This window comes from Pelecanus crispus, unplaced genomic scaffold (assembly GCF_030463565.1).
Source record: "Pelecanus crispus isolate bPelCri1 unplaced genomic scaffold, bPelCri1.pri SCAFFOLD_221, whole genome shotgun sequence".
Lineage (NCBI taxonomy): Eukaryota > Metazoa > Chordata > Aves > Pelecaniformes > Pelecanidae > Pelecanus > Pelecanus crispus.
Window position 1 is genome coordinate 1 of NW_027461306.1, and position 56,828 is coordinate 56,828.

General features: G+C 40.0%; 1 long non-coding RNA gene across 1 annotated transcript; it reads right to left on the reverse strand.

Annotated features, from left to right (window-relative positions):
- Positions 1–1,502: 1,502 nt before the first annotated feature.
- Positions 1,503–50,695, reverse strand: LOC142596920 (uncharacterized). Its single transcript, XR_012831933.1, has 3 exons — positions 50,501–50,695; positions 22,252–22,300; positions 1,503–2,005 (listed from the first exon to the last, which is right to left on the reverse strand). It is a non-coding gene; the product is annotated as an uncharacterized LOC142596920 (long non-coding RNA).
- Positions 50,696–56,828: the final 6,133 nt, after the last annotated feature.

Sequence of the window (56,828 nt, forward strand, 5' to 3'; positions counted from 1 at the left end):
GAACTTGACGGAGCGAGGTTCAACTCTGAGAGCGCTCCCGCCTCGGCTGCTCGCAGTGCTCTCGGGGGGGGGGGGGGGGGGGGGGGGGAACGTGAACTTTCATTTTCACGCCGCACACCGCCGGCACCCCCCACCCCCCGCCCCAAGTTGTGACTGATCATAAGGTACCTGATGGTCGGGTTAGTGCTCCTATCCCCGTTTCACAGATGGGGAGACCGAGATGGAGGTTGCGAGCTGCCGAAAGCCACGGAGGGAAGGCAGGCTACAGTGCCGCCCGAAACACTAGCCTGCACTTGACTTTTGACTGCTGAAGGATTCTTTCCTGTGAGCTCTCCTCGGGCTGCGCGGACCCCTGCCTTTGTAGCGAGACCCAACGCATCCCTGCGAGCGGCTCCTCAGGATTTTTGACTTCAGTGGGGTGGTGGTTTTTTTTTTTTTTTTTATCCGATACGCTTGTAAAAAGGGAAAGGAAAGCAGTCAAAAGCAGAGGCCTCAGACCCGCAAGCTGTTGTTCCCATGACTTTGGGGGAAGATTTTCAAAAGTACATAATGAGAGTTTGGGAGCTCTGTTCCCACTGCCTTTCAAAATCTTCCCTTCGCGTCTGTGAGCTAGTCCTCTTAAAACTCAGTTGGACTACTTGCAGGCGAACGTTAGCAGGCTCAGGGCCTAATGCTTCTCACGATTCCACTGCTCCCTTCTAGAGCTGCACTGACAAAAATATAAGCAGAACAAGTTTTGAAGGGAGAGGTAATTTCTCTCTTTTTTTTTTTTTTTTTTTTTTTTTTTAAAAAACCAACTGACAGTTGAAAACAGCAAGCTTTTGGGCTCAAAAAGCTGAGACCATCATGGCTACGAAAACTGCTGCTGCTCAGAAAATACGTAATTCTGGAGCTCCTTAGTGAAAAAGTAGTGCGAGGCAACATGTAAGTAATCACATAGCTAATAATATGCATTTATGTTATTATATTTTCCTCGGATTTGAAGTTTGGTATTGCTAAAGAAACTGATTCCTGATTTTTTAAACCAAGTTCTCAGTGAAAATTAGCCGGATGAAAAAACTTAAGTTCGCAAAACCTTTCTGTTAAAAAGGAGGGAGTATAAATGGTTTGCAGTGTATTTACATTTTTGCTCTTATTTTATTAAAATTACCGTGAGTGGAATTTTCAAAAAGGGTGCCTTTCAGCTGAAAAGAATGATAGCAAATGTCTTCTAATTTTTTTTTTCTGAAGGTTATGTGCCTGTGAAAAGAGGACTTTGCAGTAGAAATAGTAGTGAAAACAGTAAAGAAAAATATAAAATTATGATGTTGCTGATACCACTTCTCTGTACTTAGATTATGTATAGTTTTGCCCTAAAATAATTCTAGTTATTATTTTTCACCCATTTTTCCAACCGTAATACAAGACTGAGATATAGAAGATAGTATGTCATTCTGTTTAACAGGACGTGGTGTTCTCTTATACGAATCACACTATTGTCCTTTCAGATGTCATTCCTAAGGTTTCATTAAGATTTTTAATGAAAGTGAAATTTTTACATCCCCTAATGTGTAATACTTGCTCTCAGATTCCATACTTGATGCACATAGGCCCCGATCCTGAACAGACTGAAAGGTATATTATCATGTGTAAGCACACTGAGTAGTTCTCTTCGTTATTAGGCTCTTGTATTTCGGACTTAAGAAGCTAATAGTGATACTACACAATCGTTATTCTCAGTATTACTTAGGACTGCATGAAACATAAACCTTATGTAATAGTCTTGATTTACATCTTCCATTCATATCTCTTAAGTTAAATAATGCACAATTATAATAGTTTAAGGATGAGAATGGGGAAATATTTAACTGAGTATCAGAACAAGTGAGAAAGGCAATTGCTATAGTCTAAAAATCCATGTAATACGAGGTGGGTATTGCATTCTCTGGCTGTAGCATCTGGGAGAGGATCATCAGTTTGTTTCCTCAGTGACTAGTGAAGCCAGAAAGTCACAGCAGGAACACAGCTGAGGACAGAAGGGAGAGAAAGGGATTTTGAGCCTCACCAAAAGTGATGTCAATTCTTTAGATCAAATTTCCATTCCAAACAACTTGGGCTCATCAGAATGGTGGAAGTCTTATCGGCTGAGGTAGCAAATATGAGGTTAAGCTGCAGTTTCTCTGAGGGACTGCTTCCCTCATACAGTTCTCCTCACAGCACTACCTGAACACCTTCTAGTGGTGCCTGTCCTCTGTTACAGATTCCTCTCTTCAGAGAATGTCATTATATTGTCAGAGAATCTCCTCATACTGTAATAAGTGACATGACCAGCATTTGTCATGTTATCTGTTCTCTTGTTGCCAGGGGAAGGAGCATGTGCAGTTGAATGTTTTCAGTTCATTTTATCTGTCTTTTCTTCCATATACGTGTTATGTATTTGTTAGGGAGGCAAGGTCAAAGCAATGTGTTTTGTTCTTCAAGCAAAATGCAGTTAGGTTTCTGATGGCCCGTAGCTCCTAGGCACTTCCATTCCATAGACTTGCACCAGCCCCGAGAAAGTTCTGTCTCTAGAAATGATAGCTTTTTCCCCCTTGTTGCACAAGTTCTCTTACGTCAGAAGAGGGAAACTATTGACAACTGGATCCAGTCTAGAGACCTAATCGGCATTTCTTTAGGAATCCTGGATTTAGGCCCTGAAGGATCTTGAGACCATGAATTTGTAATTTAAAACTCTAGAGAAAATCAGTAAAGAGTGGAAGAGAGGGACTTACCATAACCCACATTGCTGAGATGACATCCCCCCAGCTTCCTGTACTTGGTGTTTCCTATATGCAGCAGACTGCATGCTTGGATATACTGAATTGCCCAGGTCCAGTTGAGAGGTGGCAAAACCAAAGCAAGGTGCTTAGCTGCCAAAATGGCACAGAAGCTCATAGCTAGTCAGGGATGATTAGAAAGCTGGAGGCTGTCTTCTGACTCAGGCACACGTTACTTTACAAATTACCTTGCTATGCGTTTCTAAGATTTATTTTACAACTATGAGGATTAGAGGAATTTGTTGTAATGAAAACTGGCATTGTGTCATTACCGTGTAACTTTTTAGTTAGATTCTTTGGCTTGCATGTTATTCCCTTACCTTCACCTGGTCCAGTTCCTAGGTAAGTTAGACCAGTTGGAGGGCACCAAGATACACCCACATGTACTAATTATAATAATCTTTTCAATAATTGCACATCTACATATTATTTTGGTATTCTGTGTTCATATGGCATATGGACATACAGCCAGCGGAAATTAAAATTTTTTTTCTATTTATTTTTCTAATTTGAGCCCTGCCTCGCTCCTGATGCTCATCCAGCCTTCTAAATCCCTGTTATAAATTCATGTAAGCCTCCCTTCAGACCTCTGCTGTAAATTTGATATCAGTTGAAGTTTAAAGTTTCAGTTGAATAACCTAGTAATGGTAACTGAACGTCCTCTTTCATGTATGAGTTTTCTACTTCCTTCTGTAGCCATTCAGTCTCTGATTTACCCTGACAAATACAGGATTTGGAATTCATTACTTTTGCAATCTCAGTCTGCTAGCAGTGGTAGAGGTTGTAGTCTAGAAGGGACTGAAGTGGACAGCATTTGCTATTGTACAGTGAAAACAGAGTTCTGAATTTGCCAATACAGATCTGATCTAGGGATGCTTCTGTAGGCAGTAAGGACTGCAAGAAGTATGTGCTGGCTTAGGACTTGCATCTACTTTATTAGATTTCCTATAAACCTCCAGATGAAAAAAAAAAACCCTAGCATTTTTTCTTTTTTTTTTTTTTTTTTTAACTGTGGACCGTCTCCTGATTTTTCAATAGCCAACTTTCAATTTAATTTTTTTTTCATCCTCTAAAATGCTCAACGTAGCATAAAGACTAATGGTGTAGCCGAAAGGTTGAATTTACTGTATTTCATTCAGATCTTATAATACTGACTTTAACACAGCTATAGGCCTGACTCATAATAATGAACATATCCCTGAGGATTTAAGAAAGATTTGTCACTAAACTTAGGTTCTGTGGTAAAGTTTTGCTAAAATGGCCTCACTGTAACTTCTAAATGTTTTAATACTTTTGTGGATTTAATGGTTGTGAAAAGTGCTGGCTTGGTATCTGTGAAAACTGAAGCCCGTTCTTTATTCATGGATTAATTACAGCACAGCAGTTGCCAAGTGATCTTCTCCACAGCACCCATGAACTTCAGCCTTGAACTGAGCAGGACTCATCAAACGGTGAGAAAATAGTGTGGTGGTTGTGACTAATAAGTTATTTAGGGGATGCTCTATTTTTTTTTTTTTCTTTCTAGCATTGATTCTGTTATTTAATAGGTATTGAAGTTGGATTTTTGTAGGGTGATTGCTGGGACCATAATCTAATTTCTTCCCCTCCCCCAGTATTTCAGCTGTTAATTTCTCAAGCTTTGTTATCTTCTTAGTTGTCCTTGACTTTTCAAAAATAATTGTTAGTGATGCACTGAATTCATTAGCTAATTTCTTTATTACTTGCTTTAGCCTTAGTCCTGTACATGTGCTTAACTCTGTTCACATGAGTAGTTTTATCAGTAGCACTACTTAGAGGAGTGAAGTTCAGATATGTGGAATTGTTTGAAAGAATGAAGCTTAAACTTTGCAGATATGTATGCCTGCATTTAAATGAAATGCTACTGAAATGAATGCAGGAGTGAGGGATCTGGAAATGCTTTAGCTAGTACTAATTTGTTTGCTTTTATGCTGTTCAATTTATTTCTTCTAAGACAGCTTGATGCAAGTTGTTCATTTGCTTCTCTGGTTTCCCCATTTCTGGGAAATTTTGAAATCTGAGCTTCAGAACATTTATAAAATTTTAGTAATGCTCATAATTCTCCTGAGAAGAACAAAACATTATTTTATTTAACCATTTGATGAAAAGGTGACAATCTATAGAGGAACTAATTCTCTCTCTAACTCACTACCTTAATCAGGTCTTTAATCTTACTCTAGCGCTCTACCTTCATTAAGTATTGATCTTATATGTATGGATTTATTAAGCATATATCTTAAAAACAGGGAGCTTCCTTTTTTACAGCTATACATAAAGGATGGAATATTGGTAGCAGGGTGTGTGTGTGTAAGAATATAGTTGTTGAGCATTGATACTGGCTTCCTGGTCATTTAGATAGGTGACAGCTTAAAATAATGGTGCACAGAATGATCCATAGTTCAGGATACAGATCACAATGATCAGAAGTTCACAGGATGATGAGATGCCCCAGACCTGTTTTGGTATCTCAAAAAGTGGCTCAATTCCTGTTTTCCTTTAGTAACTGTATTGCAGAGTAAGGAGTAAAAGAGACAGAACCCTACTAGTGGTTTATGATTTCCACATTTTCTTCTATCTCTATGGTTGTTACCACAGAGATTGGAAAATGGGATGTTAACCCTCTCCCAGCTATTTACCAAACTGGGTTTGGAAGTGTAACTGTGTTTAAATAGGCAGCAGAGATGATGAGGCCTTTATACCAATAACTGAACTACACCCTGTGTTAAGAATTGCTTTAGTAGTACTGTTATCAACCACTGAATTAATTTAACTTTTGCCAGGGTTATTTACCATTTTGTGTATTGAAAATAAGATTTAATACTTAGGCCAGAAAGAAGGAGTAGTTTTCAGGCAGAGTGCATTGATATATAACCCAGAGGTCATTTATTTTTAATACAAATTCAACAGTCTGTTTCTTTTTTCTTTCTCAGCCATTTTTTCTTTAGTTTTACTTTTGAGACCTGATTCCTGAATTAACTTTAAGCACATAATTATTTGCATTCTGCTTGATCAAACAATTAGTCTTGTACTTAAGTCACAATACTTGCATGAGTATGGCTTTTTAGAGAAGAGTTTGAATCCGTATTAGTCCCTTGCGTCTTGTACTTGACTTTGCCTATCTGATAACCACTAGGCTGGATCCAGGCTAGTGCCAAAGTGTGAGTCTGCATGTTAGCAGGGTAAGGAGTTGGGGCTCAGATTTGAATGCATGCTTGATACCACAGACATAGCGAATGATTACAAGATGATTTACATTTACTTTCAAATTTAAGCACTTTAGTTGTTTAGCTGAGCAGAGTTTAGATACTCCATATGCTTAAAGATAAATGGTTCAAGTTAAGTGGCTTAAAGGTTTTCCTGAAGCATTTTTGGAATTGATGTAATTCTTCTACTTTAATAGAAGAAGAGATAGGCCAGTGTCAAACAATTTTGAAAAGCCCATTCTCATTGCTCTGCAAGATAATTTTGTTTCTTTTATTCCATCCCCTTTTTAGTTAAATCGCTTTCACTTCCCTGACTCTTCTTATACCCATTGTTTCCTGCTAACCTTTCCTGTAATGTCCAGTTTTCTATTAACTTTTCCACACTGACTATTCTTTGTCTCTCTTCTTTTCACTAGAGTTTTGGAGAGGTCATTATACTTTTTGAGTTTCTTTCCTTCTTTCATCAGTTCCTGGAATCCAATGACAAATAAAACCCTCTGATTTCAACTATGCCTTCTTGGTGAGAAACACACAAGTCAAAATTTAGTGCTAGATCGATAGAAAAGGTAAGCAGAGCACTGTGGATGCCATTTATAAAAAAGGGAACTGGGAGTTGCATATTATTAAAAATTGTTGCCAAAATTGGGGTATCAGGATCTGGATCCAGGTGGTAGGATCAGGATTTTAAGGTGATTCTTTAAAAATCACTATGCTTATTCTAAAAAAAAAAAAAAAAAAAAAAAAGAAAACCCAACCAAAAACCCCACAAAAGTTCAGGTATACTGAATAGATGCATTAGACTTAATGTCACTGTTCTTTTATTAAGCTATGTATCACTGAACTTCTTTAAAGCCTTAGGAGAGACAGCATGGAATTGGAGGAGAAGCGGGGATCTCCATGAAGGGCAGTCAACTACAGTGTTGGTAAGTTCAAAAAATATATATAAAATTTTATTTCTGTTAAATTTTCACCTTTATGAAGTGACATATATTTAGGGCCCTGTTCACAGTGGCAAAACAAAGCCAGTTTTATTGAAACAGTCCCTACATTCTCTGGATTCATTTATGCTATCACCACGTAAAAATCTGTGTTCTGTTATAGCTGAGCTTGTGGTGTAACTCCTGAATGAAAACAATAAGTGACATAAAATTCATTAGTTATTTTCACAGTGATTGTGCTACAGTGTTTTCGTGCCCAGTTTCTGAACAAAACAAGATATATAGGATTTTGTTGTCTCCTAATAACTTTTGAATCCACTGCTTAATTTCAGCTGCATTTGATATAGAGACAGAGGTCACAAAGTCAAGTTTCTACAATTTGAGTGAAACTTAGCAGCTGGGAGTAGAGAAGGGACTCAAATTAGTGCCCCCGGGGTAGAAAAAGCTGCACCATGGACTCAGAAATTTGCTGTTCTGTTCAACCTGTTGACTTGTCAGTCAGCATGCTTGGTTGGCCTGCCAGTCAACGCATGTGTAGCTCAGACCTAGCCACAATGTGAGCTGCCTCTTGTTCTCCTAGAGGTCAGAAACTGGTGTTTTCTGCAGGAACTTAGGGGAATCTATTTAGAAGGGAATGGGAAACCAACCATGTTAGCGTCAGCGTGGGATTACTGCACAAGTGTGTTAGTGGCACATACAAGCACGCTGATAGGTAACCAGACTTCATTACTTCTGCTAGTCATGAAAAAAACCTTGTTTTTGCCAGGGCCTTCTAGTCTCCCAAACCACTTGTGAATCATTCCATTTTATGGTAGTTTCTATACCTGGATTAGATGCATGTTTTTCCTGTCCACGTCAGAGAAGGGAACTGTTGAGACAGCTTCAGTATTTCATTTCTTTGACTGTTTGGATGTCAGCTCTGAGCTATTCCTTAGGCTGTCAAAATTGTAAAACTGTGTTTTCAGCTCTCCCCAGAAACTGACTGTAATTTAGACGGCAGCTATGTGTCCCTGACCCATCCTACAACCTACAACACTCTTGGAGCAGTGCAGGAAACATGCATTGTATTCCAATTAACTTCCTTTGTGAAGAAAGATGTGGAGATAGGCAAAGGGACAGAAAACAATATTAGGATCTGGCTGCATCAAGTTACCACATTGCATTGCAGCTTGGGAAATGCTAAATCTGTAGCTGCATGATTATGGGCACCATGATTGTCCTGAAAGGTATGGTCTGTCCATTCTTCTCAGTCAGTGAGAAATGGGCAGATTACACTTGCCAGAGGTACTGGTTCACTCACTCTGCAGGCTCAGGTAGGCAGCACTAACTTGGCAGATGTCTGATATTTTTAATTCTTCTGCGTAATGTTAGACAGGGGTCAAGATATCTTATAACACTTTTTAAACAGAACTTAGCACTGTAGCACTGTTCTTTAGAAACAGTTGAATTTCTCAGAATAACAGAAGCCTAAGAGTCATGCATATTTAAATTTAAAAAATTTAAACATTTAAATTTAAAAGCAGTAACATGAGAAGAAACACTTCCAATTCAATATTGTAAGACAACTGCCTTGAAATTTGTCATAAAGTCTGAAATATGTATTTTAAATTTTTTTGTTTGTCCTCCTGCCCAGTTGAAAACCATCAACCTGGCAGTGAGGAACGAAAAACTGTGATACTCTTCTCCATTTTCTGTTTATTTTCATGTCTGTTGTTTCACAAAATCAAAGCCAGTAAGAGAACAACTGGTCATTAAAAAAAAAAAAAAAAAAAAAGACTGCATTCCATTTATATGGAACTTTTGGTTCTTGTGTTAGATTCTCAAATCCTTTCATTTTGTCCCAGCTTTTTTTTAGAAAAATATCGTTGTTTCCCTAATGCTGTCTGTATTAAAGGAATGAAGAAATGTCTTCTGCATGTTTCTAGGATCTAGTGGTTGCTCTTACAGCCTTTATCGCCAGTACTCTTGCATAGTGTCACCAGTTCAATATTATTTCATGGAACCTATGGCTAACCTGTTTTTAAATGGTTTATAATATATAAAAACATTGTAACTTATAGTATTTTCCTTTTAAAGATCAACATAGATGTGCTTTTAATAAGAACAGTAAGGTCAAATCATGAATGTTAAGTTTTGTGTGAACAGCAAAGTGGTGGTATATTCTTGTTTAACATTATGCTGTGTGCTTCTTGTGTTTTAAATGTTCACTAAGAGCTTAAACTTGACAAATAATTAGTTGTAGTTGATTTTCGTAAGGATTTTTTGTTTAAAAAAGCTGACCCTTTTTAGTCTAAAAATGACTAATACTAAACTACTTTTTATCATGTATTTTCGAAGACCTTGGATGCTGCTATATGTGGTCAGATACTTTCACAGTTATGAAGACCTCAATAAATTCACAGGCCTATGCTGTGTCCCCAAAATGGGTGTTGTGGGACAGATTTTAAGAAGGCTTAAGCACTAAAAAGCAACTTGCATCATAGACCAAAGAAACTAGGATAATGAATTTTTAGAAAATAATAATTAAACATTTATATTTCAAATACATATCAGTGAAAGGTCCCATAATGTGCTGTCATGACATGTAAAATCCAGAAGCAATTTTAAGCCAACATTCTTTAAAGGAGCTAAAAATTCCTGTAAATAATATGCAACTTAAAGATGCGTGGAACTCCTTTATTATGTGCTAAATGCTGTAATAAAACAGGCTATCAGTAGGTTTTGCTGCATATTACTAATTTTATTTTTCTTTATCCTGATATTTTTGCAGGTGTGTGGAGGAACAGGTCCTGTTCTCGCTGTTGTTACTCCCACATAGGCGGACTCTGTAATTGATTATGTGTGGGTAGGGCCCTATTGAAATTAAGGAGATTCTGCAATAGTGCAGGGTTCTTTTTGTGAAAGTTCAGTTGCAAGATCAGGACCCTACTGTGACTCCTTACTGTGAATTCTGTCAGTGTATCATTGATTGTGCTGGAACCTGCCTTTTGGGATAATGTAAGTCCTGCTTTTCCCCCAAATGTACTTTAGACATGAAATAATCATAAAACATTTCTAATTAGAAAATTAGTATCATTTACATGCATTCTTTTAATTATGTTTTTTTGGCAGTACCAAATAATATATTCCTCAAAACTTCTTAATGGCACTGAGGCTTTGTGGATAGTTGGTCACATGATGAGAAAATTCAGCTGTAAGTACATTGAAATGATTGATTTTTTCAATAGTTAGTCTTTACTGATGTTGACAGACTAATAATGATAAAAAAGGTGAATCAAGAGGTTTGACTTACGTCAACTGACTTCAGTTCTTTTTAGAAAATATATACAATATATCCATGAAGGATTTCATTATTCTTGGGTAATTCACCATGTGAACTTGGAGTCCTTCCATACTGCTATTAGGTAGGGAGTTTTAATTTGTTTATTTTCTTTATTTTCAGGATAGTGTGTCTCTGAATTGCTCTGTATTTTCAACCATAAACTTTCTGAAATTTATAGATCTATAAAAACTGTTTATACCACCAATATTTGTGTAGATGCTGCAAAACGATTTACTAACATAATTGTCTTGCTGAGTTGAACATTGAAATGTTAATAAATATACACTTATATTTGTGTCAATGTAACTTGGTTAAATTAAACTAAACTGAGCTGGCATTATGAGTGAATTTGATCATGCATGCTGATTAGCTATGGTCTTAGGCAGGAACTACATATTTTATTGTACCTAAGTACTTTGTGCTTAATCAATAATAATTACCCATATCGTATGTCAGTGGATTCACCCAAAATAACTATCTATGCTTGGATTAAAGAGGAAGTTCTTTTCCTGTAGCTATGGGTACAGTCACTGCTATGACTCCTATTTTTATATACAAGTGAGCAAAAACTACATGTAGGTGTTTTCCCTGTATAACAAAAGGGGTATTATAAACTCCATGCCCTTTTTTATGATGCCATGTTTCCTTTCTGGTATTCAAATACAAGAATGTTTTCAGTGGGGTCTTAGTATCTGAAAAATGGAAGAACTGGAAATGTTACTGAATTTGTGCATAATTATTAAGGGGCTGTAAAGGTGTAGAGGAGTTGTATGTAAGGACACTTAGAGATTCTTTCCCATGGAGCAAGGACACAGATAGTAATTGGTGAGTAAAGATTAAGGAGGACAGGATTATTTTTTTTGCTGGGCACAAGAGCAGCATGAAATGAAAGTAATTCGAAGAAAGAGCAAGACCAAGGAAGAAATCATAAACTCAGATCAAAAGCAGACTAGAGAGTCCAATTTAAAAAAAAAAACCACCAACAAAACCAACCAAAACAAACAAAACCAAAAACCAGAAAATGGATGGCAAAAATATGCCTGAAAGGAGAACTAAATGCTTAGTTACTGGTATTTCTCATTGCACTGAATATATGATAGATTTAAGTTTAAAACTTTCAGTAAGTGTTTTTCTCTAAATTTTTTTTTCCGATTGGAGGGGAGTATATGGGCTTTGAAGAAGACTCAGTGACTAGTTATGAATTTCCTGTGTAAATTGGGGATTCAACATGGCAGTTACAACTAAGAACAGAGGACAATGGGTTATGTTTGCTAAACTACAATTAGTGCTAAGCAGAAGCCATAATTTCTTGTTCAAACACAGAACTTAATAATTTTGAAATGTATCATCTTCCACAGAGCTCAAAACACAATTTCATTATGTTCATTACAGGATGGGAATTTTCAAAGTTCTAGTTTAAAAACTTAACAGTGATTCTTTTGAGATTTTGCAGTATAAGATGAAATTGAGATTTTTCAATATGAAATGAAATCAGTACTTGAGAACACCAGATATTTCATTTTGCATTAAAAAAAAAATCTTGATCAGCATATTTTGTTTTTAAAAGGTTTAGACCAAATGGTTTACTGTTTTCGCCTCTTAATCCTATTGGCCATATTTATTCTTACTTGCACTGAGTTAGGTAAAAGAAAGAAAAGGAGAGGGAGGTTAGGTGATTGCAAAAAACCCTCAAACATGGCCCTCTGGCTGTGCCCGCCCCGCCCTGAACCAGATCAAAAGAAGTGCCTCGGAATAGATCTCGTTTCAGAGGACGAAAGGGAGAAAAGTGACATGCTAGTGAGTGGAGTATGAGGAATGCCCTGGATGTTTCATATGTATCCCAATATTTTCACTCCTCACCACTGAGAGGCAGGTCACCTAGGTGTGACTGCTTCTCCTCCCTGTGATGGCAACTTCCCAGTACTTTGAGGGAGATAATGTCAGGGCACTGCTCTGTTCTGCCTGCGGTAGTGCTGCTACAAATACTATTTGGAAGAAAAGGAACTCTGAATTGTCTCCTGCTGTAACCAGCTCTCCACTACTCACTGCTGCTAACCCCCATTGTTGAGCACCTGATCTGATTGTTTCTTTGGTTTAACCCATGCTGTGATGCTGTAAATGACTGAAACTAGGAGAACAGCAAGAAAGCAGATATCAAGAGGAGTTGATGTTGTGGAATGTAGGGAGTGGGCATTTGCTACACAGCTACACATTGTGTGGGCTTGGGAATACTTCAAGAGCTGGAATACCAAACTGCAGCAACAGACAGTAAGTTTCCTTTAGTGGCAAACTGAGGTGATAGCCCTGGTTCTGTGCACTAAGAAGGAAGAGCAAAGGAATGTGCCTGAACATTCAGCATATTAGTTGTTGTAAGTTTAAGTTGCAAGATCTTTTTCTCTGCTGCTGTTTGCGCTTGGCTTGTATCATGACTGTCCTGTCTTCAAGCTGGATGTAGCATGTTTTTGTTTATGTCGAATGAGGCACCCATCATATTATAACGTCACAAACATTGTTTTTCTTCAACTCTTGAAAGTCAAAACGTGGTAGCATAGATAGCTGTAATAAGTTAGTAATAAATGTGACATAAAAGAATTTTCTCATTTCACAGTATTTATAGGAAAAACAATGTTTTATATGTTTTATATACTTCCTCCCATCTTCTTTTCCACTCCTAAGCAGATCTAATGCATGAAAATTTTCTTCAGTAGTGCCCTCAGTTCTTTATTTCCAGTGACAACTATTGGTCTTTTGTTAGTAGTATTTTTCATATTTAGGTTGAGGCCTCTCTGCATCCTCTATGAATGACACCATCATGCTGTCATTTTTTTTAAGTCATCAAATCTAGGCTAAATCTGAGTTTTACAGATCTCTTTCCAACCCTTTAAGGGTGGTCTTTCTTCTCTGTCAGACGATTATATTTTTCATCCAGGTTTTCCATGGATCATTCCTTTATTAGAAAATCTTTTTCTTTTGCCTTGACAAATGCAGTCTTGCCATGCTCGTTATCTAGTCAAAGTGCTACTCTACTGTAAATATCAGTTTCCAAACTTACTCCTTTAGTATTTTCACTTTCCGCCTTCAGATTAAAGCAATAAAGATAAGCTATCTGTCTTTATTTTCAAGGCCCATCAAGACTACTTCTACCTGATACCTCTCCTTCAGTATCAAGAGGTTGACTCTGGTTTTGATCAACATATGATGCCAGCTTCCATCATTCAGTCATTAAATTTTCAGACTACACTGGGTATTTTTTCCTCAGCTGCCTCTCACGTATTGGTTGACTTCTTCATAAACAGAACTGTTTACTGTCTTCCTTTAAATATCTTCTTAAAAGTTTTATGTACTGCAAAGCTTAAAACAATCCAACTAGACAACAGTTATACTGCAGGTATATTAATGCCAACGGTTATCACAGCAGTACTGTGTCATTGCATTTGTACTCTGCCATAATTTCTCTGTTGTCTATGTAGAATTCAAGCACATCTACTTTTTGTTGTGTGTTTATTCGTGGCCCAGCGTAATGAGAAGTGGTCAAGGGTGAGGGCTCCCAAGATTTATGGTAATACAAATAAATAATAATGAATACCCACTGGATACTGCAGTGTAGCTGTTGGATTCTGCTGTGCATGATGTCACATCATATTTAATGGAGAAAGAAGGTAGAGGCCTCACAAAAGGGAAAGAAGTGAGTTGCAGCCAACAGATAAAATGCTAGCCCCAGAGGCCTTCTCAACTGTGAAACTCAAGTCAATAGCTACTGGCATTGTGTCCTGAAAGCATCCCTTTCTTCTCTTCTCCACAGCAGTTAAGAACAGACTCTCCCTTCTCATGGAAGGACATAAATGCAAATATTACAAAGTTCTGCAGTGTGTGCAAAAGGTTAAAGGACTTTTTATACTTCCATAGTGTGTCCTTCTGCTCCTTAGTGCATTCCCTTCCTGATACAGCATCTCTTGGCGCAGAAATCTTGAATAACCACAAGCAGTTGTTCCAGCCATCCTGTTGGTCAGTCCTTTTTCAAATGCCATCTGATCTCTGTTGAGAAGGAACCTACGCTAGTTTTGATTTGGTATCTTGGTACATTGCTATCTCGTAGCGCTCCGTTTCCATTGTGCCTTGAAGGTAACGATTCTTCAGAAGAGTGGTAAGCATGAATTCCATCAGGAATTCCCCAGGTATGTCACCCTCTTTCTGGAAGTGGGTCTGCATGTATCCCTGTTCTTTCTTTCAAAGGGACGCTGAAATATTGGTGTATAGATTATACAGAGATGATAGAATGTTTAGTGCCTAGCTGATACAGAGATGGTAGATTGGACTATGCAGACAAATGGCACTGCATATACCAAAGAAAATACAGTCAAATAAGTTAATCTTATCAGAATAAACCACAAAACATAATTACAAATGCTTCTATATCTGAATAGGAGAAGTCTAGTGAGAGCTCTGGACTAGTTGATGGGATGGAGACAGTGACTATAAAATACTGTGGGAGACTGGAGAGGCTGTAAAACCCAAAAGCTTGATCATAACAAGATTTCTCAGCTATCTGTATATAGGCTGGATAAACTTAACATTAGGCCACATTAGGCCATCATGCACAGGCTGTATTTTTAGGTATCATCAAAAACTACTTTTTGAGCAAACCAGGTAGAGAATCCAAAAGAGGGGGGACAGCCCTTGATTTAGTCTAGACTAGCACACAAGAAGTGACTGTAGAAGAGCCATTCAGTAGTGATACCTCATATCAAACTCAAGTTTCTCATACTTGTAGGAGAAAAAAAGATTTAAATTAAGTCCAGTATTGTTTAAAAAAAGAAGGATTACATACAAATGAAAATACAGTTTAAATGTTAAAAAAGACATGGGGACTTCGCTTTCTGATTCCAACCCAACTGAGTAAGAATTGTCCAACACAACTGAACATTAAAGGAAGTTACTAGAAATAGAGGTTTTTCAAGAAGTGAAATCCAAGCAAGCAAAGCAGAAGAGAGCACAATTCTGGCAAGTTAAATGTAGACCTATTATAAGGCAGAACAAAAAGATTTTGAAATGCAACAGGCTAAAATCCTAAAAGCCAAACCCTTTTTTTTTTTTTTTCAAGTGTAAATTTTGCTAGTAGGGGGGTGAGTTCAGTAGGTAATTGCGGATAAAGAGAATATTTAAAGACAAAGCCATTGCAGAAAGAAACAAATGAACTCTTTGCATTGGCAAGGTTTATTAGAGGGAGATCCCCACATAAAAATTGTTCTTTATAGGGAATATTTCAGCTTTGAAATAGCAATAAAAGATCTTTTTAACGAATTTATTGAATAAACATTAACAGATTTGCCAGATAGCATGTTGTTCATTCAGTAGTCCTAGAGAAATTCAGAAATTAAATTGGTGAGCCATGAACTGTGTTGTATAATCTATCACTTAAATTGGCCTTGATAACAGAGGAATGGAAAGTAACAAACGCAACACTAGTTTTAAAAAGGGCTCTGGGGATGATCATGGACTAATGGACTAATAAGTCTGACTACCATGACAGACAAAATGCCAGTGAATGTGGTAAAGAATATAATTAATAGGAACATGGGTAGGTGTAATAGGCAACCATTATCTTGGCTTTTGTACAAGATAGTTTTGTCTTAGAGCTTTGCTAGTTATTTGAAGTAGTCAACAGATACACAGGAAAGGGTGACCCAGAAACTTTGAAAAAGGTCTGTGAACAAAGACTGTTAACAAAATGAAATATTTAGTTACTTAAAATTCTTTGTAGATTAGTAAAGATAGTTACAAGATAAGGAACAGTATAGGAACCAATGGGCAGTTTTAACAATGCCACCTCACAAAGATTTGTACTGGCACCTTTGCTGGTCCACCTGTTCCTACACGAGCTGAAAAAACACAGTGATAAAGATTGCAGATGATAAAAGGAAAATATTCTGTTGGAGTCAGACCTAATGTTGACACTGAAGAGTTGCAGAAGGATCTCACAGCAGGACCTGTGGTGATCCAGGAGCCATGGCTGTCACAGAGGCCAGATCTCGCTGACCCCGCTGTTCAGCCTTATCTGTCAGCAGAGAGAGGCAGTGGCTGTTGGATTACAGCAGCCATCACCCCGTAAGCTGCGAGCTCAGCAGGCTGTGACCAGCCCTGCCGCTCAGGAAGGCAAGGACTTGTAGCTGTTCTTTCTAACCACAGCAGGGGCTGAACGTTGAAGGGAAGATTCTTCCTCCCTATGTCTCAGGGTTTCACAGCCCCGATGAGCTTAAAGTACAGGTTTTGATCCTGGAGTTCCTGCCTGTCACAGGGGTAGAATATCACCATTAAACTGGTAGGTAGTATCTTGCTGCTGTGAGAAGCCAGGGCTCTCAAGCCATCTTGCTGGTGTTTGCATGGATTTTTAGCAGCTCCTGCTAATTTCCTGAAATCATTCTGGATGGAGTTCATGCTAGCAAAAAGTGGCAAAATGGTATTTGAAACAGAGAAGTAGCACTGGCATGCTGGTCAGTTTTGAACATTGACGAGAACTGTATACGATATAGAAAAGGGTGACTAAGAGGTATGGCATAGCTCTTCTGCAGGGACAGTAAATGGATCAGGATTTCTCAGTTTGGAAGACTGTTGACTGAGGAGTAGGTAATTCGAGAAAGGTCTGTAAAACTGTCAATATGTGGAAGTGTTTAATAGGGGACTATAACTCCCTGTTTCTCATAAGAAGAACAAGGGGCGTTTGGTCACTGTTTTGTTTAATTTAGGTGATCTTTAAGATGGCAAAAGGCTACTTAGCACCAGTTTTATCTGCCATATTTTTGTGCCTACATCTTTTCTAGTGCACAAAACCCAACTGTTTACTGGTCTTGAAAACCACTTGTCCTGAACCAGCTGTGGCCAAAATCTGCCAAAATATGTGTGGAATTATAGCTTTTCTGTAAATAAAAGTTTGTAGTCCTCATTGACCGACGATAAATTTTCAAACATGTATTAAATGTAACCTGGTCCCATTTTCCTAAATCTGCAGATTTTTTTTTTGCCCTCTGCTTCTGTTTTTTCCTTTATCTGACAGTAGCAATATTATGAATGGGCAGATCAGTTTTACTTCTGTTGTTTACAAACCTGTGGGCAATGGACAATGCCAGTTTGCTGCTACTTCAGAAAGCTGAAAGCAGTAGCACACCCTAAAATTAATCCCAGGGGAAATCAGATAAAGAAGCAGAAATGTTTCACACAGCAACCAGAAGAGGGTCTGGAGGGAGGGATGGAGTAGGAGACATCACTGTGCCTTTGAAACAGCTGGAATGGTTTCCAAGCTGTGGTCCACAAACCCCTGGTGGACTACAAGGCTATGATAAGTTGAACAGCTGTTTGGCTAAACCATAGTTAACAGTGTTTCAAATAGTGTTTCCAATTAAAAGCTTGATCAGATGGGTGTGTGGTGGTTTTTGAAAAATGTTAAGGGCTGATAACGATCTGTTGTTCAAAAAAATATGGGAACCGCTGTTCTGGAGTGTATGAAAAGGTAGAGAGCACTCCCCACTTTCTCAGCTTTAGACAGGTTGCATGCCTCTCCACCAGAAGCAACAGCGAGAGGTTCCCAGAAAGGAGCCAGGAAGAACAGTCTGGTGGGATTAACCCTTCTGTCCCCACCACACCCTCCTCAGTAACAGAATCCTGGGGTTCTTAATCATTGCATTGTCCTTAAGTAACACTAGAAGTCTTCACTACCCCTACTTTTCGTATATACTGTGACTAGTAGATTTAGTTTTCTGAGAAGTGAGTATAATTTTTCAAGTCCTGGGTCCTCATCAGACAAAGATTAAATTTGTCAACTCCACTAGATTAAAATATATATCTGTCTTTGAATTAATACCTGGTTTCTCATTGCCAGAAAAACAGATTTTAAAATTTTCTATTCTGTCATTATTAACAAACGTAAACTTTCCTTACAAGTATTAGCATGTCTTATTACAACAATTAATGTTGATAAAAACCCAATTCTACTTGACCAACTTCTTTTAATTTATGTAAGCTCCCTGAATGGTAATTTTACGTTGTAAAAATCGTCTTTGTCCTTATATCAGGTCTCTTACTACTTTTTTTTTCCCCTACTGAAAATTTTCCAGAATCATAAAATATTTGTATTATCAGTGCCTTTAGTTGCCCTTGACAAAGGTTACTTCCCATTGTCCTGAGTACCATACAAGCACATCCGTAAGTAATTTGTAGACATGTTATCTTTTCCAACATACCACGCATCTTTATGTTAGGAATTATGGTGGTGTTGAATTTGAGAAATGCCAAATTATAAGCCTTATTCAAATGGCATAAATATGTTTATCCTGAAGAAATCTGTTGTCTACTCTAAAATTACTGTAGTGTATTTTGTGAAATTTAAACAAAATACTGGAAACAAATGTTATTGACAATAGTGTTTTGAAAGGAACTAACAGAAGTTGGCAGGCGAGCATGCTCTGTGTAACCTTTTTTTGTTCCATATTTTTTACTTGTGTATTTTGATACATATATGGACAATGAGGGGGTTTGTGCATGTTTTTATATTATCTTGCTAAATACCTGTTGCTAACGTATATGATTCTGAAGTTGTCTTTGCTCAGGCTTAAGCTACTAGCTGAATATGAGATCAAGGGGAATCTTTGCCTTGTATCAGAAAGGAACACATAAGGGAGGAGAGAGTGACTTCTGCTGTAGCGTGGAAAAAGGTTATTTCCTGGTGTCATCTGCGAGTGACAGGAGAAAGGAGTTCACAAGTCTAGGCAAGGCATGTAGGTACAGAAGCAGTGATGGGGTGTATGGGTAGGACTGGGAATGAGTGTATGTGAACGAAGGATTTGGCATAGGGATCAGAACGGGGTTTCTGTAAGGGTTGAAGAGATCACAGTTGGATAAATACATTGGGATCAGTTGGAAGTCACTTTACCACAGAACATGGCTACAGCTCTCTATCTGAATCTACCTCACTCCGCACTTGCCTGAGCTACGCCCTTCCTTGTGTCTTCTGGAACCCCAGCTTCTTCTCCAGTTCCTGCACGTGACCCTTTTAAGTGGAAAACCTACTTTCCTGCTTCCTCCAGGAACAATTACATGCAAAGGTACAAATGGTCCCGCAAATCCCTCCCATCTAACGCTTCTCTTCTGTCGCACTATACGTTCACTGCAGGTGCAGACAGACAAATGAATCATAGAATAGAATCATATAATCGTTTAGTTTGGAAAAGACCCTTAAGATAGTGTCCAGCTGTACACCTAACACTACCAAGTCCACAACTAAACCATGTCCCCAAGCACGTCTACATGTCTTTTAAATACCCTGGGCAGCCTGTTCCAGTGCCTGACAACCCTTTCCATGAAGAAATTTTTCCTAATATCCAATCTAAACTTCCCCTGGCGCAACTTGAGGCCATTTCCTCTCGTCCTATCGCTTGTTACTTGGGAAAAGAGACTGACACCCACCTCGCTACAGCCTCCTTTCAGGCAGTTGTAGAGAGTGATAAGGTCTCCCCTGAACCTCCTTTTCTCCAGGCTAAACACCCCAGTTCCCTCAGCTGCTCCTCATGACACTTGCTCTCTAGAACCTTCACCAGCCTGGTTGCCCTTCTCTGGACATGCTCCAGCACCTCAATGTCTTTCTTGTACTGAGGGGCCCAAAACTGAACACTGTATTGAAGGTGCAGCCTCACCAGTGGCTGGGTGCAAAATAATAATGCCTCTTCTTTCCAACATACAGTTTACGTCTTCTCCAAGTGGGACATGTCCCATCATTTGAAATCTGCTGATCACAGATGAATTCTTTTTTTCTTTCATGTAGTACTCATTAGAATGTGATGATTTTTTCCATATGATGAATTACTGTTTTTTTTTAGATAATGTTTGTCTTGCTAAACAGCAGAAAAAATCTTGGATTTCTAAAGCCTGGTCCCTTTGATTTGCATTTTTCTGTGATCTATGACCTAAAAATAAATAATTTATTAATCCAGTGGATGATTGCACCTACTGGTGATAAGTTGAAGCTTACTGACAGGATGGTTGCTTTTCTTTATTATTGTTTTGCAGTTCCCTTAAAAGTTGTTCACAAAGACTGAAGAGTCTGCAGAAAGATTGAAAGCATCTTAGGGGGATGTCTTAGGGCATCCCCCTAAATGCAAGGTTTTTTTTAAATGCAGGGGTTTTTTTGGCACAGATCTTTTCATAAGTCTTAAGCTTTTATTTAACAGTTTTCCTTCTTAATATATGATTGCATACTTCTGTCTATGACTAAACTTAGCCAGCCAGAAGCATGATTTCTGTAAAAGTTTCAAATTCAGTAATTAATTAATAAGCCCTTCAGCACCTGACAATACAAATAGGTTAGGTAGCAAGATCACTGTAACAATAATAAAATAAAGCATACTTTTGTTTTTGTTAGAGGGAACATTTTAATGGAAAACTATTTTGGTATTTCTTTCTTGGGCAGATTTTTATAGTGGATATAGAGATCACTCTTTTAGTTAGTCAATGTTGGTCCCTAAAAATTGGCTCTACTCTTGTTGCTTGTCATATGTCATTTTATCTTTAAAGACTGCAGGAGTTCATGATTACTGAGAGGTAACACCTTGTAGTTTTGGTACTATCCTCTACAAAGTAACTTATACTGAGCTGACTTTTTGTTATCATGTCAGTGAAACATCAAGTGTTGATACTATGTGTGAAACAACATTTGATATAATGGCTATTAAGTTACTTGGAAAAAATCTTGTAAAGATGGATTTTGTGTTTAGAAGAGCTGGCATCTAAAAATATATGTCGTGGATACAGGTAATAAATGTTGTTTACGAGTTGCTACAGGAGAAAAAATACTTACATTTGTGTACAATATGCTAGTCTTAACTCTAGCTATTTTTATCTCCTAAATATCATAAGCTGGCTATAAAGCATTTAAAGACATGAATCATTTCATTTGTTGAAGCATTCAGTGCATAATTTAAAATGGTTACTAAAGGAGAGAAGCGGACGTGTGCTTCTTGTAACAGCTAAGCATAATAATAAGGTATCAGAGATAACAGTTCCAAATAAGTAAAAATCGTTGTTATGTTTTGCTGTATGAGCAGAACTCTTCACAGAGTGGTGATCTCATTTTAAGATTACAGTTATCTAAATAGATTTTCATTGCTAAACTTTATTCTGGTGATTTTACATCTTGTTGGAAATGAGAGAACACAAACAATTAAGTTTTAAGTCATTGATCTTCAGCCATGCTAAAAGCTTTTGGGACTTGGTATTTCACCCCAGGATTGGATCCATAGCCCTTTTAAATTTTGGATTTTCAGAAATTGTGCAGGTGAGTAGGAAAAAGCAAATGTGAAAGTAAGAAACTGAGATGGAGAGGAGGAAATTATTTTCCTTTACAGAAGGAAGGGAAAGATGAAAACCAATGTGATTAGCATAGGAGAAATAATAGGGTGAAAAGAGAGGAGTCAGGTAAGTATTTACACTAATATTTTGTATTTAGTGGTCAGACATGTTATGCTTTCTGCTTGCATGGAAAACAGTTTGAGACTTCAGCTTTCTGACTAGCTGCTGTGCTGAGCCGTACTTTACTTTCTGTGCATTTTTGCTTTAGCACGGTTGCTTCTATGGAAGGCTTTAAATTGACTTTTGGAGCCAACCTGAATCACAAAATGCATTATCCTACTAGAAAATGATGACTGTCCCAATGTTCTGTCTTCCTAAGTTAGCTGTTAAGAAAACCACTATTAGACATCAAAAAATCAAAGCCAGTTTTTTATATATATTTCTGTTGTTAATTCTAGTCACTAGCATTTGGGGTAGGGCACAGGCAGGCAGGCAATAACACTTAAGTGGCAAAATTCGGGTGCAAAACTTAATTGTAATAATGCTGAAATTGAAATTGCTAATTAATCATTATTCAACAGGACTAGGCAAAGTCGATTAATTCATAACCAAATGTAGCTGTAGAACGATGGATTACTTACATTGGCTTTCATTACAGATTAGACATCAGTGTGGATTTCATCCATTAAGCTGTAATAAAATAAAGTAAGTTAGGAAATTGGCAAAAAAGTTTAATTCAGTAATTTGTTCATTTATGTGCTTAGTTACTGCTGATTCCCATGAGTATATATTGTATTATAGCAGAGTAAGTGTTTAGGGAAATTATGTACTTTTTAAACTGAGCGATTAACTAATATTTATATAGTGACTATAACTGGTCTTCATGAATTACCGTGCTAAAAACTTGTTTATTTTTAAATACAGGGATAGGGACCTCCCATTTTCTTATATTCACTTGGTGGTATGTATAAAACACCTTAACTGTCCACCTGAGCAACACTTTTAGTGTAATCAAGCCCTGAGCTGATGTACAGCAGAGTAGTATCCCCTCTAAAGCTGCCCCATTGCTGACTGGGGACAGAAAGAGTTAAAATGGGTGGAGCAGGGAGAGGCCTTATGGTGCCAATTCACAAATAATTTTGGACTGGTAGGCAAGGTAGTGTATTCATTTCTGCTGATAGAGGTAGGTAGGTCTGCATAAGAATTATGCTATAAATTGCTGTGTGATAGGGTTCCCTTTCCTGTGCAGTGTCTGTGTCACTGGGCAGCAGTTTTTAAGGGCTCCCAGTGAAGATACAAATACTGAAAAACTGACATAGCTGTACTCTTTATGTTCATTCTAAAAGGAAGATGAAATTAAACGCAGATACAGCTTTTAGAAGTTCTAAATAAGAGACTCCATGCTGTATAAGTAGCCCTTACTGTTACGTTGTTTTGCGTTAGTGTTACACTATTTTATGTTACATGACTCTAGAATTGTTTAGATCATATAAATTCTTCAGTGCAAAATCCCGTTTCAAGTGGACCAGTATTTAGATTTTAAAGACGTCTTTTTAATTGCATTGTAACTGACAACTCTGTATTGTCCTCATGTAATAGTATGAGGATGACTGTATTCTGAAATAGTCATTAATGGAAGACCATTGTATGCATCGGTTTCCAATGAGGTATGAATTGCACAGTCCCAGGATTACGTCTGTCAGACTTTCTGTACTAACGAGAAAGTGCAGACTGTGAACTGTCCCTTTTGCGTATATTCCAGCCCCCAGATCAGTGCCCAGGAGAAAAGCTCCCTTTCCCATCCTCTTCTCTGGTTATTTAAGCTTCGGTACCGCAGTTCTGTAAGAGCAGAGTCTTGGTTTTGCATCTGGGCTGGCAAGCTGGTGAAGGTGGTATGAAGAGGTTGTCCCCACAGACCTGCTCCACACTGAAGCTTCCTGCACAGAGACTGGGCTATATACCAACTTTAAAACCAGCCCTTCACCCATGACTCTTGTATTTAATTATAGTTCATTCAAAATAACCTTTATAATGTAAGTATCCATGACCATGACATAGGATTTCAGCATTTTTTCACAGCAATGTTTACTGTATTTAGTAACAAGTTACTGAAATATCAGCAGTGCCATTTTAAGTATCAGTTAAATGTGATATTTCCTGAATCAGGTCTTAATGTTGGGAATATAGAATCCCAATGATGTCAAGCTTTGATTTTTTACTTACAGCCAATAAGCTTAAAGCCCCAGTAGTACATAATTAGTCCTAGTAGAAAAACAAACTTTCTTTTATTTGGGTCAGACTTCATTTTTGTGCTCAGCATAGTGAACATGAGTAATATTCAGTAATAAAAAAATATTATGCAGCACAAACCTGTTGCATGTTCTGTGCAGATGAAAGTAATTAGTAAATTTTCTTTGTTCAGAGTAAAGGAAGTTGCGAATATGCTGTTTCTCATATTATTTTAATCCAAATGTTGTTATCCATAAGTATTCAGCTTAAAGATACGTTGCTAGGCTCACAAATACGTAGTGAACTTCACAGAATTAATTACACTTCAAATATGTGATTCAGAGTCTAAGATTCGGACCTTAGAATGGGATGAATCGCCCTCTGGAGGTGCCCGTTTCAGTCTACTGACTTCACAGGAATCCTGCTTTGAACTAACTCAAAGTTAAGTGAGTGGCCTGTCGCCTTAAGAGAGGAATAACTGAGCATTTCATACCATACTAGGTCTTTTCTGTAGACCTCTTTCTTTTTAAAAATGGCTGCCTTAATCCTCACCTTTTCTGTCAGTGTTCTTCTTGTATTGTTTCTAAAATGAATAAGCACAATTGTTGCTGTTGCTATTTCCTGTGTATTTTGTTTTTTCCTGTCCTTTTCAATCTTGTTATCTTATCTTTTCGTGTTATTTTTTTCTTTTTCCTGACTCTTTTTAGCTACCATCTCTTCTGAAGCTTTTCACTTGCTACCTCTCTGACCATCCTACCTTCTGTGTTGAGAGTATTGTCCTAACTTATGATGTGGAAGATTGCTGACCCTTTCCTCTGAAGCTGATACCAGTATTTTCCGAGAGAGATAATGCTGTAGTGAAGACATAGAAAAAGAAGAATATGGCACTCATGAATTTTTTATGGTTTTGAATAGTCAAGAAGTATTGTTGTTCTGCCTTCATATAAAATGTGCTGGTTTCCTAATGTACTTGTGATTTAAAGATGTTTGTAGAAATGTAAAATCAAATGTGAAGAATATAAAATCCATATTAAAGACATTTAAATTTAACAAAATATAGCATTAGTCTTTATTTTAAAAATTGAGTCCTACATGGCTCACTTGCAAAAAGTGGGGTAGATTTTAAAAGTTGTATACTGGTGAAGTCTGACTTATTAAAAGGTGAAATTACTTTCTTCCTCCCTATGGTAATATTTTCTTGATTTATACCTGTTAAAGATCTCCACTTCTCTTGTTCTCTGTCTTCTCCCTTTTTTTGTTCCTTTTGTTAACCTAAGTTTCCTGTTCCTTTCTGCACTGGACTCTCCTAACTCTTTTGGTTCAATACTGATCCATATTCCTCTCATGTATGCATCCATTTGCCTAAAATACTACCTTAAGCACCATCATACACATTCAAGAATATATTTACTTCTAAACACTGGATGGATCTGCTATTTTAGGACTTCCAGTAAACCAGATAAGAAACTTAACAATTCAGTGACAGCATTTTAAGTTTTTTATGACATATGTGCCTTCATAGGATCAAAGTACCTTGCCTACTACATCAATGGAATAATAATTATGGACAGAGATAAACATTTCTGTAAAAATACAGACTTATGGTACTTGTTCAATATAGGAATGCTAACTTAAAAAAAAGCATCTGAATGAAAGCAAACGTGCTGCATTCATAAATGGTATGGCAGAAGTTTTCAGATTTTATTTGCAGATAAAGAGGAATGCTAATGGAAACAGTGCTTTGTATTGATAGTAATATAAGCAGTTAAAGTTTTTAAGACACCTAAAAGATGTACATCCATAAAATCAGGAGAATTTTTGCAAATCATGCTTGTTAAAGCAGAAATATTAAATAAAAGTTAATGTTTTCTGAGGGGTAGGTACCTGCATATTTTATTACCTATACTAAATGTTCTTTAGATAATACGAATTCTTTGGATTGCAATAAAAGGAATGCCAAGTACATGATAAAACATAAATAGTGAAATTCAGAAGTTTTTGGTTTAGATGTGTAAAATACGATTCTGAAGCCTCTTCTGACACTTACAGTAATTTGCAATTACAGTAATAGCAACAACTTACTAGAAAATGATTGGAAGTGTGGCTGAGTGTCATTTATGGTCCCTAAAAGTTTTTAACTAGTGTAGTTATAAGCAGGACTTTGCATAATTTTGAGCCCATTAAAAAAGCACCACCTTTGCCAGATTCATTTATTGAGCATGAGGATCGCATTACAGACAAGGATTAGAAAGCAGAGGAAATTTGGAATCTCTATGCTGATGGTGAGGTTTTGTGATGTACAGTAGTAGCAGTGAGTTTTTTGTTAGAATGAATCAACTGCAACTAATTTTGTAAAAATGAACCATATGAAAATTATCCATAGAAAAAGAAAGACAGACTACTAAAAACTATGTAAAACCTGTTAGGATTTGCTGAGGTATATCCTCAAATGGTATAAATTGTCATGCTTAAAGTTAAGTCACCACTGCTTACTGAAGATTTGTCCTTTCTATTAACTATATAATACAATACAGATCCTGAAATAGTCCCTTACTTAATACCTGTATTCATTTTACAGTAGAGTTGTTATGGAATAAGGTCTTACTCATCATGAGAAATAATACAATTCTAACAATGGCATATTATTGTTAGAAGGAAGTACATCAAACTGACTTGAATTAGCATAGTTTTAGAAAATTACTTTGGTTTTGAGAGTACTGTATTGATATCACTTGTTAAGTTATAAAACTATTGCTTGTTTAATGGTACTACTAATGTAAAATTTAGAGTCGTAGTTTGAAGACAAAATTATTTTTACACTCAAGTTTATGTATTTTTGATTTGCAATTTTTGGGTGATAATGACTCAGTTAAAACAACCAGTTAAAGTGTCCATCTTTTTAATATATGACGACAGTGGGGAAAGCTGGAAATACTAACAAAACAGGAAACATTTTTTTCAGCATGTAAGTGTAACCATAGGGAAACACTTGCAAGAGGAGAATAAAGTTGAGTGAATATTGCTACACTGAGATGTGGAAACATACTTAATCTATAAAGTCCTGCAGGAAATAATCATGAAAAATTAGGTCTTTCTGTTCATAAACAGGTACATGTGGTCTTGAGAGGTGCAGCACCACTACAAATTCCATGAAATGTTCTTTGATCGCATTACAAACAAGTCTGGCTAAGACATAAATAGACTATAACTATCTGTTGCTATATAAGGACAATAAGGTGAGGGAAGCATAATTTATAAAATAACCACCCTGCTTGCGGATCCTGCAATTCACATGGCTGGCAGACACAGAAATAATTTCACAAATGAAAATGGAAGATGCAAAATCCATGAAGATTGTGTTGAAGGTTTGTTTCATTTGACTTTCTCTAGGATTATGAGGATCTCTACAATTACAATATATATACACACGTTATATGTATGTTATACATAACATATATTGCTACATGCATGAAAATAAATGTGTGAAAAGCTGTAAAAGAGGAATTTGAGTTACGTGCAAGAAATGTTTCAAAATAGGCTACAGGAGGATATTTTTGTATAGTACTTAAAACAACTGGAAGAAGTAATGAGAGTTAATTCAGTCCTGGATCTGACAATGATCAGAAAAAAAAAAAAAAAGCTAGATCTAAAATGAAGACCTTATGAGCATACAATACTTCTAGTTTAATACAGAGACCAGAAAAAAGGTAAACATACTGCGAAAATCACTGACAGAAATGTAAAGAGTTTGAAGAGTAATAGCAGAAAGCTGGATCAATAGCATTGCAATAGAGCAAGAGCAAGATTCCACTGTAAATAAATGCTTAGAGAAGTATAAAGTAGGAGAAAAGAAAACAGAACTGGAAATGGGAACTTTAATCTTGCCATCATGCAAAGATAAAATAAAATGGAAAGAAAGCTCAGACCATGTGATGCTATCTGAGAAAGCCTAATTAGCTGCTTAGTTAGTATAGTTTTGCTAATATAATCTGAAAATGTATGAAACTGTTAAACAAATACTAGAAAGCAGATTTTTTTTCAAATTTCTTCAGCTTTTAATTTTTATCTTTGTTTCCAATAGAATAATACTGAATAAAGGAAATCCAAGACCCCTATCTACAAATCAGATCACTTATTTGAAAAGATAGTTGAAGAGACAACAAACAAAAATGGTAATTGAAAATACAGAAGAGTACCTGAAAATATGAAGGGGTCCAGATTCTGTACCCCTGTTCTGCCCACTGGAGGTAGCACAAGGTAGCCAAGATCCATTCCTACTCCCAGACTGGAAAAACTCCTGCCATGGGGAAGTCACAGTCAGCCTAACACTGGTCCATCCCTCTCCCATGCCAACAGCTCCCATCCTTCACACAGGTGTGGCAATGGGAGCATGACAAGGTACGCCTACTCTCTACCAATTTTCAACTGCATTTAATTTCTTCGATGACATCTGTACTAGAAAACAAAACGGGCCACAGCCCAGTCAAGAGCTGGTAGCAAATTACAGTGCACATTCACATGGCTAGTCCGTCTGCTCTCCTGAAGCAGGGTGGCCTCCCTCGTTCGTACTGCCTACTAAGAACAATCCCTAACCCACGCTATTCCCCAAATCCTGCTGTGTCGTACCTGAGTGCTCGTTGGCCTCAGCGAAAAGCATACCAAAGAGCATGCTACCAGTTAAGTGGCATGGATTATCACATGGTAGAGCTCAAGCGTGCGCCTGGGCCCTGTTTAGCTCAGTAAACCAGATGTAACCTTATGAACTACATCCAGTTGGCAGTAATTACAACTGTACTAGCCTGCTTTAAATTAAAATCGCAATGGCACAAAACCCAGTAATCTATAGGTATCTTTCAGACTACTGTTTCTTGAACAGAAATGTCAATGAATGTATAAATTTGGATGTAATGTGTGACATAATAAAAAGGAAAGAAAGCATAGAAAATCTGAAAAGTCGGTAAATCAAGAAAGTCAGAGGAGGACAATAAAAGGCAAAACAGTACTTAGCTGATGTGGGAGTATTTTTAAATGGAAACTGGAAAGCCAGTTAGATGAGTGAATATTCTTTTCAAAATAAGCAAGGTTACAATAAAAAAGTCAGTATATGACCATTTGGGTAAATAGATTTAGTTCATTATTAAAATGCCGTTTGGGTCCCACCTATGTGGACGTCCTTGTAGGATAAAAGCCTGAGTATATAATGCATTTGCTTATGGTGTTTTATTCTGAGACTTTTGAGAAGGACTTGATGCTGAAGTGGTCACACTTCAATATAAAGTAGTGACCTCATCATGCACATGATGGGATAAGTGCTTTGCTGCATATTTATACAGATTTCAAAAAGGGATATTCAATAATATCTTGGGAGTAACATAATCTCTGTATTACTTGGACAGTTTTCCAGTATGTGATGTAATTACTATTAGGTTCCAGGTCGTATTTTGACCTAGTGAGGCCACCAGTTATTTTCACGATAATTTCTAATTTTACAGGTTGTAGAAAACTATGTGCAGGATGTACAAAAAGGATGCACATAAAATTACATTAATAAACTACTTTGTGACCTGGGATTAACTGCTGAAGTCTGAAGACAGAAAATAAAAAGGGAAGGGAAAATGTGGCAAGTCAGACGATGTTGGAAAATAATGTGTTAGTTGAGTATTGTCTTTTAAGTTACTCAGAGGTAAAGAGAGGAAATAAAGTGCTCAAATAAAAATATATGCAGATTCTGAAAGGGGTCAGCTCCTCTGGTGAGTGTTGAGGATCTCTACTTCCTACTTTGCAAAATCAGCGCTTGAAATATCTGTCTGAAGTGTGGTAAACTCAAGAAAGGTATCACAATGCCATTGGGTTTATGCAAAGAAAGCTGTCACTATTTTTGTTTCTATGTTACATGTAAAAATATAAAATTAAGGAGCTACTAGATCTGTTATATATAGTGCTGTTATAACCACACCTATGATGCTCAAGGCATTTTGGTATAGTGTCACAGGTAGTTTAAAAGAAAATAGATCAATGTAAAACAAGGTAACCACTCTCATGAAAACGTGATAAATTTACTAAATGTATGTAATCCACAACCAAAGTGATTTGGGGTGATGAAAATATTTATATATACAATACTGACTAATTTTAAATTTAGTCAGTATATAAAGGACATAAATGAAATAAATAAATTGGGCTAATTTTTAGGATGCTATAGATCAAAGGAAAATGGCCAGAAGTTGAGAAGGAAGGTTGGGAGTAGGTGTTTGGAAACAATTCTTAAGAGGAAATGATTCTTAATGCAACACTGGGAAGCAAATAGACCATCATAACAACTATTCGGCAAGAAATTTACTTATAGATTAAGTAGCATAATTTATCTGGAGAATCTGTCCTGCAGAAATGCAGGCAGCTTTTCTGGAGGAACTAACTGGCTATTCTGGCTTTACTGCATTGCCATCAACTGTATGTGCAACACAATGGGGAACTATGTTGGGAGAAATCGCTTCTGTAATATGAATGTACGATTCTGTACCTTTGGCTTGCTTTGGCTTCAGCAGAGTTAATGTTCTTGCAAATAATAGAAATATGTTCTTACAAATAAGAGAAACTACATAAAAAAAAAAAGCAGGAGAACATCAACAAAAAATGTAAGAAAGTAGAATTATATACACATAGATGGAGAAGAACATAAAGCAAATCTGTCACATATATTACATACCCGTCTGAAAAAAAAAAAAAGTGTTCTTTCTTATAATGACCTTGTAATTTTGAAATGCAAATGCATTATATAAAATTCTAACACTGTGATCCCCTCGAGCATAGTTTTAGAAAATGACATGAAACAACCAAACAAAATATTTGAAGTTGTCCACTTCTCTTTGAATACAGTGCATATTCTAAAGCTAATATCTGAACTGCTGGAACTGGTAGTTCCTGTTTTGAGGAAAAAAGTCGTTTTAAGACTTCTATGAAAAGAGATTCTGAAAAATATTATGGCAGGTAGTGCAGGTACAACTCTGCTACAGAAGTGTTCATAAACTTCTCCTCTCTTCATTGCAAATACATTCTGTGCCCATTGCTCCTGCTTAAATAATCACTTGTTGGGGGTTTGCCTCTCTGTGTTTCCCGAGGAAGTGGGGGGACATAGTATTTAGGAGCTGCTGGAAACTATGTTGGAGTATGGCAAGGAGGAGATGCCTACATCAGAATTTTGGCTGAAGGGTAGAGGAATTGTAAAAAGGCTTTTCCGGAGATGAGGAATGAGTGGCTCTGAGCAGGAGTGTAAGGCTGCTGGGAGCCCTTAAGCCTATTTACTCATTTAGTATATTGAGAGCACACCTAGTTATCATGGGATTTGGTTGTTTTGCAGTTGGATAGATTAACTAGATTACAAAGAACAACTACTAAATTTCAGGAATTCATTATGAAAGTACCCTATGAATAAACTGTATGAATATTAAAAAGCAAAACCAAACCATAGAAACCACTTCTTAGAAGAACTTTCATATGTGATTGTGGTATAGTTGCATAGTCTGTGCAAGTGAAGTAGAGCAAAGAAGCAGAAAATCTGGGCTAGATGTCATAAACCACTGCCCAGTTTTTAACTTTTTTTTTTTTTCCTTCTTTCCAACAAAATAAATTGGAGATTCCTGGGATAAACTATCTCTGGTTAAAAAAAGTAAAGAGACTAGATTCTCTAGAGGCAGGCATCTGGAAATAAATGTGAAGACAGCCAGCCACTGCAGCATTTAGAGCACTTCTTTGATCTGTTGTTATCTTACATCCTTTGTTTTACTTTTCTTGGTCCAGAATATTTCTGCTTTATTCAGACGAAGCTCATTGAAAACAATGCAGAATGTGACATGCTTTTACCACGAACTAATAATTGTGTAATCATCAAAAAGGGACTCCACAGTATACTTCAACTAGCAACATCCTTCTGCCCCCATTTCAGCAGACGTTATTTATTTTGAGACAATAGAGAAAGATACAGGCTTGGAGTCAAATCTTCCTTCTGTTATGCTTGATTCTCAAAGAAAACTAGATTTATGCCTTCCTGTCCATCCATCTATCTGTCTGCTTACTTATTAAGAATATTATAATTCTTGGTTTAGCTGTTAAACGTAAAAATAAAAGTTACAGTATTACTAAGTAGAAGGCATACAAAATCCCTGTTTTATCCAGTTCTTTGAAGAGAAGAAAAAAAATAAAACCAAGAACAATTCAAAGAAAATTAAGTATCATTACTAATTTCCAAAAAAGTTACTGAAGAGATGGACAGATGCATTTTGTTCCAAGGGCCTGTGGGGCCTACTGCTCTGCAGTACCACAAAATTCCAAGTAACATTGATACTACCTAGTTTTACAGATGAAGCAAAATCAAAGAACGCTAATGCAAAATGGCCAGAATAAAAGTCAGTGAATAAAATTGTTGTATCTCTGTGTTAAAATAAAATCTAGAAAAGGAAAATTATTTTGATGTCCAGGTAAAGATGAATCCATAGGAGAGCACATGATTGAAAAGGTTTTTGGAAAGCAGGATTTATCAGGCACATTTCAAAAGAGTTGTGCTTGTTTAGTCTTGTGAAGACTGGGGAAAATAATCTGACAGCTAAAGACTATTGTGAAGAAGATGGTCATCAACTGTCTTTTGTACCCAGTTGTGGAAGGACAAGAAAAAATTATCTTAATTTACAGTGAAGTAGAACAGGCTACATATTTGGAAAAAGACTGGAACCAAGCTATCTGGCGATGCTGGAGCATCTTCCTCGCTGGCAATTTAGAACAGCTTAGACAAGAAGTTGCTGTCATCACAGTGCTCTTACATCTTCTTTCATAGTTGTTGGCTCCACTCAGTAAATAATCTGGAACATTGAGAAGTAATTTGAAAAATAAATTCGGAATGTGGAGATGAAATTGGATAGTCTGAACACATGATAAATCATCAAAAATGCAGGTATCATTTTTTGGTCAATAGATGTATTCTTGTATTTTGTATGCCTTTATATATTTTAATTTTCACTTAATTTTAAAGTTCATATACGTATAATTTCTATTTACAGATCGTCGATAAGGATAAAGCATGTTACCTGTTCATGCAAGCAGTGCTATTACTCTGCTTACACTACTTGATCCTCCGGGCAGGAAGCTTTCAGCATTGTCAATACCCTTTTTCCTTGGCTTCTAATTCTATCTAGCACATGCTCTTCAGGTATGTATAGCTTTGTAGATATTATGGGGAGATATTCTGCATTCAAAACACATGTAGTTTCTTTTAAGTCACATATAGATAACTAGAGTTTATTATTTGACAGAATATCTGAAAAAGTCTGATTCCTAAACAAAACCAGAACTTTGATGATGAATTTTACTTTCTGTGGTTAACAGCCTATTTTTACTGTGATAAGTAAAGCCTGTTAGTAATAAAAATGAAACCTAGTATCTATGCTGTGATAATGGAACCCTAAAGTGAAATTAGTTAGTGATATTAGAAAGTATCACTTGTATTTCTGCTCCAAACCTCAAGATATTTTATTTTCCTGTACTCAAAAACAACATTAAAGAATATGTATGGTTCATGTTAGCGATGTTCATGGCCTTGATTATAATGTGAATCGTTCGTGTATATGCTTTTGTTAGAGCATAAAATATGTAACATAAGAGAGCAAGGATACTGAAGGAATGAAGATCATTTGCCTATTCAGAATACTGACAGAATTCAGTCTATTCAGAATACTGGCTAGTATGTCTGTTCTTTCTAAGAAATTCAATTTGAAGGATGATGAGCAAGCCGTTTATATTTATTACTGTGATAATGTTAGCTGCTTAAGGACTTGCGTGTTCATATCAAACAATAATTAAAGTCTTTAAATTAAAGTGTTTATCTTCCAGTGTTTTTTCTTGTATTAGGTCTGCAACAGGAAAGGCTGTGAACGTTGGCAAATGGACATTTTATTCTACCTTCTTCCCTCAAATTGTGTTAGAAACATTTCAATTATTAGAAGCAGCTGTATTACAAATGTGAATAGTGTACAGAGAATCAAGTGGCTTTCAGTCAGTTAACCTTACGGAGAGGAAGATCTAAGTAAGAGAAGTAGCATCCCTTCATTTTTGTAGCTTGCTCTGTCTTGTTATCTTGGTATAGAACCAAGGGGTTCCAGTATAACTTTTCTGTTTAATACTGCACTTGAATCATCCAGATTTGCCTGGCTTTGGTTTATGGTTGTTTTTTTTTTTTTTTTTTTAAAGTAGGAGACATATACTTGTGCTATTTGAGAATTAACTTAGAAAGAGACCACCAAAGTCTTAAAACCTTTATAATACAAGCCAATCTGGAGAAAGATTGTTGTCAACTTGAATAGAATTATTCAAGAATATGAATTACATACAACTGCACCTTTATATTAATACAGTTGATATAGAAGAAAAACAGTATAGGTCAGAGAAGCTTTTGGAGGAACATGTCTAGCAAATAACTTTAGAATGTTTAACTTGCACTTTTTTGCAAGGATAGGAAAATACAATTCCTGGATAGAAGTGACATACTGCTTTAAAAAGGCCTCTGAAAGTTGAGTGACTTGACTTCTCATGAAAGTCAAAGAAGTAGCTTATGATCCAAGATGTTTCATGAAGAGAGAATAATGGTTCTGAATTGTGAGATGCCTTAATGAACTGAACAAATTGAGAAAAATGAAAAAACTACTAAGGCTCTTTTTACTTACAATTGAAATCTAAGGTTGTCTGGTTTTACTTGTCAGAACTTGCTTTTCAACATGTATATTAATTTAATAATTTTTGTAATTGGAACATTCACATTTATATTTATCGGTTAAAGTTACGAAATACAAACTATATTTTCAGCTTTCCCATTTAATATTTTATTGCACAGTTTAAAAATAATTTTTGCTGACTAAACAAAATATTTACTTAACCAGAGGGGGTTTATTATGATTAGAAATGTAGTTTTCCTGCATATCTTCAGAGGCCCAATGCAGCTACTACATAAATCAACCCCCAGCAAGGTGCCTGTGTCTATTTTGGATAGTATGATACTCAGAAAAATATAGAGCTAATAATATAGAAGGATCTAACCCCCATTTTCAAAGGTGCCAATGAATTTATCATTTAATAATTTTGAAAATATTACTTATAAATTAAATGACATTCAGAAACAGTGAGTGGTTAGAAAGAAGAAAAATATATGCAGTTTGATTAAGTGAGGTAAACAACCATATACAAGGAAAACGGAATTATATAATATTTATTTAAGTTGGCAGGAGAATGTTTAATTGGAGGTAGAATTGGGAAAACATGGTATACAGTTATTCTGAGTTGTTCTATTTTAGCAGATTTAATAATGTTTTTAAATGGTGGTAATCTGCTTATTTAACATAACTGCAATCGCACTGGACAAAGTAGTAGAAACTGTACTTCAGAAAGACAATCCTATGGTTGGATATAGGTTGGAAAGTATAAGTGTTAGCGTTTAAGAGTGTGGAAGTTTTCTGGCCAATGTTGAGAAATAAATAAGAAAATATCAGAATTAAGAAAATATTTTCTCTGGAGTACTAGAAAGTGTATTTGTATGTAGTTTTGGGCTCTCCAGACTAATATTGTGATGTACAGTAATAGTATAAAAGGGTGGTTGCTTTCTTAATGCAGTTTGTGTGTGTGTGTGTGTTAATTTGTATAGCCCAGTTTTCCATCTAAGTTGGCCAAAGCACAGAGAGTTCTTTTAATTGCTCAATTTTTACAAAGAGCATGAATAACTCATCTGGGATGCTTTTGGCTGCTTCTTTGAGTGGTTGTGTAGCTGGATTTCATTGCTGGTGTGTATGTGCCCCGTGAGTGCAAGGACAAGTTATTTGGACAAGCAGAGTCCATTCGATGGTATCAGCAGACTACTACTTGAAGCACCCTCATGTCCACTATCCTCAGGGCATTAAATAATGGCGTAAGTACAAACATTCATGATTTCATTATTTCCATCTTACCACAAAGATAGAAATAATGCAGTATATGTTCTGAGTCATTTAAATTCATATGTAATCGTATAGTTAATTTCATGCAGTAAATTAAGTCTCCTTATGACCATAAGCAAAATACAGTTTGAGTTGACATACTAGATATATCTCTTTATATAATGATAAAGGAGTCATAAGTTACTGGGATTTAAGATTTTCCTTAGTGTGATTCTTCAGAGCGCAACATGTCCCGTCATAACATTTCCTTTTTCCAAGAGGAAACGTACAGCAGGGGAGGGAGGGAGAAGACTTCCCTTGAACAGAAGTCAATTTATTTCTAAATTCCACAAGTAAAGCTGTAGTTATGATTTAAGACAGTGTCTCTTACTCAGTGTCCTAAAAGCTATGATTCTGAGCTTCTGGGACGTATCCATTACCGGGTTCCACTTGTATTTGCAGGGAAGTCTGATGGAGGCAAGAGGAGCGTGATTCCCAGCACAAGTTGCTGCCCATGCACATAGCAAGGGATAAAAGGTTCATCAGCAATACGGCACGCCTTTGATTCATGTATTTTAAAGTCCGGAGCCTGAAAAGAACTATTTTATTACTTGCATGCTCCCTGCAGGGACCTTGATAGTGACTGGCTTTGTGTTGAGTGCCTTATGTATTTATAGCCCCAATAGTAGTGATCGTCTTTGTATTTTAAGTACTGTGTTGTACATAGTGCTGAGTGACTTGTTGGTCTCATGGCTTTTCTCTCTTATTCTCTAACAAGCTATCTGGCTTATTAGAAACAATAAACACCACAAATGGATTCCCTTCTACGACTGATTGCAGAAACAAATGCACCGTTACAAATCAGTGACAGCCTTCTGTATCTCCAACTTTACAGAAAGGGTGAGGGGGCTAGCAGTTCAGTGTCAGCTATCAGTGCCTCAGCACTTTCATTTGCTATTTCAAATTCAGGCTGGAGTAGTATCCATAATCTCCTAACCAATCACTAATCCTCAGGGATTTTGAACTGCCAGCCTGCAAGATGTCTATTTTTACATAGGGGTCCATGCAGCAGAGAAAAGACATTAGATTCCTCATAGGAACACTAGACTACTTAAACAGAGTGCTGCTACGCTTCAGTCTTTCTCGTGAATCAAGCAGGAATTTTCTGTTGGTTTTGTGTTCCCCCTGCCTCCTCCCAGAAAACGTAGCTGTCATCACAGCCTGTCTCAGAAGATAAAGGACTGAAGCGTAGTACCACAACAGATGATTGATTCAGTTCACACAGGTCTCAAACTATATGATCGATAGTTCTCAGACTTGCAAAAACAGCAACATTGATTTGAAACACTTGGTTATGGTTTTGCTGTTATACATCATATTATCAAGAGCTTTTTACTTCCCAGAGGGGAGATCCTAGACAGTAACAGGTCAATTAAATCAGCTTCTAGGTCATCTTTTAAGATCAGTGAAAACATCTCGGCATTTATAGTCTCTCACAAAACATTCTGTACTTTATCTACATTGTGCACAAAGTTGACTGAAACCCCAGCCTTGTAACTACCTGGTACATGCCACGTCAGATGTCTGTGGCACACAAAGAAGTCCTCTCCTCATTAAACTTTGAACAAATGATACTCAGTACAGTGTCGTCTTCATACCTTGATGTACCAAGGGTCTGGGTGACAGACAGGCCTATTCAGAGACAGGGATTTGCTTGCATTCAAAATCTCTGTGATGCTCAGGGGATGCTTTGTCTCCATCTAAATATCTCAGAGTCAGGACCTCCTGCCTTGAACAAAAAGTACCTTTGGTTTTGGTTTCCAGGGACTTACCAAACAAGTGCTGATAGTCAATGGGATAATTAATTATATGTTTTGTCAACAAGCCAGTGAGGGGCAAGACCATCTTCAGGAACTTTTATGTGGCATATGGCTCTGAATTAAGCCAGTCAGAACCAGGCAACATTTGGGGTCGGATTTGGTAATGTTAGAGGCTCTGAGCCTTTCTAACCTTCAGCATATCTAACCATCATAGCAGGGAGTCAACAGCAATGACCTGTCTTCCAGAGTTACCTTTTTCAAATGGGGACTCCTAAATGTGTGCTTGTTCATAACAGACACAAATAGGTGTCCTGTTCTAACTACAGGGATGCTGAGAGCTCCTGAAAAAATGTTTCGTTTACCTGTTTAATAACATGGGGTTTGTTTGCCTTTTTTTTTTTTTAACCTTTCTTTCTGTCTTGTGAAACTTTCAGTACAGTCTCTTCACCTGTTTAGTCAAACATACTCTTCCTAAATAATAATCAGATCCTGCAGACAAACCCAGTGTGATTATAGCTGATAGACTGGGCGTTGCCTAGGTGAAATCTGCTGACAGAGACTATTTCGCAACAGTACAGATCATTTTGTGTCAAATAGGGTCACTTTAATTAGAGTTACTCACAAACCTAAATGAAAAGACTTTCTGTTTGAGTATCCTAGCATCGTCAGTCTCCTTTAACCTCTTCTACTTCAATAGTACGGGACTGTTTAATAGCTTTGACACTAACTGGAGTTTACATAATTTCTCTAAAAGTGCTTTTTTCTGCAGTAGCTGCTTATCTTCTTCTGTATAGGGATACAATATACCTTACCTTGTAGTAAGATTTCTGAAAGGCCTTTGTTTATATTTTTACCTAGGAATGGAGACCTGTCTTACCTATCCGTATAATTTTTTACTAATAGAAACTGGGCTTTCCTGTCTGCTTGAGAAATATTCCTGTACCTTGTAAAACACATAGCAGGGAAAATGAGAGTATTCTGCATGGGTTATGAATCTCTTACTGAAATAATAGGAAACTCTCACAATCTTTTGCTGTTTTAATTATGATGTTAACTGTGCCCACTTAAGGACTACTGCCAAACTCTAGAAACAATGCCCTCCTCCTTTAGAGGAAGCTTGAACTACTTTATCTGCAGTTTTCTACTTCATTCTTTAGATAAAGTTTACATTGATTCCTTGAGCTTTAGCTCTTAGCGAGTAATTTTCTTAGAATGGGGCTGATTTCTGTGGATTGGCAAATTTTCTTCTCTTCATTTCCACTCCCTACCATTCTTTTAGATTCTGCTTGCAGAAAGACCAGCAGGGTTTTAAGAGCACAATATGCATGACTGCATCTTTTCCTCTAATGCATCTTCCCTAACAGTGGGAAAGAATGGCTCTCTCAGAATGTGCTCATCTAAGCTTCCAGTTCCCCAGGATCTTGGAAGGACTTCTGTGCAATAGCAGCTTCAGCATCTGCCACAGATAGCAGGCAAACTGGTGGTTGATTGGCAGAGCTAAGAAGAAATAGATTTCCAGCACAGGGGCAATGGACAACTCTTCAGAGACTTTAATTACAGCACCCCTCTAACACTTCTTCAAAACAGCAATAAATGTTTTAAACTCACACATGAAAAGGATGGACAGGGATCAACTTTTCACCTTCTCTATCAACAAAAAAATTAGGGTGCATCAGATGAAGCTGGCAGTAGGCAGGTTCGAAGCAAATAATACAATAAATTATATTGGTTTGTATGTTCATGGGTAATACACTCATGACATTCTTTGCCTAAAGACAGTATGGATGGAAGAATTTCACATGGGTGTAAGGAAAGACTGCACAAGACCTTGGAAGAGAGATCTAGTAAAGGTCACTGAGTAGACAAACTGCATCAGGCTCAGGAAACCCTGTGAGCTAAAACAAAGTTGGATGCTGGAACCCATGGGCATTATCAAATGTGCTTGTACTGGTCCTTCTGTTCTTTGAGAGAGTACTTGGGTAAGAATTGGCTTATGTCCACTGTTGGAGATAGGTAAATGGGCCAAGCGTATGCCTGGCCTGAACGGGTCTGACCTCTCTTGTATTCTTAAAATAAGGTTTATTTATGAATCTTGGCCTACTTGCAGTCTTTGCAAAAATGAAACAAATAATTTCAGGACCTTCCCCTCTTTAAATTCAACCAACTAGAGCCAACCTTAGTCATTCTTGTTCCTTTTACTGCACTGTCAGCTTTGCTAACTACATAGTCTGTGGTATTTCAAAGATTTTATGACATGTTAATGAAATGCCTCTACCTTGCCTCTCTCCCCTCACTTAATCATGCCCTTACCTAAACCAAACTTTATTCATCTTTATCACTTTAGAAACTTGTTGCTACCATTGTAATTTCGAGTAATGACTTTTCTTGTTTCCTATGCTGGCCTTCAGATTCTCTCTACTACAGAGAGGAAATCTTTGAGCCTGCCAAAGAAGAGAGCAAGAAAATTAATAGAAAATCCATGGGATAGTGTTGTTTCCATCACAGTAATTTGGGAGGAGGAGTTTCATTCTGATCCTTGTTAAGTGAATAAATCAAATCCATAGATCTGTAATGCCACATCTGTAAGTCATGTTCCAAAATGCAGAAAGCCAGGTTCACAACCTTTGGACGTTTTCAGGAATAACTTTCCTTCTCTTCCTTTCAACCTGGGGAGTTGTCCTGGTAGTAGGTTTATCCTCCTAAGTCACTTAGCAAGGACAAGGAAATTCAATGGGAAGTCTCTATATTTAGCCGAGATTAAGGTGGTTGATGCTTATGTTCAGTTCCCTGGTTAGCTTAAAGCCCTTCCAATTTTCAGTAGATAAGCATAGGTGAACACAGCTAGAGCCGGAGGAGGAGGGGAATAGGAAGGGATGGAAGAACAGGGGAGGATCTAGAGCCCTTCATAGCATCCTTTCACCCTCTGCCTCCTGCTGCTGGTAAATCTGCACCTGAACAGCCAGTGCTTTAAAAAAAAAAAAAAAAAAGCCTCTCCTGTTTGGCTTTTTACTTTTAACACCTCAGGTGTTGAACAAATGAAGGCAAACCTCTGTGCCAGGGCTCTGTCTCTTTAACTTTGTATGTACACCAGCAGGCACAGTAGGAACCCGTTCTGTTTTGAACATACTATAGCATAAATGGCTGATAAATCAGAAAGGAAGGAATCCACATTTTCTATTACTTGTTTGGCCTCCTGGAATGATTAATATATGTTTAATGAGTTCTGTGTGCATGCTTTATCTAAATTAAATGTTTCTTTTTAACAAGACCACTTAAAATTAAGTGTGCAAGTAGGGCAGCTGGTATTAAATTTACTATAGTGTTTTAAAATAACACAATAAAAATGCTATGCAACACGGTTTTTGGTGCCACAGTTTTAGAGAAAGTCAAACCACCGAAGGGGTGGAAGTCACTGGCAGAGCAGTTGGAACTATAACCTACAGAATGCTGAACCTGATTCTGATAGTTTTTTTTATTCCTCTTTTAATGTACTCATCTACTTTATATTAATGCCTAGTATGTTCAAAATTGAAAAATCCACTGGGAGATGAAAAAGCAGGCAATTTCATTTTTTCTCATCAGGTCCATGAATGAAAACTGTATGAGGATGAGATGTACTAGTTCTAAAGTCTTGAAGGTCATGCTGACCAGAAACAATCACTTAAGTTCACCAACTAGCAGTGATTAGTCCTTGTTGAATAAATCGGTTTTCAGTGCAGTATGTTCTGATAATCGTTTTTTCTTACATGTTATGTACATCTATGGTTATTTAATATAACTGATAAAAAAAATGAAGTGCTCTCTTGCTACATTTTAATTGAATTCCATTTTCCATCTACACACAGTTTACAAATTATAATTGGAAGACTGAATCATGTGGTAAAGAAAAGTCATTAAATTTTCTATCATAAAATGTAAAAACTAAGAATCAGAGGTTAGTTTTATAGATGATTAAATAAAAATTGTACAGGCATGAAATAACAATCTGGATAGCAAAAAGAATCCTATTTTGTAAAGGAAGTATATTTAGTTGAATAAGGGCCTTTAAAATGGGGGTGGGGGGAAAAGCAAATGTAAAACTGGACCAGAATAGACTGCATGAGACAAGGTCTTTCTCTTTTCTGTTTTAAAAGATAGCTAGAATTGATAATTGTAAGTCAAGAGACACAAACCAATCCGCCCAGTCTGCTGATAACATGTACTTGTAGTTCTGGGTCCTAAACAAACACAATATGGGCCTTGCAAGTGCTTTAGAAAGCCCTGGTTAATAATCAGTTGTCCAGGAGTCCCCTCTGACCTGCGCGGCCCTCCTTCGTCTTGGAACAAAACCCCAGCAGCTGTTGCTTACATGAGCCATCGCCGTGCGTAACTGCACCCCTTGCCACTGCCTCTGCCTCCCTCGGCTTTCTCGCTGCGTGCAGCGAGAGAAACCTGCGTCTGCAACTTGCGTTCAGATCAAGCTAAAGAAAGCTGGGCAGCTGAGTTACTGAGACCTGCCTCGGAATAAGGTAGAAGGAGATGACCTAGGTTAGATGACCCTGACTATCAAGAGTGTTGCCTTGACAAATAGTAATTGCTTGACAATTGCTCTAGGCTTGGAAAACATATGTTATCATGTTCATGCTGTATCCACTGATAGAGGTTGTTTTCATTACACATACTGGATATTTCTAACTCCACTGAACCTACTGATGTGTGAAAACATAGATAAGTTCAAACTAGAAGTCTCAAGCTTGAAAGTGTGAAACTTGATTTGTTCGAGTTATTCCTTTCAGCTAACGGATGTCTGTCTTTAACTCAAGAATCAGTCTATGTCCAGCATCTACAGTGGTCTTTGAAATGCCTTTTTTTTTTTTTGAATGGTGTCTTTGTTAGGGCTGGAGAAGTTTCAATGAAATAATATCTCAGTTTTGTGCTTGGTGAATGCTATTGTATTAATTATCTCCTTGTATAGATTTCAGCATTAAGGCTGTTGAACACATTAAAGAGTAGTCCACACTAACAGCTCGGTATTTAAGGCATATGCAGAAGTTCAGCATTGATTACATATTTTATACACTGTAAGAACTTAAATTTTTTTGGTCTGTACTGTAACAGAGCTTCCTTTTGAACTACTGTCTACAGTTACTGTTTCCTCCCCTTTCGGCAAAAGTTTTAGTAATAATATAAACATGAGCCTCTTTCAGTTGAAAAATATTTCATTTTATTTGAAATAAAGTACTCCTTTTTCTGAAAAGCTGCCGAGTCTCTCCCTGAAATAATCTTGTCATTTTATATTTTTCCTTATACCTTAACACGTGTCCGCTTAAGTATCGAGAAACTTCTCAGTGCAAAAAAGGCTGTAGAGGCACATAAAAGATCATAGGAAATTTTTTTGGAGGGTATAGATTGCTAAAATTAAAAAAAGGGGTGGCAGCATGCAATATATAGCACTCATACAGGCTCAAGTGGTTAGAGAGGTGTATGCTTGCTGTATTAAAGAAAAGGCAGCAGGAGTCTGTCAGGGGTCAGTACATGGTCACTCATGGCCTCAGGGGCATAGAGGTAGAATCCTTGTGACATGATTTGCAAGAGAATGTGTGGGCTCTGATTCATTCATTTGCACAGCATCAGAAAGTAAATAAGATACTGCTTGCTTATTTGATGAAGACTTCAGTCATCCAACTGAGCATCTTCCATTAAACTTCTTTTCTTATCTTTCTCTCCATTTTCATGTCCCTCTTGCATATTTCCAGCAGGCTCTCCTCTAGAATGATGAATCTTATGCATGAGAAAAGGACAGTTTTGCTACTACTTGTAAACTTGTTGTCGTATGACACAACCTGTCATTATTTTAATTCTTGCTTTCAAATGAAATGTCTGCTAGTCTGTATGTCAAAATCGTGTATTATAAACAACTACAATAGTAATACCTAGATCTAATATACAGCTTTTTATCTATAGATCTCAACCTTTTTTAAGCCTGGAATGAGATTTTGTTCCTTTTAAAACTCACAGAGCTCAGGTAGAAGTGGCTGAGCCAAGACTGAACAGCACTTACACCTTCTCACTGTTGGGCCGCTTGACAGGTTATCTATCACCTGTCATGATGATACACCTAGCATGATGATACAGCTCTTCTTGCCCCTGAGTGCCCCTGACTCACAGCCCAGCCCCTATGCAGTGCTAGGTGCAGGCTCTCCCACTGGACCCAAAACTTCCCCTGTTCCAACAGGAGGAGGCTGATGTCTTCCTTCCACAGTTCCTACAGAAGGATCCTTCCCTGGGTGAGATAATGAGGCTTTTAGTGCCCTTTCCCAGTCAGGTCTTCATATCTAATGTGAAGAGTGTGAAAGACTGGTGAGGATTTCAATCACACTAATTTTCGCTTCTTTTATGTGGAGATACAGTACAGCATGAGAACTCCTTTAAGGGAGATCTTCCTAGCTGGATTAGCCTTTTGACATTCAGTAGGCACTGCTACCTAGACGCCTTGCCTCTGGAACTAGGACTTTTATATTTTGAAAAGACAAATACACAGGTAAACAAAACGTTGCTAAACACTTATTTCAGATTTTAGGTTATTTTAGATCTTAGGTTATTTTTATAACCCTAGTATATGTAGCCTTGGGACATCCTGTAAGCATTATTTTGTCTCTTAGATTTAGTGAGAGGTAGGACAGTTTTAATTGTCCCTGTCTTAGAATCGAAAAGCCATTGGTGACATTCTGAGTCAGGGACAGGATTATGGCCCTTGTTTGAACTCCCATTCCAAACCTTGGCCAAAACACCATCCATCTTCCACCTTCATATAGATTTAACATCAGCAGTATGATTTAACTTGAAATGTCTGTAGGAACAGTAACTAGCAATCTGCACTCAGATGGTGGGATGAAAGAGAGAGCAATTATATTCTTTAATGTGTTAATCAATCCAGTTTATTTAGGCGTGTTCAGGAAATGATGCTAAGTCGCTTAATTTCTTTTTTCATTTATTTACAGGTCTACTTTACCTGTAGTGCTGACCTATTGGGATAGTTTGTTTTTTATGACTTGCGTCAGGCGTGAAGCTTTCAAAACCCTGTGTCAAAGGTAAGTTAGTTCACTAATATTCTTACTTGTATGCGTCCCTGAAAACATCGTTCGTTTACAGGGGAAGTTTTCATCACTTAATTGAGGGCTCGGCTCTGTTGATAAGTCACAGCCCTGAGTAAAGGATGTGGTGAAGCAGTATGCGCTCCTGCAGGGAGCTCTGAGAGAGATTTTCTCCCAGTGCTCTCCAATACACTGAGGAAGTGTGCGTACTGCACCAGCTTTTAAAATAGTGCAACCTGATCCTTTCTTTACAGCTCAAAGGGTGGGGGTGGGGAGCGAAGGTGAAAGAATAGTAGCCCAGATCCTCCTTCCCATTTTGGGTCTGGTTTGCTCTGTTGAGTGAAGAGAGCATTAATTGTTCATGACCATGATGAGAAGGGACCCTTTGCTCTCAGTTCTTCACAGTTCTTGTGACACAGGCCGGGTTTAATCTAGTCCGTGTTAGGAGAAACTAAGTACACTTACAGTGTTATAGTGAGCTTCCCCCTCGTTTTCATTTTCCCTCGCTGGTATGTAAATCATTGCTTGTAAGGGATAAAAATCTGTAGGAGTTACGAAACTGAAGCGATTGCGCTAATGTGGAGCTCCTTCTAGTTAGTCTGCAGTGTTTATCGCACTGTTTAGTGTTGTAAAACTAAAATTAAACAAACTCCAAATCAAGAGAGACTATCTAATCTTTCTCTAACCAACTAATAAAAGTAAAATTGAGGAACTAAAGTAAATTACTAAACAAATCTGTACAAACAAGGACAGACAATATGCAAGTCAGGAAATCGGTCTGTTGGAGTTTCACTTGTGGGTAGGGATTTAGAAGTTATCCAGATATAGTAGTTCATAGATTTAACTTGGAACAACTACCAAAATTAATATTTAGTCAGTAGTTGTGACAGCCAATCAGTACACTGTCATACAGTGGAATCTTTGTGAAATTTATTATTTTATAAGAAAGGATGTTCATGCACATACCACATTCAGCCAGAAACAAGGATACTAAGCGTCCTGAAAAAGTACAGTGGTTTCAATATTCTGTTTTGCCAGCTAGTGTTGCCTAGTTTTCGTCATATTTATTTTTTACTTCTTTGTGCAGTCTAAAGGGCATATTTCTCATCTAATGAACTACTACTGATTTCCTAATTTCCATTCATCTTTTACAGAAGATTTATTAGTAGCTGTAATCCATGCTGAGAGCACTTTTTTAGTCTGTGCTAGGTGTATCCTGTGTACACATTATGTGTGCCCAGTATGTAGCATTCAGAACGTTAACCGTACATGTAGAAAATATTCACGACAACTACTACAGTACTTAAAAATATTCTGAAAAAATATATTACTTTTTATGAAGCATTAATGCCAAACTTGAAAACTGTTTTATTAGACACCTATCAGTATAGCTAGAGGATAAGACCCAGAACCCAGAAGTAGGTTCAAGAGAAGGAACTGGCGAAAGCAATACTTCTCATTTCCAGATACTAGAAATGAAACCTGCATAAAGATTTCTCCAAGAATGCTATCAGTCTTCAGTTAAAAGGGTCATGCCATCACTGGCTAGCTGCTGGAAGGAAGAGAGAGTTTTCTTTTCTTTCCCACTTTCCATAAAACACCACTTACTATAAAAGGATAGCTGGAGCTATGCTGCTTTCTTCCTGCACCTCTGGCTCCATTTTTTAAAACTTTTTTTCTCCCCCTGTATCTTACCCATTGTTAGTAACTATTGCACTTTCCTGCCGTTAATACTTTTGTCATATGGCTGCAACAATATAAAATGGACATTTCAGATAACTTGAGAGCTGGGTACAGGCTTCTAAAAAGCAGTGACTGGACTTGCAGTCTTGTTAGTTATGCATGGCTGCTGCTTGTTAAAGTGCTACTGTGCAAAAGCTGAAACACTGGAACTGCCTGCCTGCAGAACCAGGAAGACTATGCTGTCTGTATCAGTCAAATTTCCAAATGTAAGTTAGTAACACCCTTTAGAACGAAAAGCTAGAAATGTGTTTAGAGTTTTAAAGGGAAACTGTAGAAATAGGCCTTTATGGTCACCAGAGAAAATGGCTTGTTATCATTAGGAATTACGAGGCTACATTTTTTAAAAGAACTGGGGCGAGGGGAAGTACAAAATTATATTTAAAAAGTATCAGGCACCAAATGGTACAGTCAAAATGGTCACAGATGCAACACTACAGCAGAAGTTGACTGATAAACTTTTTCAAAAGTAAAAAGGGAAAGGAATGGTCATTCAGATAATCATATGCTAAATTACTCACTTAGGTAATTCAGGTAATCAAAAGAAAAGCAGGCCTAGATAAATTAATAATAAACAAGGTATATTTTTATAAAACCAAAGAAGTATTATCTTGATCTTGCAGACCTAAAAAGCCTTTGAACTGTAACATAAAATTAAGCAAAAACTACATACTGTATATATTAAAATACAGGTTTCAACCTCCCAGTGAGTTAATAAAGTTTCACTTTGCTTTGTACTCTAGTAACGCAACTCCAGTCTGCAATGCTTTTTTTGATAGTTAAACCGTCAGGGGCTATTAATGTGAGGAGATCTGTATGTTTGTATGTGTGCATATATATATATATATATATGTATCTCCTTCCTTAATGGATTAATTTAAGACATATGTAATGGAGAGAAAGTATGCTCCTATTTTATTTGCTGAACACTAATACCTTTACATGTGGGATATTGAGTTAACCTTTGTTTATCATCTCTGGGAGTGTGACAGATCTGCAGAATGACTAATACCGATCCCAAGGCCAGAATTTGAGAGCAAAGGGGGTTTAAGGTACACAGAAACTTAGCTCACGGTGATGGGAGTTGGCTCCAGTTTCAGTGCCTCAGTCTTTAAGCCACGTGCCTACCCAAACCGCTTTTCCAATCCACCCAATACATCTACCCACCTTTTGTTTTCAGAAAACGGACAGTGTTGGGGTTTGCTTTATACCGTTGCCACTTTGATTTCTTTCTGTGACAAGCTCCAGAGCCGCAGAAGCAGCCTGCCTGGGAGCAGCCGCGCTGGAGCTCCAAGTGCAGCAGAACTAGGGAGCCCTCCAGGAGCCAGCGACAGCTCTCGGTCACTGGCCAACCCGTTGCTCGTAGAAGTTAGCATGCTTAAGTTGACATTGATCCCTCAAGGGACTAGCTACCAGCTAAACAAAACTGGAGCACAGGGCTAGCCAAGCACAGATTCACTGTGACCCTGTGTCAGGACCTGTGATCCTGCTGTAAAAGCCAGCTATGTTACCTCCTTGCCCTCTGAGACTCCCAGGGAATCCCCAAGTAAACGAGAGGGGGAGTTATTTACATCTCCTTCGTGTCTCCGTCCCAATCTTTTTGGGGGGTTTCTTTTTTCTAAAAACAAGTGATGATGGAATACCTTAAAAGGGCATATTTGTTTCCTTACGAAGGCTTATTACAACAAAGCAAGAATAATTGGCCCCATTAATTATAGATAATGGAAAATGTGTTACCATCTATGCATTTAAAGAAGTGAGCGTGCAAGAAAGGAGTGAGCCTACTGTCATTGACGGTGTCACAACTGTTGCATACAGCCTGGAAAGGCAGATGCATTTGCATTTTATGGGTGGGTCAGAATATTTAGCAGCCTGGAGCCCTATAAAGTCTATTAAATATACTGAGGGTAGAAATGCTCATTTGCTTGTGCAGAGGAAATAGAGCAAAGATACACCGCAGCAGAGAAAGCTAGCAGGACAAAGGAGATACTATTGACTCATTCCAGACTGCCGACTTAGCAGCTCAACTTTGTTTCCTTTTAACTTTTGTAACAGTAGGAGCTCAAAGCTGCTCAGTCTATTTTCTGCACAAATAGAAACACCCAGACTTCAAAAAGTAATGCACTTTGAAGAAACCCAAACCATTAACACATTAAAAACTGTGTGTGCTACTAAACAGGGCTTCACGGTTACTTGAGTTTTGCAGTGAGTAAAATGCTGGTGTTTTAGTAATGATTTTACACCGCTGCATTCTGGCAAACAATTCTTGACAAGTATCAGTCTGTAAAACACTTTTTGTTGGTTTTAGCGTGATACGGATTTATTGACTTTGCAGTGGGTAAGTACTACTTCAATATTTTCACAGACTGAGTAAAAACCCCCCCCTCTGCCACTTTTTTTCCCCTCCCTGTAGAGCATTGCAACAAGTTGCTAACCGTATAACATTACACTGGGTAACACTGGGGAGAGCGTAAGACGCGTGACATTTAGACCTTGCCCTCGGTGCTTAAATCTATTTCCCGTTTAAAAAAAAAAAAAAAAAAAAAAAAACCAAACACACACAAAAAAAAAAAACAGCCAGCTTTTTGTTGTCCACTCTGGACAATGACGTGTACAAGGCCACGACTATGACAGCTTCTACGCTCACGTTTTCCCTGCGCCAAAGCCGAGCAGGGCACCGGCCCCTCGCATCCCAGCTTGCTCCCAAGGGGATGCAGCAGGACTCGAGACCGCGGTTTAATTCCACGGGCGTCCCCCGCTTGCAAATACACCTCGCTTTCTCTCCCGAGAAATCGCTCCCCGAGCGGTGTAGCGTGCGCTTGAAACGTCATAGGACGTCATAATCGGCATCGTGTAAACCACCCTAATACTAGAGCGTGGAAGTTGGAACTTTTTGCAAGTATTCAGGCTCGGGGCTCGGCTTTCCTCCTCCCCCCCACCCCCCACCCCACCCGCGGAACCGCTCACGGCCGCGGTCCCCCGTGGGGTGGGGGGGGGGGGGTGGGGGGTGGGGGAAGGCGGGCGGGGCGGCCGCGTTCTGCCTCGGCGTCGGGGGGCCGCGCCCCCCCCCCCGTTGGCGCGGCGGGCTGTCACTCAGGCGACGTCACAATACGCCTGTGTGAGCGCTGTAAACACTCGGGCGGGCGTGTGTGTGTGTGAGGGACGCGGGGACGCGCCTCGCACCCCCCCCCCCCCCCGGCGGGGGGGGGGGGGGGGGTGCGAGGCGCGTCCCCGCGTCTTTCCCTGCGCGCATGGTAGCGGCACGAAAGGTAGCATCACTGGAGCAGGGGATGATGTAATTCTCCCTCCGGCCAGTAACTGCCTGCGCCTGCACCGATCCGACTGGCAACGGGGTGCGGGGAGGGGGGGGGGTGCGGGTTGTGTGTTTGTTTTACGCGTGATCGTATCAGCATCTCCTGACCGCGCACCCCCCCGGCACCTTTAAAACCCCGCGCATCTCCCCCCCCGCCTCCCACCGGGGCGCGGAGGAGGGAAGGGAAAAGGGGGGGAGAGGAGGTGGCGGGGGGGGGGGGGGTAGCCCCGCGTCGTGTGTGCAGGGTAAAACACGCCGGTGAGCGCCGCGCCGAGCGGTAAACAAGTCTAAGGTGCCCTCCGCCGCACGGCAACTTGCTGCGGGCGGGGTGTCCGTGTGTCCGTCCTTCCGCCCCGCCCCCCCCCCCCCCCCCTCCCCCCCCCACCCGCGCCCACACACACACACTTCCCCCTAACAAAAGCCCGTTTAATATCAGCGTCAGCTTTTGTTCGGCGGGCAGCGGCAAGCGGCCCCTTTTCCCGATCACCTCATTTCACCGGTGTGTGCCCCCCCCCCCCCCGCCGCCCTCCTTCCCTCCCTCCCTCCTGAAATCCGCCGGTCCCCTCACGCCCCGTCTTTCGTGTGCGCATCCACGCTCGCTCCGTGGCGCTGCCCCCCCACCCCCGCACTAAGCGCCTCCAAATCCACTCCCCCCCCCTCGTCCCCGGAGCGCCTGGCCCCTCCTGGGGCTGCAGGCAGGTGGGCGAGCAGGCAGCCCCCCCCCCCCCACCCCCCCGTAGCAAAGGCAGGAGCTAAATGGCACTTACTGTCAGAAGAGGAGGGGGGGGGAAAGCCCTTCTCTCGGTGCAAAAGCAAAATAGCCACTCGCAGGACGTTGCCAGCATAGGAGACAGCGAGGGAAAAAAAAAAGAAATAGAAATAATCTTCCAGTAGCGTGTGTGTGTGTGGGAGGAGGGAGGATTCGCCTTTTAACCGGAGAAAAATAAAATGAAAAAATAACCGTGTCGTCCCCCCCCACCTCAACCCCCCCCCCCCGGTTGCCTTTTTTGTGCAGTTTCAGCAAAGCTGCGAGGAAGTTGGTCCTTTTGTTCCACTATTTATAGATTGCGTCAACATTGCGAAAAGGAGAAGGCGGAGCGGTGGCACTTACTCCTCGCCGGGGGTGTGTGTGTGTGTGGGGGGGGGGGTGGTGGTGGTGGGGGAGAGATATTGGGGTGGAGGAGCGGGGACACGGACGCACACGCACACACACAACCCGGCGTGCACAAGCGACCTCGGCGCTCTCCCCACCCGCCGCCCCGAACACGGGGGGGGGAAGCGGGCGGCGGGGAGAACCGGGGCTGCTTCCCCGCCCGGCTGCCGCCGCACAGCACCGCCCCGCGGGCGGCGAGGCGAGGAACGCCGAACCGAGCGGCGGGGCCCCGGGGGCCCCGCCGCTCGGTTCGGCGCTCCTCGCCTCGCCGGTACCCTCCATCTCCATCCCCCGCTACAGCCTCCATCTCCCGGTAAAACCTGTTGCGACCCTTGGGTTTAAAAGCTCCGAGGGGCAGGTGCACGCAACCGTGCAGCCCCGTTTTTCTTTCCGCGGTGGCCGAAGGGTTAATTTTGGGGAGCAGAGTGGAAAAACATGGTGGTTTTTTTTTTTAAAAAAAAAAAAAAAAAAAAAAACTCGGGGGTCGTGAAAGTTAGAAGTCTCCTCCACCACCCGAGACGGAATGGGGGGGGGGGGGGACGGACGACGGCGACACACGACACACGCACACACGACACCGGCGCTTTTCTGGCCGCAGGCCAATGTTTCTAAACTGAATGTAAACAAAGAAAACGGCAAACACCAGAGGAGGGCCTTCCACCGCCGCCGAGGCTGGGGAACGTGTTCCCAAACGGGTGCCGTGCTTTGCCCAACCCTTCGTTTTTTCCTCCCCCGGCTTCAGCGCCCACGGTCACCCCGGCCACCGCCCTCGGTGGGGGGGGGGGGGGGGGGGGGAGCTTTCCGCCGGCGGGGACGGCGCAGGGTAGCAAGCCTCAAAAAAAAAAAAAAAAAAAGCAAGCAAAAAAGCGTCTTTTTTTTTTTTTTTTTTTTTGCTTTCAACTCTTTTTTGTTGTTGTTGTTGCTGGGTTTTTTTTTTTTTTTTTTTTTGGTTTTTTTTTTTTTGGAGAGCAAGGGCTCGCCCCTCCCGCCCCGGGAGGCAGAGCCGCCGTGCCCCGGGCGGGCGGAGGCCGGGACCGGGCTTGCCTGAGCCTGCCGGGCTCTCCCGGCTCCGGCCTCGGGGCTCCGTGGAGCCGCTGGCGCTGCTGCTTGTGCCACGCTCGGGGAAACCTTCACGGGACTCCTGCTCCCTTGGCAAAACCTTCTGTGTTTAGACGGGGAAATCCTGGCTTGCTAGCACCAAGGCCGGCGGGGTGTCACTGCGGGGTTAGAGAGGAGTTGGAGGGGAGGAGGAAGGCTGGAGGCGTGCGTGGCCGTGACACCGGTTTGTGGGATCGCCCTAAAAACACCCGCGAAGGACACGCGGGCGATGCGTGCGCCCAGCAGAAATGCAGCCGTCGGAGCGGGCGAGGTTTGGATCTTTTTTTTTCCCCCCCGCTCCTTGCTTTCGTGAAATCGATGGGCGGATGATTTCCTCTCTTAGTTATGCTTCGTGACAACGGATGCCTTCCCGATGATGATTTTCTGGGGAAAAGTGCGAATCCCTCGGAAATCTTCCCCCTCCCGCCCCGCCCCAGCCCACGCACGGCCCCTGCTTGCTGCGGCGCTGGGGAGCGGGGAGCGCAGGTAATGGTTGGGGAAAGCTCCCAGTGAATAAAATCAAATCCGTTCGTGTGGTTCCTTTCTTCAAGCGTCCCCTGATGCCGGGCTTTCCTCTCCTCTACCACCTTGTGCTTCGCAGCGAGGGCTCCGTCCCGCTTCGCTGCTCTTGCGACGGAACACGACGCTTGCTCGTCCTCCGTGAGCTCTCCGTGGGGACTGCGGCTACTCTTTTCCTGCTCTGCTATGGTGGGAAAAAAAAAAAAAAAAATAGAAAAGAAAAAAGAAAGGGAGGGAAAAAAAAAAAGAAAATTACGAAAATCACCTAGTTCGAAGACGGACAGTGCTCAGTGTCGCTCAAAAGACGGACCGTCTTTTGCGTACAAAACCCGTGGCAAAAGCGAACTCCTTTTACCAGCCCTTTAACTGACGGTGTAAAAATTGACTGGTGGTGGAAAGTAGTAAATAGCTGTAATAAAGAATAGATCCAAACTATGAACGCTGAATAAGCCTTCCTGGAAAGAACCGAACTGAATAGAGAGTAGGTAGGCAATTCGCTTGCTGCTTTTCTGAAAATGCAGAAGAAAAATGGGAGTGCGATGCGCTGGCACAATTTTTATTTTTTTTTTTAAACACGCCTCCTCTGAGACACAAAATCTTTTTTTTTTTTTTTTTTTTTTTTTTTGAAAAATAAATAAATAAAGTAGCGTTGTGATGGAAATGGGCGAGGGAAGATAAAAGCGAGAGGTGAAAGGTGTGAGAGCCGAAAAGCGGGCGCGCCTGCCGCGGGCGCAGGGGGGCTGCGCTTCGGCGGGAGCCGCGGGCGTTCAGCAGTGTTGCAACAGCGCTTTGGAAGTCTCTGAAGAAAAGCCGAATTGTTCGGACTTAGGTAACTTAAGGCAACTCGTCCTGACCTACATTGCTGTGCTGAGTCAGCAGCCGCAGCCCCGGCGGGTCGCTCCGCCCGCCCTCCCGCCGCCCCGCACCCCGCACCCCGCACCCCGCACCCCGCGGGCGGAGCCGCCCCCCCCCCCCCCCCCCCCCCACCCCCCCCCCCCCCGTGCGGCCGCCCGGGCTCGCTGCTCCCCGAGTTTACTAATAAACTCGCCTGGGTCGAGGCGGTTTCACTTCTGCCGTCAGGAATGCCTCCGCGTTTTGGTTGTTGGCTTTTTTGGGGTTGGTTTTTTTTTTTTTTTTTCGGTTGGGTTTTTTTGTTTGGCTTTTTTTTTTTTTTTTTTTTTTTCTCCAGGTTTGCGGACGGAGCAGCGTGCCTGCTTCGGTGGTGGTTTACCGGCTGGTTTGTGAGGGGGAAAGATAATTTAAGCGGAGGACCAAGTGGGTTTTTTTGGTTTTTTTCCCCCCAAGTTTTAAAAGCTGTACTTTATTTTCCGAAGGGATACCGATTGTTTCCTGCACTGGGCAATAGATGCCTTATAGGGAAAAAGTTACTACGTGTTGCACGCTGCTTTGCTCTTAAGATAGACGAGGAAAGTCTGAAGTTCCTATCAAAAGCCTACCAAACAGCTTTCCGGATTCCTCCTGTAATGTCATATAAAAGTAGCAACGATTAAGCTCCAAATGTCCACATTCTCACGACTCATAGTTTAATCCAGTTTGCGGCGACCTCCGACAGTTACACCGACCTTTTATTAAACGCGCGGTCAGCATCAGCAGAAGAACCAAGCGTGTTTTAAACATCTTGATTAAAGTAATCCCTGCGCGAAGTTACCGCATCACCCCAGCCGGGCGAGGGACTGGGAAAAATCAGGCAGCCAGCTTTCTTTTATATTCAAAATGACGAAAGAATCGAGATGAGATGACCTCAAAAAACTCCGCCTGTTGGAAAGAAGCGCTTGCTGCCTTTCCCTCGCCCCCCCTCCCCCCCCCCCCCCCCCCCCCCCCCCCCCGCGCTCCCCCTCAATTCTCACTTTTTATTTACCGACACGCCGTTGACATCAGCAGGCAAACTGAAACGACAAAAACTCAGCTCCAAAATGCCTGGATTTGCCGGTCAGGCGTTTACCGGGTTTGCGCACCGCTCCGAGCACGGCTTTTGCTGTTATTATCATTATTAGTGATAGCTTTTTTGCAAACTTTTAGGATTGTGTTGGCCAAGTACGGCAACTCACCGCCTTTGAAAATGGGACGGAGAAATCAAATCCAGTTTCCTTTCCTTTAGTTTTTTTTTTTAAAAAAAAGAAACTTTCGGGGGGAGTTGATTTGATGCTTTTTACTAACAACTTTAGCAGCCGTGCGTTTCCTGCAACGGTGATGTTTCGGTCTCCCTTCTTAAGAAACCAGCGAAATTTGGAGATGGCGATCGAAAGCGGCTCCCCGTGCCCCTAAGCAGCGGGGGGGCGGGGAGCAGCAAAACGCCGGCTCTGATTTTGGGGGTCGGGGAAGGGCTGGTTCTCGGCGGGGGAACGGCACCTCTCCCAGCCCCGTTGGGTGGGAGCTTGCGGGGGGGCGTCCCGCTGGGCGGGTGCTGCCAGCCCTCGCCAAATAAAGTCAACGCCTTCGCCCGCCTGATTTTTTTTTTTTTTTTTTTTTTTTTTTTTCAGACAACCCCCAAAATTCCCCCGTGGTGTCAACGGAAAGAGAGCGGTGGTAACCGCCGCTTCAGAGCTCTCCTTGCTCGCAAGCGCCAAATGTCAAAGGCAGGGGAGAAGGCATTTGTGCTGGGGGGGGGGGGGGGGGGTTAAGAAAAATCATCTATAGCTGGGGAGGAGAGGGGTGCGAGGGAGGAGGGGGTGAGAAGGGTTTGGGCTGTGCCGGGGCTGACACGGTGCGTCTCCACTTGCAGCCAAGCGGGAGCGGCTCCGGCATCCCGCTCTCCTCCTCGGCGATTCGCTTGGGATTTCTGCGGGAGCCCCGCGGCTCCCGCCCTGCCGCAGCCCCCCGCGCTCTGCGGGGCGGCCCCGGGAGCTGCCGACCTCCCCCTGCCCGGCGCTCAAACCGCTTCGGAGGGCTGGGGCGGCCCCGCAGGGGGTGGAGGGCGGGCGGCGGAGCCCCCTCCGTTGCCCCAAATGGCTCTCCCTGCGGTCAAGCCCGCAGAATAGGCGCGAAAAGCCGGATTTTGGGAAACCTGTGGAGGGAATGGAAGTGATCTGCGCGTCAAAGGATCAGCGGCCGCAGTTAACACGAGTCACTTCTACCGAGATTTTGGGGCTTTCTTTTTTTCTTTTTTTTTTTTTTCGGTCTGGAAACTTTTGTGTGTGTGTGTGCGTGTATCTAGAGCTGCGTAATTTCGTAATTATCTTTTCAGACATCGTTGTCTGTATCCAGCGTGTGCGACCGAGTTGTTAAAGACTGGATGATTTTTGCTCATACCAACTGGATCTCTGCAAGATTTAATTAACCCCGTGCGCCTCATCACGTTTCTTTTACCGAACAAACTAGTTATCTGAGCAGCCTGCGGTCAGCTCGGTGCTGCTCTGTATTGCAGGACTGAAAAGGTACGATGCGAAGTATGCAAAATGATTGTCGCCCTTCAGGGTGTTACCGAGGTTAAATGAAAGTCCCGGGACGGTAAGAGCAAAGAATTGGTAGCTGTCCAAGAACAAAATCGTTATTTTTAATTGAACCGAGGTGGTTTGGTTTTGGTGTTTTTTTTTTTCCTTCTTTCTTTTTTCTTTTTTCTTTCCTAGCGTAGCTGGAAAGTGTCTTTGTTCTGTGTAAATTAGTGGAGGCTTTAAAATGTGCTCGTCACGGATGACTGGCGGGAGGATATATACAGCAAATAATGACAACCCTTAGCGAAAAAAATACAGTAACGTGGGTTTGGATAGCGGCGTCCCAGCGACGACTTGTCTTTTCCTGTGTTTTTTTTTCTTTTTTTAGTTTTTTTTTCTTCTTTAGTTTTTTTTTTTTTTTAAACTTTAATTATTTCAGAGCTGTGGCCAAGAGCACGGGGTGTCATTTCAGCAATGCCCCCCGTGGCCCCCAAACCGCTCCTGGCCGGAGAGGGGCTGCGGGCACCGGGGCCGGGGGCACGGGGAGCTCATTTCTTTCCAGCCGCAAATGTTAAATATCTCTTCCCTTTTCGTTCCCCAGTCCAAAGATTTGGCTGATAATAACTAAATCTCTGTGTGACGGCTCGCTTTCCTGCCAGGCTCAACATCCAGCTCATCCCCTGGATGTCGGGTTTCTGAGCGTCCTGGTTTCGGACACCCTTTTCCTCGGAGATGTTCCCAAGCCCATACTTTTATATCCTGCCCGTCCCCCTCCCGCCCCAGGGGCACCGGGGCTACCGGATTCATTTCTTGTCAAACTTCGCGTAGATTTGGGTGTAAATTCAGGTAGTTTGAGCTCTACGGGCGCCTATGTTATCTTCCTATTTGGCATAATTAAATTAAGCTATTTAAATCTGGTCGTTAAAAAATACC